The sequence below is a fragment of the Apodemus sylvaticus genome, chromosome 13 (assembly GCF_947179515.1).
Source record: "Apodemus sylvaticus chromosome 13, mApoSyl1.1, whole genome shotgun sequence".
Taxonomy (NCBI): domain Eukaryota; kingdom Metazoa; phylum Chordata; class Mammalia; order Rodentia; family Muridae; genus Apodemus; species Apodemus sylvaticus.
This window is the reverse complement of record NC_067484.1, coordinates 53816245-53888333: the sequence shown is the minus strand read 5'-3', so window position 1 is coordinate 53888333 and position 72089 is coordinate 53816245. Positions and strand designations below refer to the sequence as shown.

Sequence of the window (72089 nt, the reverse complement as noted above, 5' to 3'; positions counted from 1 at the left end):
AGGTTTGTTTCTTTGCCTTACCATTAAAAATGACAGGACACTGAATCCCCCTAGCTTCTATCATGAACATAAAATAGTGTTTCATTTGTGTATTCTTTAAAAAATTATAATTAGTGAATAATAATAATCTGAGTTAAAAGGTTTCATTGGGACATTTCCATCCTCGCATGATCATATCCATCCTTCCTATCCCTTCCCTTGCCCTACCCCCAATTCCTGTCCTCTTTCCCTCTCTTCCCTAATGGTTATTCTTCTACTTAAAGATTTTTGTTTTGTTTTGATTTTTTTTTTTTTTTAGACAGGGCCTCTCTATATAGCTACTGAGAGGAGCGGGGGTCATGGGGATGCTAACTTCATGATGGACAAATCCACTGATCAAATTCATAGCTAAATAAAACTTGTAGGAAGTGGAACAAATTTGAAACAACATCTCTGAAGGGTGTTTCCTGTCCCCAGTCCCTCCATCGTGAGCAGCTCTTCTTTCCACCACACCCTGCTGACATGGTATTCTGCCTCATCATCTTGGGCCCATAGCAAAAAAGTCAGAGGACCTCGAACTGGAAAAGTCTGAAACTGGGTACCTTTGATCCCAGCACTCAGAAGCAGAGACAAGCAAATCTCTGTGATTCAAGGCCAGCCTCATCTGTAAAGACCAAGAACTCCATTCTAGGATAGCCAGTGCCATACAGAGAGACCAGACCTTGTCTATCAACAACAAAATAACAAAACCAAAAAATAAAAAAATAAAAATCTAGAAGGAAGGGAATGAAGCATCTAGCTTGTTTTTATCATAAAGAAACCATAAAAAATGTTTTGATGCTAGATATGCTAAGTGCTCCAATTTGGCTATTCCATGATGTATAGGATGCATATGGTATATTAAAACATCATGCTTCCTTGTTAACTTATTCTTTATTTTTGTTTGTTTCAATTTTACATTTATTTGTTTGTTGGATGGTTTGTTGATTGGTTGGTTAGCTGATTGATTGGTTGATTAATGAATATACAATGCAAATGAAGATCAAAGGATAACTTGTGGGAGTTGATTTCTCTCCTACCATGTGAGCTCCAGTAATCTCACTAAGATCATTAATACTGACATCAAGCACCTTTCCCGGCTAAGCCATTTTGCCAGACCCCATTGTCTGTCTGGCTTTTGAGACAGCATTTCATGTAGCCCAGGCTGACCTTCATTGACAATTGTAAGAAATAAAATCTGATGGCTTGTTTTCAATTCAAAGTATACTGAATCATCTTAGGTCCAGTTAAAGATGAAAGCACAGGGGGCCTGCTAGGTTAGTTCCTCTACCCCAATGCCCAAACTTGGATAATCTAACTACCCTCCACCCCTACAAACCAGAATTTAGAGTTCTACTCTAATTACCAATAGCTGATCTAATTACTCTAATTACCAATAGCTGATCTTTCCTGAAAACTGGCAGATGTAACAAGGTCATAAGCCTGGGAAGCTTTAAAATTAGCAGGATATAAACGAGAGACTAAACCACCTAAGATAATCAGAAATGTGCAACCTAAGTGGCAGAGAGGAAAATAAGATCTACATGACCTATAAGATGGCACACCCCTGATTATTCAGTCAAAGAGAAAGCAAGGGGTTTGCATTAGAAAACTGTTCTCTGTGCAGTCAGGGTGCCTGTCATCCTAGGCCGACACCACTTTTGCAAGCTTGTAAAATAAACTGCCTCATGTGCACTACACTGAATCTCCAAAATTCTTATTATAAAGTGAGGTTCATAATACATAACTGAGTGTGGCCTTGATTCCCACAATCAAGTTTCCAAGTGCTAAGATTACAGGTATGTGCCACCACACCTGCTGTCATATGCAATTATTATAAATAAAAGTAAAGTCTAGTGTGCCAAACATAGTGAGAAAACTCAGGCAAACAGAAGCAGGCTTATCTCTGAGTTTGTGACCAGGCTGACCTACATAGTGAATTCTAGCCTGACCATGGCTATGGAGTAAGACCCTGTCTAAAAAGTAAGGTTAAAAAAAATGAAATGAAATCTAGGGCTGGAGGAGAGTTTAGTTGGTACCGTGCTTGCTTGTGGCATTAGCAGGAGGACCTAAGTCTAATTCCAGATCCTATATAAAAAGCCATATACTTGTAATTCCAGAGTTGGGGAGGGAGACTCAAGTGGACCCTGGGGTTTACTAGGTCAACCTCATGTAATCATCAAACCCTAGGTTCCAGTGTTGGGAAAACCTGACTCAGATGGTGGATGGCTCCTGAGGAATAACATTGAGAGTTGACTTCTCATCACCATGAAAATTCACAAACATGCACACACACATATATACTCAAGAACACACACAGATACACATACTCAAGCACACACACACACACACTCAAGTGCACACACACACACACACATACACACACACACAAATCAAACATTTAAAATTGCCTATTCTATAAAGGGCCACTGGATGAACTTAACTAGAGGAAGAGGGGAAATGAACGTAATGAATCAGGCAAGGAGTAACAACAGGTCACCAGGACAAAGAACTAAGGATTTTCCTGACCATTAGGTGATAACCAAATCTGTCTCTCATGCAGGCTCTGATTTGCATACTGCATTAGGAGAACAGATGATGTCAACAACCTTGCTGGTAACTAGTTATCTCAGCAACCCACTCCTGGCAGGAGACTCTGTGCTCTGACTTATTTTTAGTGCATTTCTACTTTGGTAATCCAGTCACCTGAAGAAGAGCCAGTACTGGCTATTCTATGACCTCACTACCCTGATTTATTCCTTAACAACTACCAAGTTATTGAGTCGCCTGTGAAGAGTCTAGAAGGGGGTTGGGACTCACCCATTTGCAAATTCTCGGGGGTTACAGGGACTTGCTAGCCCAACCCAGGTGGAAGTGTGGGCTTCACTCTTGGTAGCAATCATATATTCAAGGGAGAAAGACAAAGAAAAAAGGTTTCTATCAAATCAGGTATGTACACCTATCCTTTTATCAGCAGGGATGGGGTGAAAAGCCAGAACTTTGTCTAACTTTTATGAAGTATTGGATTTTAAAGATTCAGACCAACATCCTGCTAATGATAAGCTTCATGTTGTTTTCTAGGACTTCATGGTGGAAGGTGCCTTTCCATCAAAACTCAGAAAGTGAAATAGCAAGAGATGCATAGAATATTTCCATGTCTTTGCATTTGAATTTAAACTGAGATATTTAATTTTATCAACCTCATACAGCTTGTAAGAACAGATTTATCCAACGCCAGCTGTCCTCACATTTAAAGGCTGTAGCACATAGATAAAATTAGAATCAAGTGTGTATCATATTCCTCAGCAAGAATTCTGCTCTATGTCCCACTGATGCCCTGCGCTACAACTGGCAAGCCAAATGCCAGCACTGCTGCTGTTTTTCTAGGACTTCCTAAATAGATACAATTTAGAAACTGACTATATCACCAAAAGATTCATGAGCCCTCAAAACACACACACACACACACACAGAGAGAGAGAGAGAGAGACAGAAAGACAGACAGACAGAGACAGACAGAGACAGAGAGACAGACAGAAAGACAGAGAAAGGGAGAGAGATAGAATAACATCCATGAGTACAAATTTATTTCCAAAGTTATTTTAACTAAAATGAGGAGAAAATAATATACTTTACCTGTATAATTTGAAACAGGAAATATCAAAGGGCATTAGATATATGGAATGACAACGTATTATCTTTTTAAAGGAAGAAAAGGAAATTTCATCTCAAATATTGACTTATTAAATACCCTATTTAATGTTTTCTATAAGCATATAGCTGTAAAGATACATTGTTTTTATTAAACTAAATTTACTTTAAAATATACAACTCAGTATTGACTTTTTTAAGTCATCAAAATTATTTATAATACTTAAATGCCTCTTAAATATACATGATATCTTCTGAAGCTAAAAGTAATATGCATTCAACTAGCTATAAAAATCTTTTTGGAACATTAAACATGATAGAAGCATAAAAAAATCTCTTATGAAGTCCTCTATGAAAGGAAATTATGACAAATTCCTGATTATACAGAAACCTTTCCATATCCAAAGGATAATATGTAGTGTAACTGTGGATTCATAGACTAAAATAGGTAATGTTCCTTCTGTTTCTATTTTGTGGAATAGTTTGAAGAGTATTGGTATTAGATCTTCTTTGAAGGTCTGATAGAACTCTGTACTAAACCCATCTGGGCTTTTGTTTTGTTTTGTTTTGTTTTGTTTTTTGGATGGGAGACTATCAATGACCACTTCTATTTCTCTAGGGGTTATGGGGCTGTTTAGATGGTTTATCTGATCCTGATTTAACTTAGGTATTTGGTATCTGTCCAGAAAATTGTCCATTTCATCCAGATTTTTCAGTTGTGTTGAGTATAGGCTTTTGTAGTAGGATCTGATGATTTTTAGAATTTCCTCATTTTCTGTTCTTTTATCTTCCTTTTCATTTCTGATTTTGTTAATTTGGATACTGTCTCTGTGCCCTCTGGTTAGTCTGACTAATGGTTCATTTTCTCAAAGAACCAGCTCTTGGTTTGGTTGATTCTTTGTATAGTTCTTTTTGTTTCTTCTTGGTTGATTTCAGCTCTAAGTTGGATTATTTCCTGCTGACTACTCCTCTTGGGTGTATTTGCTTCTTTTTGTTCTAGAGCTTTCAGGTGTGCTGTTAAGATGCTAGTGTATGCTTTTTCCAGTTTCTTTTTGGTGGTACTCAGAGCTGAGTTTTCCTATTAGCACTACTTTCATTGTGACCCATAAGTCTGGGTATGTTGTACCTTCATTTTTATTACATTCTAAAGTCTTTCATTTCTTTCTTTACTTCTTTCTTGACCAAATTATCATTGAGTAGGGCATTATTCAACTGCTGTGTGTGGAGGTGTTCTGTTGTTTTTGTTGCTATTGAAGACCTACCTTAGTCTGTGGTGATCAGATAGGATGCATGGGATTATTTCAATCTTCTTGTATCTGTTGAAACCTATTTTGTAACCGATTAAATATTCAATTTTTGGAGAAGGTAACATGAAGTGCTGAGAAGAAGGTATATGCTTTTGATTTAGGGTGAAATGTTCTATAGATATCTGTTAAATCCATTTGGTCCAAAACTTCTGTTAGTTTCACTGTGTCTCAGTTTAGTTTGTTTCCATAATCTGTCCATTAGTGAGAGTGGGGTGTTGAAGTCTCCCACTATTATTGTTTGGGGTGCAATGTGTACTTTGAGCTTGAGTAAAGTTTCTTTTATGAATGTGGGTGCCCTTACATTTGGAGCATAGATGTTCAGAATCAAGAGTTTCTCTTGATAGATTGTTCCTTTGATGAGTATGAAGTGTCCTTCCTTACCCTTTTTGATAACTTTTTGGTTGAAAGTTGATTTTATTCTATATTAGAATGGCTACTCCAGTTTGTTTCTTGAGACCATTTACTTGGAAAATTGTTTTCCAGCCCCTTACTCTCAGGTAGTGTCTGTCTTTGACATTGAGCTATGTTTCCTATATGCAGCAAAATGTTGGGTCCTGCTTATGTATCCAGTCTGTTAATCTATGCTTTTTATTGGGTAATTGAGTCTATTGTTGTCAAGAGATATCAAGGAATAGTGATTGCTGTTTCCTGTTATTTTTGATGTTATTTTTATGTTTGTGTGGCTATCTTCTTTTGGGTTTGTTGAAAGATTACTTTCTTGCTTTTTCTATGGTATAGTTTCCCCTCCTTGTGTTGGTCTTTTCCATCCTTTGTAATGTTGGATTTGTGGAAAGATATTGTATAAATTTGGTTTTGTCATGGAATATCTTGGTTTCATCATCTATGGTAATTGAGAGTTTTGCTGGGTATAGTAACCTGGGCTGGCAATTGTGTTCTCTTCGGGTCTGTATGACAGCTACCCAGGATCTTCTAGCTTTCATAGCCTCTGCTGAGAAGTCTGGTATAATTCTGATAGGTCTGTCTTTATATGTTACTTGGCCTTTTTCCCTTACTGCTTTTAATATTCTTTATTTCTTTGGGGCATTTAGTGTTTTGACTATTATGTGACAGGAGGAATTTCTTTTCTGGTTCAATCTATTTGGAGTCCTAGAGGCCTCTTGAATGTTTATGGGCATCCCTTTCTTTAGGGTAGGGAAATTTTCTTCTATAATTTTGTTGAAGATATTTACTGACCCTTTAAATTGGGACTCTTCACTCTCTTATACCTATTATCCTCAGGTTTGGTCTTCTCACTGGGTCCTGTATTTCCTGGATGTGTTGGGTTAGGAGCTTTTTTCATTTTGCATTTTCTTTGACTGTTGTGTCAATGTTTTCAATGGTCTCTTCTGCTCCGGAGATTCTCTTTTCTGTCTCTTGTATTCTGTTGTTGATGCTTGCATCTATGACTCCTGATCTCTTTCCTAGATTTTCTATCTCCAAGCTTGTCTCCCTTTGTGATTACTTTATTGTTTCTATTTCCATTTTTAGATCCTGGAAGATTTTGTTCAATTCTTTCACCTGTTTGATTGTGTTTTCCTATAATTCTTTAAGGGATTTTTGTGTTTCCTCTTTAAGGGCTTCTAGCTGTTTATATATGTTCTCCTGTATTTCTTTAAGGGAGTTATATGTCCTTCTTAAAGTCCTCTATCATCATCATGAGATGTGATTTTCTAAATCAGAGTATTGCTGTTCTGGTGTGTTGGGGTATCCAGGGCTTACTGTGGTGGGAGAACTGGGTTCTGATGATGCCAAGTAGCCTTGATTGCTGTTGCTTATGTTCTTGTCCTTGCCTCTTGCCCTCTTGTTATCTTTGGTGTTATCTGGTCTTTCTGTCTCTGACTGTCACTTGTCCCTCCTGCGAGCCTGTGTGTCAATACTCCTGGGAGAATAATTCTCTCTGGGAGGAATTTGGGTATGGAGAGCTGTGGCACAGGGTCAGCTCCTGGGTGCAGAGGAAAATGAGAAAGGTCCTGTCCCTGGCTATTTCTTGGTTCCTGTGTCCTGATGACTCTGGGTACGTACCTCTTGGGCCAGGAATTGGAGCAGAAGTGGTGGTCTTACCTGTGCTCACAGATGTGTTGGCACTCCTAGGAGACCAGTTCTCTCTCCCAGAGGTATTTGGATATGGAGTGCTGTGGCACAGGATCAGCTCTGGGTGCAGACTGATACATTGTTATTGTTCTATATTGAGTACGGTACAAGAAAGAAAAGCGGAAGCTACCAATAAATAAAGAAGAGATTAGCAACCTCCCCTATGAGGAAAAAAAAAACATGCAGTCAATCAATAAGAAAATATATCGTGTAGATTATAAATAATTTACTGACATAGATATGCTGAGAATATAGAAATTGAGGAAATGTCAATCTGACCTTAACTATTAAAATAGAAAATGTGTTCATTTTCCTGTTATATTCATTACTATAGGTAGCAATAATAAAGGCATATCATAGCTGTTCACTTAGAATTGTTCGTAAAAATCCACATATACTTCAATGGGGGAACTGATTAAGTCAACTATTATAAATTATTATACTATTATAAACATCCTGTGTACAATTTAGGCTTGTTCAGATTTTGCCATTTTCAAATGATTGTATACTCAAATTCTTTCAAATGACATATGAAATGAAAAAGCCAAACTGCTATTTGGAGAAAAACAATTTTATATCCATAATTATATGTGCAGATATATTTTCTGGAAATACAGTCAAGAAATTGTGGATTAGAAAGGGCAAATTTTACTTTCACTTTATACCTTCAAGACTCTCAGTTTCTAGTGTTTGCCCTTAAGCACTAATAGAAAAGAAACTGGGGAAGACCCTTGAGGACATCGGTACAGGGAGAAAGTTTCTGAACAGAACACCAATAGCATATGCTCTAAGATCAAGAATTGACAAATGGGACCTCATAAAATTACAAAGTTTCTGTAAGGCAAAGGACACCATCAAAAGGACAAATTGGCAACCAACAAATTGGGAAAAGATCTTCACCAATCCTACATCAGATAGAGGGCTAATATCCAATATATATAAAGAACTCAAGAAGTTAGACTCCAGAAAACCAAACAACCCTATTAAAAAATGGGGTACAGAGTTAAACAAAGAATTCTCACCTGAAGAACTTCGGATGGCAGAGAAACACCTTAAAAAATGCTCAACTTCATTAGTCATTAGGGAAATGCAAATCAAAACAACCCTGAGATTTCACCTTACACCAGTCAGAATGGCTAAGATTAAAAATTCAGGAGACAGCAGGTGTTGGAGAGGATGTGGAGAAAGAGGAACACTCCTCCACTGCTGGTGGGGTTGCAAATTGGTACAACCACTCTGGAAATCAGTCTGGCGGTTCCTCCGAAAACTGGGCACCTCACTTCCAGAAGATCCTGCTATACCACTCCTGGGCATATACCCAGAGGATTCCCCACCATGTAATAAGGATACATGCTCTACTATGTTCATAGCAGCCCTATTTATAATTGCCAGATGCTGGAAAGAACCCAGGTATCCCTCAACAGAAGAGTGGATGCAAAAAATGTGGTATATCTACACAATGGAGTACTATTCAGCCATTAGAAACAATGAATTCATGAAATTCTTAGGCAAATGGATGGAGCTAGAGAACATCATACTAAGTGAGGTAACCCAGACTCAAAAGGTGAATCATGGTATGCACTCACTAATAAGTGGATATTAACCTAGAAAACTGGAATACCCAAAACATAATCCACACATCAAATGAGGTACAAGAAGAACGGAGGAGTGGCCCCTTGTTCTGAAAAGACTCAGTGAAACAGTATAGAGCAAAATCAGAACAGTGAAGTGGGAAGGGTTGGGTAGGAAAACAGGGGGAGGGAAGGGGACTGATGGGACTTTCAGGGAGTGGGGGTCCAGAAAAGGGGAAATCATTTAAAATGCAAATAAATATATCAATAAATTTAAAAAAATAAAAATAAAAAATTATGCATATAGTAAAAAAAATTGTCTTTACAATTAATAAGTCAGTTCCAGTTCTCTGGAAAATTCATCCTTGTGTGTGTAATTCCCAAATCCATATAAGTAACATGCATTAAGCACTAAATTATACTCATGGTGATTTTAGCATAGATTGCATTTTGCTAGAATCTAATTTGTTGAAACATCTCCAGTAATTTATTTTCAAGGTTATGGAATGGAATACAGTATAGGGAAGACCTTTTCTGTCTCTTACAAAATTGCCTTCAACAAACTAAACTTTTGCAAGTAAGTTAATAGAATGCTTTGAGACTATTTATAACTATGTACTCAATCTTTTTTCTCCTGTGTACATCACTTATTTGAATGTAACATACCTTTACTACTATGCTTTGGACTTCCCATGTAATCAAACTGAAGCTGTGTTATGGTTATAATTATAATTATTATAATAATCTCCAACTATACCCCCTATTTCTCCCTTATTTCTCCTTCCATGTCCCTGACCCAGGATGGTGACAGAGAGAAGTGGGAGGTGGAGGGGCAGGATACAGAGACAGAGAGAATGTGTGTTTACGTGTGTGTGTGGTGAGTAGGTCTAATATTATTGTCTAAAAACAGCCTTGAAAAGAACAAAAACTTATAATAAATGCTAGAAGCAACATGTGAATAAAGATTGATAACATCTGTTCATGGTTTCGAGTGCAATTTTGAGTCAGTAGGGATGAGAAAAGTACTTCCTCCCTTGTAAACCCATGCTAAAAGATACATAAACACATGAGTTTCTGTGTTGCTTTCCCATACCTGATTTATAGTGCTGTTGGATCATGAAGAAGAGAGATCAGGTCAGATCAACTTGCTGTTGGTTCAGATGACTACAAAAGTTAGACTCTTTCCTTAAAATGGTACAGCCATGATATAGTCATTAATAATACTATAAATAGTATAATACATAGCAATTGATGATATGGTATAGTACTATATTTGTAATTAATACTATAGTATATAGTAAATACTTAGGTATATACTCAATTTTCACATTTATGTATCGATTTGTGTGTGAGTGTATATGTGAGTGTGTGTGTGTGTGTGTGTGTGTGTGTGTGTGTGTGTGTGTACACATGGCATTCAGAGGACAACTCGTGACCTCCTTGGATCCAGCACAGATGTCAGGCTTCTTAGGAAGGTCCCTCATTCCCTGGGCAGTTTTACTACTCACTCACTTGCCTGAGCTAGCACTGAACTCACTCTAGTTCGTACAGACACTCACTTTGGTGCCTAATAGGAAACTTTTAACCTATCTGTCCTATGCATAATAAGAGATAAAAATTATTTAAGTACAGGTGCTCTCCTACACTCTGCACAATACAGAAATCTACGATGTTTCTTTAACTCATGTCAATTAATCCTTACCCTGGCATTCAAATCTCTTTGAGTGTTTATCTTAACCAATCCTTCCTGTTAAACTGTTAAACGATTTAGACCCATGGGCTGTGTAGCTCTGGGGATTTAAAACATATTGTCAGATACATGCAAACACACACACACACACACCAGTACCTCAAACTGTCCTTGAACTTCCTACAGTTACATAAACTCAACCTGGCAAGGTCTGGGTTAATAGACCTAGCTTCATGCCTCACATTTTTTAGAAAAGTTAAGACTTTATTCACTCTGTTTTTCAAAGTGTGGTCTATAGACAAGCAGAACTGCTTTTACCTCAGCTCAATGAGAAATAGTAAGACCTCAGGCTGCACCCCAGTCATATTTAGAATATGTGTAACAAGATGTTCAAGTTAAATTAACAGAGGTAAAGTTTTCAAACCGTATAAAAATATCAAGTAGTGCTTTTGACTTCATTATTTATTTTCCTGTCAAATGTGTGGGTCCTTTCCCAGACTCTGTTGTTCTGCATGGGTAGGTAGCCTTTGCCACAGGTTTTCTGCCCCAGTTTCCTTGCATTCCAAACTATCCCTGTAGCCACAAGTGACCCACAAACATGTCATTGTCCGTTTCTCTACCCTGTTCTGCATTTCAGCCTCTCAGCCTTTCATAGAGTTCAACATTCTAGATGTGGCAATGAGCTAAACTGAACTGTGCTGATAGTAGAAAGTAAGGAAAGGCTATTATGCCTCCCTTGTTGCTGGCTTCTCTTCTCTTGGCATTATATCCCAGGGCTTCCCTGAGAGCATGGTCAGCTCTCCTCATATTCTGTAGCATCAGGGCTGGATCCAGGCAAAATCCGGCTTGCATAGACACTGTTCCTTGACACACACTACACATTGTTTTTGTCAAGGCCTCCAATGTGGTTGGTTCTCTGAGGCTTTGACCCACAGTTATTTAACATACAAAACCTGAAATCAACAATCTCATCATATATCTCCCCTGTATTTGACAAACTTTTTGCACACCACCACGTCAGTTCATCTCAACATCATATGGATCCCATAACATATCTAAGCACCAAACAGAAACACTGTCAGAAGTAGGATTCTGTTCTGGTGTCTTGTGCATGTGAAGGCTATTGGTAGGCATATCTGTGTAGGCTCTTATGACATCATGTCTAAATTTAAAGTTAACTAAGGCGAACTCTGGGCTTCTTGTCCATGCATAGACCTATTTTTACTCCTGCAGAGAACACATGGGAAGATATGCTACAAGATCAAAGAAGTTCTCACAGATAGCAGAGGGTAAGCGCTTACCTCTCTAAAGGTGGATTATTTTACTGATGCCTTTGCCACATACGATTGGTGTGGCTTTGGAAGACTGTTTTAACCTCACTAAGCTTGTTTCCTTATTTGTTTAATGGGAATAATATCCATATATTTTGGTGTATATGTCATTATGTATATAAGATGGTCAGTACAGTGCCTGGATAATTCATATCCTCTTATGATTATTAAAAAAAATCAAGCTTGAACCGGATCATTGGGCATGGTCTTTTTCTTTAATTTGCAAAGCCTGTTTAATGCTATGGCGTCTCCTCTCCAGGAGTCCTCTAGTTACATAGCTCTGGCACTCATGACAGTAACATGACACCCTAACAGGACTGTGTCTTAGCTGTCCCTGTGGACAAAGTATTCATCTTGGCAATACCTGCAAATTTTGATGTGTGGGTGTCTGTGTGTGTGTTTGTGTATGTGTCTGTGTGTTCCTATCCTTAGAGCAAACAGAAAAAAAAACAGCCTCTTAAAAACTGGGCATGAATTTATAATATGAAAACCAACATACAAAAACTAATAAATTTTTTTAAAAAGATGTTCTCTTTTAGAAGAAAATAATAAGTGAGTGAATAAATAAATGTCTTAAGTTATATAACCAACTGTCTTGTGTAGGGTGGCATTAAAAGGGATCTTACTTCCCCATTTTGGAGGTGGTTTTATTTTTTAGTATTATTTAATTTTTTATTTGGAGAATATCCTTTGCCCTCCCCTAGTTACTTGTAGCTCCTTCCCACCTCCATACCATATCAACTTCATGTGTTCTCTTTCCCTTTCTCCCCCCTCAGCCAAAAACCAAAACAAATGAAAACAACTAAGAGACAAAAAAATACAAAAATCAAAAAAAAATTTTTTTCCAAGACAAGGTTTTTCTGTGTAGCCCTGGCTGTCCTGGAACTCACTCTGTAGACCGGGCTGGCCTCGAACTCAGAAATCCGCTTGCCTCTGCCTCTCAAGTGCTGGAATTGAAGGCATGCACCACCACCACCCAACAAATTTTAAAGAGCACACAAAATAACATGAAGTTAATTTTGTCTTGGCCAACAACCCCTGGACATGGGGCTTGTCCTGAGGTACCACTGCCACTGGCCTTATCAATCACAAATAGCTTTTTAGTTAGGAGTGGAACTTTGTGTCTACTTACTCTTCTCCACATAGGGATTTTGGTCTGATTTGAATTTATGCAGGTTACACTGTCATAGTTTCTGTGAGTACATATGTACATCTGTCCTGTTGTGTCTGGAAGACTACTCTCTGGAGGAATCCATCACTTCTGGAACTTACAATCTTTCTGCCTCCTCTTTTGCATTGATCCCTGAGTTTAATGGGTGGGGTTTGATGAAGACATCTAATTTAAGACTCAGTGCTCCATAATTTTTCACCCTTTGAATAGTGTCCAGTTGTGGGTGTCTGGGCTAATTACCATCAACTGCAAGAGGAAACTTCTCTGGTGAAGACTGAGTGATACACTAATCTATAGGTATAGTTTATATGTAACTAGAAGATATTTTATTGCTATTTTCATTTAACAGAATCATAGTAATAAGCTTTCCTCTGAGGTAGTGTCTATCTTCAACACTGAGGTGCATTTCCTGTATGCAGATCTTTTCAGATTAGGTTATGTATTACTATAATTCTGGGTTCAAAAATGTTGTAACACTACAAAGTGGAGAAACATTTTCTTTAAAGAAAGAAGTGACTGTTGGAATATTGGCTTTCAGAGCCATAAGTCCCTATGTATAAAATCTTACTACTGCAAAGGCTCTATGCTATGAGAAGTTAGGATTCTGTGAATGAAGAGAACTGATCGCATGAATGTATGTTAAAGTGTATTAGACTGGCTTACATGATACTGTCTGGATAGTCCAACAGCTGTCTCACTCTGGAAATACTGAGAATACACAAGTCTGGTTGTCTCAACAGTCCTGGTCGGGTGCCAAAGGCCTGGAGGACCCCTAGAGAGAAGATTCTAATATCAGTGAAAGAATGTCTCAACAGCATTCTTTGCCACCAGGACTGAGGACAAGCAGTCAAAAAATAACCAGCTTCCTTCTCTCATGTCCTTTTATATGAGCTTCCAACAGAAGATGCTGCCCACACTTAGGGTAGGTCTTCCTGTTACAAATAATCTGATCAAGAAAATCTCACCCAGGAGTGCCCAGCTGCTTGTATTTTAGTTGATTCCAGATGCAGTCAAGTGGACAATCAAGATCATCCATCACAGAGCCAGCTGAGTCTCTTAGCTGGTATCATTTTAAAATCAATTTGATTCTTTTCCCACATGGTAGAGTATCAGCATTGGACGGGGTGAGAAACAGTAACATTCCTTACTCATGACTAGATACCATGTGTTTTGGTGGAAAAACCATGAGAGAAAGACTGCTGACAGTGTGGACCTTAGGAACAAGGAAATGAGAACAATAGGTATTGAGCTGCAGAGATCTCCAGATGAAGATGTGTGTGCTATTTAGAGAATAGCGTTATTTTATCATCACTTCATAGAGTAAATGGTTCTGTATTAAATACCTCTTAGCTCTGGTAGGAACCAGGAGCATCAGGACAGTGCCTCCCAAGCGCAGAAATTGAAGGCCTGTGCCAGTGGAAATGAACTTTCTAATAATCTACAAAACAGTATTTTGGTTTTAGTTTTAGATTGCTATGTTAAAATATGTTGCTGGGCTTTGGTGGCACACACCTTTAATCCCAGCACTCGGGAGGCAGAGGCAGGCAGATTTCTGAGTTCAAGGCCAGCCTGGTCTACAGAGTGAGTTCCAGGACAGCCAGGACTACACAGAGAAACCCTGTCTCAAAAAACCTATATATATATATATATTAAAAATTTTAATTTTCTAAAAGAAGAAAGATGGAGGAAAAGAGTCAGAGATAAATGTGAAGGCCCTAAGGGGGAGAGGGGGAGGGGGAGAGAGAGAGAGAGAGAGAGAGAGAGAGAGAAATCTGAAAAAATCAAATTTACTGATGCTAGGAAATATTCTTACTAAACTCAGGAAAAGGAGGAAGGTGAAGTTTGATGATTCTTGTGTATCAAAGCATGAGTTTCTTTTCTTTAGAGCCATCATTAAATCACTCTACTAGAGCTAAAAGTGCTCCTCAATGTTATAGCACTTCATGCTTAAAGCCCTGGATTTGATTCACAATAACACACACACACACTCACACACATACACACACACACACACACACACACACACACACACATACATACATACACTTACACAGAGAGAGAGAGAGAGACACACACACACACACAAGATTTGAGGTTGGGAAGAGAAAAGAAAGAAGAGAAAAATAGAAAAGAAGCTTGTACAAAAGTTCTTAAAGTCTATATAATAATTTAAGAAACAGATATTTGAATACGCCATAGAAAATAAAATAGGATAGCATGCTAAGCTTCTCCATTAAATCAAATGAACAAAATTTAAAAAGAATGTACCAGCTTCAGTTTATTCCATAAGTTCAAAGTCTTTTATAGTCACATGTCATTTTAAAATATAAAATATGGTACCCCCTTTACTTCACTTCTCTTTGTATTATTATTCCTGAGTGGAGTTTTGATCGGATTCTTCCTATTCACTTTTAAGTAGATGTCATGTTGCACTTTTTCAAAGCTTGAACCTATACATTTTCCACGAAGCCGTGGAAGCAGGTCCCCTATCCGTTGGTCAGTGTGTCCATACACATTGCTCACTGTGTCGTGCTCATGTATCTTTTCAACTTTCCAGGATAAGATTGCCAAGATCTTGGCCCTTCCTTTGGAGGAATCTAATTCTGTTCTCTTCACAAAGAGCTAGGGTTACACTAAGCAAAGGTTACCATTTACGTGACACATGAAGCCTGCTGTCATAACTCAACGGTGAGGTAAATTTCCTGGCTATTTATTCTCTCAAGGACATCCCTACTGGTACCTAGAATCAAGAACCCACACTTCAAGTCTGGTTACATGTAGAGACCATCTAGCCTCTCCACCCACATTTATGTTTTGATATTGTAGAATATGTGTTGTTATTTCATAGTTAAGCAAAAGAGTAATTTTTTTTCCTTTCAAAATCCTCCTTTTCTATTCCTTAAAGGAAAATACATGGTAATCTATTATAAATCCAGCAGTGGCTTTAGCAAGAGAGCCCCCAAATGCTAAAGGGTGAACATTCTTTTAGAAATAGCTCATTTGAGTGCTCAGTTTTGTTCCATCACTTACTTAAGTGAGTACCAAAACAGCTCTGACTGTAAACAAATAGCACTTTATATTGTCTTAAATGTAAGGTCTTTATCTTTCAGACTTCTAAACAACAGTGGCATCCTTTTCTATCCTCTGTCAAATTTCATCAGCTTTGTTCATTCCAAACATGGGAATCAGCTCAGACCCTCAGACGTATTTTAGGATTATTTCTGTTCTCATTTGGTATTAGCAGCCCTGGGAATTGAACTCAGGGCCTCTGCCATACTGGTCAAGAGCTTTACTGCTGAACTTTGTCCTCAAACCACCTTCTACTGCTCTTTGTTTTAAGACAGGGTTGCGTTAAGCTGAACAAGATGGCCTTGAAATCACTGTTTAGCTCAGGCTGGTCTTGAATTTGTGATCCTTGGTCTCCCAAGAAGCTGGGATTACAAGTTTGCACCATCAGGTCAGGCCTGATTCTTCAAAAAATGAAAAAATGTTTTAAAAGAGCAAATGTTGAGCCTAGAAGAAACCTTAGAAAGAATATCACTTCCTACTTCTCATTAGACAGGAGGAGATTGATTCCCCCACAGTCCTAACTGATACATGGCAGGTTTAATATTGTGATTTAGATTTATTTAGTGTGGAGTGAGTGATCTCTATCTGTGGTGGTCTGAAAGAGATGTCCCCCCATAGTCTCAGGCAAATGCTTGATCCCCAGTTGGTGGCACCATTTGTGGAGGTTTCAGAGAAATGGCCTTGTTGAAGTATGTCACTGACAGTGGGTTTTGAGATTTTAAAAACTGGTACCATTTTAAATTTAAATTTAATTTCTCTGCATCCAACTTGTGGTTCAATATATGAGCTCTCAGCTATTCCCAGAGCTGTGACTGCTACCTGTTGCCACAATTCCCTGCCATTATGGACTCTTGTCCCTCTAGAATGTCAAATTCAAATAAATTCCTTTTTCTATAAGTTGCCTTGGTCAAGGTATTTTTTTCTCAACAATAGAAAAGTAACTGATAACACTACCTAAATTGCTGGACTCACTGTCTATGGTGGCTGGCTTTATATCAACTCAACACAATCTCTAGTCACTTGGAAAGAGTGAACCTCAACTGAGAAATGCCCTCACCAGCCTGGTCTGTGGGCAAGCCTATGGTGCACTGCTCTGATTGATGATTGGTGTGAAAGGGACCAGCTCACTGTGGTAGTGCCCACCCCCAAGACTAGCGGTCCTGGGTGCTATAAGAAAACAGGCTGAGCAAGCCATGAGGAGCAAGCCAGTAGGCCGTACTTCTCCACAACCTATATTTCAGTTCTCCATTCCAGCTTTCTGTCATGAGTTCTTGCCATAACTCCCCTCAATTGTAAGCTAACATAAACCCTTTCTACCCCAACATGCTTTTGGTCACTGTGTTTTATCACAGCAATGAAAATCCTAAGTATCTTATCCATTTCTACATGTTGGTCAGACAAATTTCCCTCAGCAGTAGGCAAAAGTAAATCTCAGATATTGATTGTATGAGCTAGCACTGTCTCTTTTCGCTGATTTGGGATCTGGGCACAGGATAGGAACGCCTACGTGGTCTCCACACCATGGATTAGATGATAGCATCTGCTACTTGGTGCCCTCTATTCTTATTCTGATTGTTCATGCTTAGAACAGGAAACATCTAAAATGTTATGGGACCCCAATTTAATATCCTCTTTATCTAAAGGTTGAATTTTTTTCTCTCTCTCATGGAAATGAAGCATAGTCAAAACCTAAGTCCCCAACTCTCACTTGGGACTAACACTCTTTTTTTTCTGGTATTTTCCAACTTCTCCTTTGAGGCATGTCAGGGAGGTTAGAGGAAATTCTAGCCTCTTGCACTGGCTGACCTTCTATTTATTTATAAGGTGTGTTTCCTTCCAAGAAGTTCCAGAAGTTTCCCACACACTCTCTCCCTTAATCCTCCTCTTCCCATGGGGGGAAGCATTACATTTGTGTCTTCCTGCTGCAGCCAGTTTCTCTGCTGTTTATAGGGTTTCTCTCCAGAGTTCAGCACTCGGAGGCAGACTCTCTGGCAGCCACAAAGGTTCTCAACTGATGTAGTTAACAAGGTGAATTCATTCACTCAGCAGCATTTACTGTTGATCTCTTGTGTATCTGGCTCTGCCCTAGGCACAGGGAGACAACAGAGAGCGGTGCAGACTACACTATGATCTTCTGGTGTTTACACCATAAATGGATCATTCTACTAAGCAATGAATTCAGCAATATTAATATTTTTTAATCCTGGTAAAATTGGAACGTTATCCACAATTTCAAGTTTAAATGGTTTGCGTGTTTCATTTGCTGCAGACCTGCAAGAATCGCACTTAAAGATAGACTTGAACTTGAACCCTGACTCTTTCACCTTGGTTCCCTAAAAGCTTTTAAAGACCCAAAATCCCACAAATTATATTAAAGCACTGGATAGTGAGACTGAGATATTATTAGATACATTTAGTACTATTGATGAAAGATAAATGTAAAATATCTTCTAATGGGAACTTTTTGTTTCATGAGGGCACTATAATAGATAATTTTTAGGGCTTACATTTTCTGGAATGGTTAAGATTTCAAATATTCTGTTTTATAAACCAATGGCTTCCTAGAATCGACAGTTTGTTATTAATCAGACTAATTGGCATCTTTCCGTGTACCTTGTCTACGAAGTTCCATAAGCTGTTCACGGGACCAGCTTATGTTGCTTTGGGGAAATAGATTACCAAGGATACAACTGTGGTTTTGTTGTTGCTGTTGTTATTTTGGTTTGGTTATTTTTAAGGATCGGGTTCTGGGTTTAGGAGAGCCTAACTCTAATCTCTGTGGAATTGCTAGCTTTGAAATGAGTTCTAAACTATCAAGTATCCAAGTCAGAGGGAAACTTGTCCACTATTAAGATTTTGCAGTGTCTATTAAAAACAGTGATCTAGTAACCCAGGAGAAGCCCAGTTATTCCTCATCCTTATGACTGAGATACATTTCTCTGGAAAATCACCATTAATAATGGTGATAATATAAACACTGTCATCTTCTGTGTTCTGAGGGTGGTTGCCTCCCTAAAATTTGTATACTGGGACCTCATACTCATCGTGATGATATAAAGGGACAGGACCTTTGAAGAGTGATTAAATCATGAGTGTTCCTTCCTATTGAATGGGATTCTTGTCAGCACTGGCTAGACTTACAACAACTTGACAAAAGATGAAGTTGTAAGAAAAGAGGCAGCCTCAATTGACACAAAAATGCCTCCTTAAGTTGTTAAGCTCAATTGACACAAAAATTCCTCAAGTTAAGTTAAGCTATAGAGCCTAGCCCACTGTGTATAGGTCACCTCTGGGCTGATGGTCTTGGGTTTTATAAGAAAGCAGGCCAATAAGCAGCACCCCTCCATGACTTCTGCATCAACTCCTGCCTCCAGGTTCCTGCCCTGTTTGAGTTCCTGTCCTGACTTCCGTTGATGAGAAATGGTGATATGGATGTCACATAAACCCGTTCCTCCCTGAGTTACCTTGTTCATGGTGTTTCAGCACAGCAATAATAACCCTATAAGACAGTGTCCTTATAATAGAGACTCAAGACAGTGCCCTCATCCATCTGCCATGTAAAAATACAACACCAGAAAGCCACAATTTATCAACCCTAAAAGCTTTGCTGTGTTGCAAGTTTGATATCATCATGATCTTTAACCTCTTAGCTCTCAGAAATTTGAGCAATTATATTTTATCATTTATGAAGTACCCAGCCTAAGGTATGTTATTGCATCAATGTCAATGGGCTAAAACAACATCCTTCCTCAAAGTAGGTTCAGCATTGTGCTTCAATAAGTTTCCTACCACAGTTATAGTAAAGACTTGAAGCCAAACATAAATTCACAAACACTAATCTATACATTTTTCTGTTGCTATAAAATAATACAGGAGACTGGATAATTTAGGGAGAAAATTGGTTGATTTAAGCCAATTGTTCTAGAAGCTATGAAGTTCAAGACTGGGTGGTTACTTCTGGCAAAGACCTGATGTTGCTATTCAGCATGGTGTAAGTTAGAGGGGGAAATTCAGTCTATGCAGGAGAGGCAAAACCCAAAGACAATCAATCTTCCTTTATAACAACCTGAGCTTGTGGTAACTCACCCTATAGGAACTGACCCAGTCCTGTGACAAAGGCATTCGCTCTTCTTACAGACCTACCAGTCACCTGATCAAATTTTAAGCACATGCGACTTCTAAAGTGTTCCTTTGGGGAAGTGATTCCTGGCATTTTCTAGGTCTTGCATTACAATGGCTATGAATGTGTAAAGGGAAGCATTCGATTTTAAATACTTAGGATGTTTCCTAAGTGAAGAAACCAGCGGTTCTGGACTAATTGGCTGATCCATGATACCATATACTTCAACTAAATTTCACTAAATCCTGATCCTAATGAGACTTTTTTGTTGTTGTTTCTCTTTCTCACTACTACCCAGGGAAAGCAAGGAAGGCTAATTTATATCTGAATTTATACTTGAGATGTGCTCCAGCAATGTCACAGTATGTACAGGGTCAATGTGGATATGCATTTGTCTCTTGTTCTCTCTCTCTCTCTCTCTCTCTCTCTCTCTCTCTCTCTCTCTCTCTCTCTCTCTCTCTCTCTCTCTCTTTGCCTCCACCATCAACTCTCAGTCAACTAAAAGAAAATATTACATCACAAATAACAACATCACAAGTTATTATCTGTGAGTTAAACCACTATGCCTTGACACCCAGAGGAAAGGCTTCATCTTAAGCCTTTTGGAAAGGTTTCCATACTAGAGAGAGAGGGGCACAGATATGAAAACACTGAACACCTCTGGAAAATGTGCATGATGAAAGCCTCCCACAGCAGATCATTTAAAAGAAATTCCTTGGGTCTCTGGAATAAATAACTTCACGGTAGCTCTATGACTAGCCCGGTGGCAGACCAGGACAGACAGGCTGTGGCAGAGTATTCCAACGATCCAAAGAATGAAGTCACTTTTAATTCCAAAAGGCAGGAAGTACTCTTCTTTTAAAATGTAAACATCCAGCAAGAGCAACTGTATAGGGGAAGAACATTTTTACTAAGTAAAATTTAGAAGTCATTTAAACCTTGACTATGCAGTCCTGAAATACTTTCCAGTACTCGTTTCTCAAATGCTGTTACCTCCGTATTTTTTTGTGTCTCCACTGAAGGTATAATGGAGAAAAAAAGTAAGAACAGAGCAAGGGAGCAGACACCCCAAGCCAAAAACTTTAACTAGATGTTTCGTGTATTCCATATGTAAACTTAAGGTATTGTTGGCAACAGCTTTAACTAATCGAATTAGTTGATGAGCATCAGGTTTCTGAGCTTAGGCATTTATAATATTGATAATTATACCATGTTTTCTTGTATTCTTTAATCAAACAAAGAACCCCTGCAGTGGCCTGAAAGAATCCACTTGTATAGAAGTTCCTGTGTTCACTAAGGTGATCTATTCATACTGCACAATAGAGGTTGGGTTTTATACACTCAATCATAGACTTCAAAAAAATAGAGAGTGGAGAAGGAATTGGGAAGATAGAAAGTACACCACTCCAAAGAGTGTGATCATTTGGTATGTGACAAAACCAAGGCTAAGAAAAGAGGAACGGTTCGTTCAGTGTTGTAAAGCAGTTCACAGTTTATCCTTCTCTTTGCATCTAGTTCTGTAGCAAGTCTCCACCTCTGGGGAGCAGTACTTAACTTGCCCTCAAAGTTCAATCAGATTCTTCTGTCTCTATGTGATTGTGTAATTGTCAACAATTGCAAGGCAGGAATTGATGTGACAGTCAGAAATGGGCATCTCCCTAGCAACCGACTGGAAACAGCTGGATTCAATCACCTTGGTCACACACAAGCTAGAGTTGGATCTTCTCTGGATTTTTATCTCCTGGTTATCCAAGTCAACAAAAGCACAACAACAGACAAAAGAAGCCATGTCATTAGCATAAGAGACGCTGCTATTGGTTCTGGAAGCTTGCTTTCTGCAAATTCTGTCAAGCACACATGTCTATTTTTCAGTAAGTTCCTTCTAGTATTCTGCCTTCCTGTAAAATGAAAATATGAGCTGCAAATCTTAAGGAATAGGAGGGTTCTATGTCTCCTTTAGGTTCTGCCTAATGGAGTATAATGTCTTTTGATCAAATCCACCCCACCTTTTCTCACAAAACCAATCCATTAATTTGATGGGTTCCAAATTCATGTGCTTTCTCATTTTTTTAAAACCTGCTGGGTCTACTCTGTACTGTCTGAATGTATATGGATGTAGGATCATCTACTGGACTATGAGTAGCCTCATCCTTAAAGAAAATATACCCTTTCCTCCAACAGCTATCAATAGCTAGGGGAAGGACTTCATGAGCTCTTGCTCCATTCATTCTGGAATTTTTGCTGGACTTATCTTATTCATGTCTTATAAAGCAGTCAGAGCTGCTCTGAGGACCTGTGCACAATATCCTTATAATGTCCAACATGCTGTACTTCAAATGTTCACTAGTACTGTTTTTTTATACTTTCTTCTTTCTGTTCTGTGATAGTCTGTGAGCCTTGGGAAAAGGGGTATAATACAGACGTTCTACTTAGTGCTTATCACTCCATAGTCTCTTATTCTCTGCATGTTGACCAGTTGTGGGTCTGTATTAATTGTCATCTATTGCAAGAAGACACTTCCTCTGTGAGGATTGAAATCTGCCACTCCATATGTAGCAGATTTGCCAATTCATAGACATAAAGACAAGAATTCAGGGGTCATTATTATTATTATTATTATGTACATTTCTCAGAATAATATTAGGTTCTCCCCTAAGGCCTATGATCTAACCAATCAAGGGGTTGTAGCTAAGTTAAAAGTGCCCAGACATAGATTCCATTTTGTGGGGCAGGTGTTAAAGTCAACCAGAAAAAAAAAAAAGTCAACCAGAAAATTATTATTCTTAACACTCATGACATTATTGCACCAATGGGTATGTCTTAACAGTCGAGTTATTGTTGTGGCTCACAGAGCTTGTAGCTGAGTAATAATTGATTACTCTTCTCCTTCAGTAGCCTACATAGTATCTCCCACCATGATGAGAACTAGCTACTAGGGAATAAAGCTTCCGGGTCAGTACCAGTTTGATTTTCCATGTCTACTGTTTCAAGTGAGTGGTAGTGGGGTCTTACCATCAAGTTCTGGAAGGTCTTCAAGAGCAAAAGGAAAATAGACTGAAATATCTGGGGTCCTATGGGACCCTACTGACCAGCAACTCAAAAAGAGGTAGTCAGTGCCTGGCAGTGGGCATTTCAAGGTGTATTGTTATTCATGGGTCTTCATTATGGCCGCATTCAAATGATCTTCCTGCCTTAGTCACTCAAGTGACTTAAATTACAGGAGCATGAGACTGCACCGAACTGAGTGAAAAATTTAATAATTATAAAAGAAAAAAGTTGTTTTTATTAATCTAATTATCTAGGTTATTTTTAATGAGCTTGTCTTAGTCAGGATTTCTATTCCTGCACAAACATCATGGTCAAGAAGCAAGTTGGAGAGGAAAGAGTTTATTCAGCTTACACCTTCCACACTGCTGTTCATCACTAAAGGAAGTCAGGGCTGGAACTCAAGCAGATCAGGAAGCAGGAGCTGATGCAGAGGCCATGGAGGGATGTTTCTTACTGGCTTGCTTCCCCTGGCTTGTTCAGCCTGCTCTCTTATAGAACCCAAGACTACCAGCCCAGGGATGGTAACACCCACAAGGGGCCCTCTCCCCTTGATTACTAATTGAGAAAATGTCCCACAGCTGGATCTCATGGAGGCACTTCCCCAACTGAAGCTCCTTTCTCTGTGATAACTCCAACCTGTGTTAACATACAAATCCAGCCAGTACAGAGCTCGTAACAAATCAAGAAAATGAAATATAAAACAAACTTCCTTCTTAAGAAGTAAAATAAAGCAGATGCATAACTTTCTAAATATTTTATTGCTTAATTATCCTGAAAAGTAATTAGTAATGAGTAGACAAGTATTATAATCTAAGATATAACCTTATGCTAAAGTCTGAGTTTATACTTTTTAAACAATTCTTCGTTTAATCTTGATTTTCAGATGTTTCTCTAATCTCTGTCCTGTCCTGTCCTGTCCTGTTTTATTCTGTTCTGTTCCACCCTACTCTACTTTGAGCCAGAGTCTCATGTAGTGCAGGCTGGCCCCCAGTTCATACATAGCTGAACTCCTGATCCTTCTGCCCACGTCCCAAGAGCTTCAATTTCAGGACTGAACCACTACACTCAGCTTACAAAATTCTGTATGAAATTCTGAGCAGAAAGAGGAGAAACAAAGGAAGGAAGGAAGGAAGGAAGGAAGGAAGGAAGGAAGGAAGGAAGGAAGGAAGGAAGAAAGGAAGGAAGGAAAGAAGGAAAGAAGGAAGGAAGGAAACTGTGGTGTAAAGTGTAAACTGGGTCAAAAAAAGCAGTGACAGACTTAATCTTATATATTTGGTTGATGAGTTTTAAACCTCTGAAAATAAAAATGCTAGGTCTTGGGGATATATGCCAGGCATTCAGAAAACTTGCTGAACTAAATTACCCTTTCCACCTGTCTATCTTCAGGTCAGTCAGATGCCACTATGTCTCCACTGCCTGGCACATGCCCTAACCACACCTCCTTCCGCAATGCACTGTTGGAATCAGACTCCACCCCAATTCTTATTAAGCACTTAAAAAAAAGAGAAGGTCTCAGATGCAGGGTGGTGCACAAATCAATTTGCATTCTTCTCCCTACTAATCTTCTCACAAGAGAAGAAAAGAGAAGAAAATCTCACCCTCAATCTTTTCTCCCCTTTCATCTTTGTTTCCACAACAGGAAAGATTCAAAACCCCTCCTGAATACATATAAAACTCAAAGTTTATTGCACTTCCCACTCTTTCCAGCTTACCACTCTCACCGTATATGAGCTTGCTTGCTAGCTTATAGTTGCTGTGTAAAATAGAGGCTTGCAAGGCTCTACTCCTACTCCAGAAATATCACTAAGACATCTGAGATATTGTTTAGATTGTGGACTCTTACTTTGACATGCCAGCATAGGTAGATAGGCAGGAAGCACATCAGATGTCAGTTTGGCAGCTGATAAAAGTCAGGGCGTAGCGACACTAAGCTCAGAGCCACGAGAGCCAGAGCAAGGAGATGTGTCTGTCTCTTCAGTAGTGGGTTGAGACGAGCTGGCCCCCTCTGAGCTAAGGGTGAGTCCCTTCTTTATTTATGCTATGGTTTGAGCTTTTGGGTTTTTAGTCAAATCAGTGGAGAATATACAAAGGTGATCTTCAGATTTTTTTTTAAAAAAGAAACATAACAATTTTGGTATTATAATGGTGTACAAAGTTTTAAAGAGAAAGGAGCCTGTTCAGTTCACTGAAAGTAGAGGGTTTGTGCAGAGGACACTGACAAGGAATTTGGGATCCTTGTTTTAAAGCATTACTTTCCCTCGAAAAGGTTCATTTGATGTGACTGTAACTGTGACCCTGTATGGTGGCCTTGATCCTGTGTTTTGTGAAAGTCTATGTTATTCTGGAGGGACTTTTAATGGTTAATATTAGCAAATATTAGTTATTAAATTAAGAACTTCTAAACTGTTGTTTTTATATTATGAGATGGCAGGATGTTTTATTTATAGTCTTTAAAGTTGACATATTACTAGTAGGAATAAAGGACACTGTGTTAGAATCCAATATAGAATTGAACTGTGGAACAGTCACTGCAGAGAAGGAATAAGTTTTCTAGAGAAACACTGTATCATCAACATTGTGTAAACATCTGTATGAAATGCTGTGATGAAAAAAAATAATAAAACTTTTGAAACAGTGCAACTTTACTTATGCTGTAAAAATACAATATTATTAACTAAAGAAACTGATACCAAAATGCTTAATACAGTCCACATTCTAAAAATGTCTTTTTAAAAAATCCTCAGAAGCCCTATATGGAAAATATACCCAGGCTTGGTCTCAAGCAGTTGGTCACCTGCTGTTGGGAATGAGCCTAACTCACTTTCCTGTCCAGAAAGAAAATTAAGAACCAAACTCTAGATTCCTCAAAGAGGCCTGTCACTATAAAAGCAGCTGTCTTAAAATAAAGCCTTTTTATTTCAGGAAACAAATGTTTCTAATAAAGTGGCCCCCACCATCTGGAACTTTCTCCCTGACAATTAAAATCATGTAATTCACTTCTACAATGCACTCTGGTTGCAAGCATAAATTCAAAACGAGGGACTATATAACTTGTCAAGTGTTCTCTCTCACCAGAGCCTTTTGCTATGTAGTTTCCTTCTAGCTTTGTTCTTACTAATATTAACTGAACTCTAGCCTGCCAGCAAAACCTTAGAGTGAAGTGATTCAGTCTAGATGAATCATGAACAGTATACAGCACCGAGTTTCAATGGATAAGCGATTTTGGAGACTTTGCAGCTAAACATTAGATGTCAGGGTTCCTTCTTAGTGAGTGAAGTCAAATAATATATTTATAACTAAGTCATCTGGCATTTTGAATTGAAGCAGAGGGTATTACAGTAATTGCAGGACCAGTTGCTGTGTGTTTTCATCTTTATTTAACATAGAAATGGGGAAAATCGAAGACAGAGATAACCCCGAGGGTGGATTTTAACAGCAAAATGAGTGGAAATGCGGCCTGCAGTAAGGAAACAGAAAGGTCACTGGCTCCAGAGCTGAGCACTGGAAATAGCATCCATCTCTCCTTTATTGACAGGCTAGTTCCATGGATGTTTTTCTTATGCCCATGCTTACTGATTGCCAAGGAGAATAACAATTAAGTGGAACTATAATGATTTCGATACAAGCCTAAAACACATGTTAGACAAATGGAACAGACTAGATAATTAAGAGACCACTGAGATCAATAACTAGGATGTATAATCTGAACTTAGGAAAAGTTACATTCAGCTTTTCAAATGCAGTCTGTAACAGATATTATAGAGAGAGTCAAGCAAGCACAGTCTGTCCTTAATTGCCATCTACTTGGATTAAATCAGGCAGTGAGCTGGGATAGTAAAGAACAATTCAAAATGGTCATAATAAGTTGGATGTTCTTTCTACTTGTTGAGTCTACTCTGATGGGAAATGGGGAGACTCTGTCTTGATGAAGACGGATACATATTAACTGCTATTGATTTTAAATCCTACACCTCTGAGGCGGAACAATCCGCAGGGCCTGAACGAAAGCTCGTAACAAGGCTATAGATCTAACACACTGAGTGGCATCAAAAGAATTTCTTAGCAAAAATAACTCCTTGGAAGAACTTGTGGTATACATCTTGAAACCTGTCCAGAACACACTTTCACCCCGAGATGAGCACAATGAGTAATTTTTACTTAGTCTAAGTCAGTGCTTCTCACCCTGTGGCTCACGACCCCTTCAGAGGGGTCAAAGGGCCCTTTCTTAGGGGTCACCTAAGACCCACAGAAAACCCAGATATTTACATCACGATTCATAAGAGCAGCAAAGTTATAATTATGAAGTAACAACATAATTTTGAAGTACGGTGTATTATGAAGTAAAAAATAATTTTATGATGGTGAGGTCACCATAAATAACATGAGGAACGGTGTCAAAGGGTCACAGCACTAGGAAGGTTGAGAACTACCTGTGGGAAGGGAAGTCACTTGTACAAAGACAGAGGTAAAGAAAAAAGAAGCCAGGAAAACTCTACCTTGAAGCAACCCTAAAAGCACATAGCTTTTGTTGACAATGCCAAATAAACAATATAGTTTATACAAAACTTGTAACTTGTTTTTCCACTTTCAGAAACAATATTCTTCAAGAGAAACCCACCAACGTCAGGAGTACAGTGGTGTCCTAGAGATCTCAGCAAAGAGGGCCAGACTAAGGTTGCTTCTGATTTACTGCAATCTTCTGTAATTCCAGGCTTGCCGCCCCACGTTCAGGACTCTATCTTTCTGTGAGCAAACCCATCTTCCACATACCAGCTAAGCATGTTTAACTACGAACGTCCAAAACACTTCATGCAGTCCCAGAATCCATGTGGCTCCAGACTGCAGCCTCCAGGACCGGAAGTCTCCAGCTTCCCTAGCCAGACCAAACAGTCTTCCATCGTCATCCAGCCTCGCCAGTGCACAGAGCAGAAATTTTCCGCCTCCTCCACAGTGAGCTCCCACATCACCGTGTCTTCCTCTGCTTATCCTGCTTCTCAGCAGCTGGCTGGCCCCAACCCCGGCCAAAAGGTTACTGCTACCTACAACCAGTCCCCAGCCAGCTTCCTCAGTTCTATATTACCATCTCAGCCTGATTACAGTAACAGTAAAATCCCATCCTCTGTGGACTCCAAGTAAGTGAATCTGTGTACTCTGCATGTGCCATGAGCTATATCTGAGGGTCTGCTGCTGTTTTTCTTTAGCACACAAAATGATAGTGTGAGCTTCGGTCTCACTGAGCCAGATTACTGACAATAAGAAGTCATCTAACCCATTCTCCAGTGTCTAGGCTGAGCAGAACTCAAATTACCTATTATCCCATGCAATCATATCCCTATTATTTATCATCTTCAGAAAGAACAAAAAATAGACTTCTAACATACCAGGGGATGGTGATCTTTCTGCTTAGCTCTAAGCTAAGTTCCTCTTACTGCAAATTTAATTCCTCTGAGGTCTTGTTTGGCTGGGATGTAGAACACCTGTCTGCTCCTCTGTGGATAGGATTTCCTCCAGCATAAGCAAAGGCTATTAAGTTTCTTCTCAGTCATAGTCTTTTCTTCCTACCCATTTCTCCCTCTAATCTTGTCTATCCACTTGGCTAATATAATTTAAAATTAACACATTTTAAAAGTCTGGAACTCAGACAGTCACTTGTATAAATTGACTTTACTCGGATCAGAAGGGAGGTTGGAACACATGAAGTCTCATAGTTTTAAAGTTTGTTTGGGTAAGTGAAGCCATGACTTGTTGAACTTTGTTGGACGATCTAAATTCAGGAGCAAATGCCTACAGCCTTATGCAAGCATGCACTATATTTCCACAGCTGGACACTGTCCTGGAAGAACTTGGCCCAAGGAAGAACACCATGTGGACTTTGAGCTTTTTTTAAAACCTGAACTGAATACTTTGTACTTATTTAAATTTAGGGCTATCAGTTTTCATAGTTCTTGGCTGTTGAGAATATCAGAGATTAAATCAGAGGCATCTCAAGCATTGTTGGGTGGATCACGTCTTCTTAGAGTCTTACTGGAACTCTTGCTAACTTCTCTAGAGCGTTGTTTGATAATGAATAGACAAAGGATCTATAGAGCAGTATAGACGTATAATATTAGTCTATAGATATAAGCTTGTGTCAAGTTCTGATACTCACTCAGACTCTTCATATGCATGAGGAGAGTGTTCAGCAAGCGAAACGGCTGAGCTAGTTTTTCTAAAAACTATAGCGTTGGTTGAAATGCAGAAAAGCAGCTGAACTGACCACATCAGTTCCACTGGTAGCGGAATCTAGTCCCTACTTTTTTTTTTTTAATTTTTTTCTCTCTTTTTTTTATTCGATATATTTTTTATTTACATTTCAAATGATTTCCCCTTTTCTGGCCCCCCACTCCCCGAAAGTCTCATCAGCCCTCTTCCCTCCCCCTGTTCTCCCATCCACCCCTTCCCACTTCCCTGTTCTGGTTTTGCCCTATACTGCTACACTGAGTCTCTCCAAAACCAGGGGCCACTCCTCTGCTCTTCTTGTACATCATTTGATGTGTGGATTGTTTTGGGTTTTCCAATTTTCTAGGCTAATATCCACTTATTAGTGGGTGCATACCATGATTAATCTTTTGAGACTGATTTACCTCACTTAGTATGATGTTCTCCAGCTCCATCCATCTGAGTCCCTACTTTTAAGACACTTCAAGACACTCAAAAACGTGTTGGAAACGTATAGATATTAAATTGAATTATGTATAATGGCTGATGATCAATAGTTCCTGACCTGGAATATAGCATTGCCGTAGTCTTGACTTACTATTTCAGAAGGACACTTTTCACGACCACGCCACACAGACTCCCATTATGCTCATTCCATAGTTCTTTCTTCTTCACAATGATTAATATGATTTTCTATGTAGCTTCTTAGTATTTCCATGGTTCTTATATCAGGATTTTTAAAGACATACCAACTTTTACCACAATATTCTCCCTAGTAATGTTTTCAATCCTATGCTAATTCTGCTCAGAAAAGAGAAAAGTAATCAAATATTCACAGAGCTTCAACCACATATCTTTGGGCAAAACTAAAAAACAGGGGAGGCAAAAATGGAAAGAAAGAAAGAAAGAAAGAAAGAAAGAAAGAAAGAAAGAAAGAAAGAAAGAAAGAAAGAAAGAAAGAAAGAAAGAAAGAAAGAAAGAAGAAAGAAAGTCTAGATTCCCCAAACCAGAGATCAAAGGTCCAGATTTAACTGTTCCATTTTCAGCAACTATAGATAACTCTTCTAATCTTGCCATTGCTACTTGATACCCATTCTTAGTCCAGCTGTATGGGGTGGAAAGCCCTGGCCCTTTGAACATTTGTGCACAATTCTTTCATTGTTATGATGGGCTCAAGATTGCCCTGTCTTCTAAAATAACCCCTTGGTTTCTGACCTAAAGATACTGGAAGGCCTTATTTTGCTTCTCAATAGTAGGGAGTTCTTAGGCAAAGTTTTAGCAATTTATCCAACCACAGGAAAGTGAGGGAAATTCTTTAATTCTAATTGTTCCTTCCAAAGTACTTGCTGTAAGGCATTCAGCAAATAGCCTGCTGGGTAATCCAGTTTTCTGAGCTGTAGCATCTTTAAGGACCAGGATTGTCGGTGATAGAAAAAAGATCTATAAAACAGTCTAAATACACAACACTAGTTTATACGAATGGATGTAAAGTCTAATGCATATGCCATCTAATATGCAGATAATGAGGGTGTGTAATGAGTCAATTAACTGAGGCTATCCTGTGGTTCTTAAGCTTGGCTATCAATCCCTCAGACTTTCTGTGAAATTTAATGATGAGAACAGAATTGTCTAATTCTATTTCACTCTACCAAGCATATGTAGCTCTCAAACAGACAAGACTCTAGAACTGAAAGTCAAGATAGGCAATTATCAGGGCATGTACTGCAGGAATATTAAGGGGCAAAGAAAATTCTATCACTTTGGCCCAGGAATTTAATCGAGGGGGGTATTTACTCACATATTTGATTGATTTGACTCTTCAGTGTTTTGAACAAATAAGACTTTAGTTAAGGATTGATGGGGACACCTGGAAATCCCTAATACTTAAATGTAAAGGGAGAATGGGTTCCATCTGCTTCTAAGACAGTGTATCTTGACTACAATTTAAAAAGAAAATCCATTCACTCAGTTGAGAGTCTCTCCCATCCCCATGGTTTATATTTGGTGGACATAAAATGGCCCCGTGATGAGTAGTGGCACCTCCTATTTATCAGGTTTACATTTGGCCCTAGGATTATCTCCAGGCCCCCCAGGCCTCACAGTGTGCATACACTGGATCCACTCTGCCTTCATTTCCTCTAAAATCACAAGTCGTTTTATGTATCTTGATCTCATTTGGATCTGGATGACTAGAGAACATTTAACATTATTATCATAAAGTGTTCTTTAGAGCAGTGGCCAGTCTGCTCATATTAACTAGAATGATACAAATTTGCCCACATATGGTTCTACCTCAGGAAACAAAGTTAAAACAATGTAAAATACTTGGAAAAGTTTGAGCCACCCAACAGCAAGAAATATAGGACCCCTTAAACACTGCCTCTGTTCTTTACCAATATCAATGTGGAAACTTGGAGATTATTCAGAATAACTTAAATAAACATTTAAGAACATAATATTATATAAGAATTTGAACTTTTCAAATTATTTTTGAATTGGTTTTATTTTTTCCCAATCATTTAAAAATGTTATATTTTATACTGTATCTTCCTCTAATTATCCCTTTCTTTCCCTGACCACCCCCCCCACACACACACACACATACAAATCAGTTTAGCAATACTGAATAATTAATCATTATGTTTAAAATTATTTTTATGCACCGGCTTGGATCATTTTGAGTATAAATTAACTGGAACTGTTCCCACTGAGGAACAGTAGAATAGTCCTCGATACACAAAATGTGGATGGTGTGCTGGTCAGTCAATTCAGCAATAAAAGAAGCCAGGATTGGTGACATTCACCAATTTCCCTGGTATATAGACTTTCACATCATCAATTTCAAATCTTAGCCTGAGATCACAGGTTGCTAGGAAAAGATTCTAAAAAGTCATCTCTCTCAAGCCCAGGAGAGGCAGCTCAAGCACACCACTGCCGTATAGCTGCCTCTCCATCACACAAGAAATCCGATAAGATTGAAAAACTCATTCTTTAGGAGAACTCTTCTAGATGCCTGCCTTGTATCTAAAGCCTTCCTCCTACTATATAATTTTCTCCTTCCATGAGAAAATATAAAGGTAGTAGCCATGTTTATATTCTTCTCTGTTATTAGGATTATTGGTGTTCTTAAAAACACAGAAATTCTAAGTGGTAAATTCAATGTATCTAAAGGCGGCTTACAAAATGAAGTAAATTCTATCATTTTCTTTCTCTTTTTTTCCTTTTTTTTTCTTTTTTTCTAAAGCTATCAACAATCCTCGGTTAACCATCCCGTAAACGCCATGTCATCCCAAGCTGCAAATGCTAGGCCTGCTCCAAAGACTCCTGACCATGAAATCCAAGGATCAAAAGAAGCGTTGATTCAAGATTTGGAAAGAAAGCTGAAATGCAAAGATACCCTTCTTCATAATGGAAACCAAGTGGGCAAGCTATCTGTTTCTTAAAGAAGGCTACAAATGATAGTTTATTATATTCCTGACTTCAGTAAGAAAGTTCTGAGACTGAGAATGTAGCTCACTGGTAGAACACTCTAGCATAAGATTAATACCCAGCACAGCTCTACATAAAAAAGTTACTTCTGTCTCTCATAGATCTATACCCATAAAAGCAGCAAGATATAGGATTTGTTTTTAAAAAAAATAAAAAATGGGAACATTTGCTGGCAATTCCTTATAACTGCATGTGAAGTCTGCCTTTTGGTTTTTAGTAGTAAATGGATGAAAAAAGCAAGCAAACCAAACCAAACAAAAAACAAAAAACAAAAAACAACAACAACAACAAAAACCACCCCAGGTATCCTAGATAAAACAATGAAGATTTTGTCTTACACATAATTCTCTCAAATGAGTGTTTGTATAGACTGTGCTGGTACACTTCTGTTAACTCCCCCCTTGAGTGTGAAAGACAAGAGGCAGGAGAATCAGTAACTGAAAGTCAACTTTTACTTTTGAGGTTCAAGTAAGCCTGTACTCCATGATATCTTGTTTCAGTGAGTATGCTAATTAATTAAGTAATCACTATTATCTTCTCATAAAATTTCTGCTTACCAAGCAAATAATGAAAACTACTATTGACTCAACTTTTTTACCCTTAGTGTATATTTTTACACACAAATTAAAACAGTGGTAATTATTATATAAGCTCTTAAGATTCAATTAAATTATCTACTCATCTTTGACAACTAGGCTGTTTGGGAAAGGTGGAAAGTATTATTCAAAAATTAGATTACAGTTTGAGCTCTGAGTTAGAGAAGTGGTTTTAAGAGGTGTGCCTGTTCAAACACCTCTTACGAAATCTCATCACTGTCCTCTAGAGATTGACCTATGAGGAGAAGATGGCTCGCAGGTTGTTAGGACCGCAGAATGCTGCTGCTGTGTTTCAAGCTCAAAACAGTGATGTCCAAGATTCTCCACAGGTAAACTAAAATGATTGACAAGTAACTGTCACCTTTGCTTTTCTTTGAGATGGGACCTTCAGTCTTACAACTGGGTTCAACTGGTCCCCCTTTCTGAGCTTGCTAAGCCCCTGGGACTATAGGGGCACACAACTGTGGCCATCTTGGAACTCCTGTCTTTTGCAATTTATAAGTTGTTTGATGTTTTAAATTGCATTTGTAGCATTCCTTCTATTATGATCCTGAGTTTAAACGCACTACTTGCTGAAAAAAAAATAACTAATAAAATTACTCTATTGGGTTACATCTCTAAGATTAATCAAAGCTCATTTTTAAAACAAAACAAAACCCAAGGAATAACTTCAGAATACAGTGGATACACTCAGACTTCACACCTGACCAACTTAACTCAAAGACACATATAAAGTGGGAAAGGCAAGCTGAGGGCTGTTATCCTTTTTGTCTTTCTCTGGAAGCTGCCTACTGCACCCTCTTAAATAGTCTGCAAGACATGAGCAACAGAGATGGATCTGGGAACTCACTGAGGAAACAATCAGGAAATTAGGACAAAAGATATTTTTTTCTTGTAAAGGCAACTAGACAAACTAGAAAGGAAGGAACTGAGTCTAATGGGGGTAAGAACTAGACCTTAGGCAATGAGCAGTTCATTCATTCATTCATCTACCATTCGACATATTTATGCGGAGCATCAGTTGTGATGAACTCTGGTCAGGGCATAGCCAAGTACAGCCAGAATAAGACATCTCTACTATATATATCTACTAGGTGAAATTAATCAAAAAATTAGTTAATACTCATGACAGTGTTTGAAAGGAAGATGACAGGACTAGAATGAGCAGATAACAGCAGAAACATGATGCTAGAAAGCGTAAATCGTACTGTTTTATACACTCAAACATTAATCCTCACACATTAGCAAGAAATGTTCAATTACAGTGTAACTACAAACAAAAAGACATCTTTGCTATAATTGAAATGCCCTATTTCAGAATATAATATAATGAAACCAAAAGCTTGTTTTAAATTTTTGAAGACTTTTAGTTCTATTAAATTATTAGGTTTGATTTTTTGTTATTTTGCTAAAAATAATAGTCTGTTTGCTGAATTGATAATTTGTCTTGACATTTTATTTAAGGAATGTTAAGACTATCCAAAAAATTTTGACTGGTTTTTTTTTTTTTTTTTTTTTTTTTGGTCGTTTGTTTGGTTTGTTTTTCAAGACAGGGTTTCTCTGTGTAGCCCTGGCTGTCCTGAACTAACTTTGTAGATCAATCTGGCCTTGAACTCAGAAATCTGCCTGCCTCTGCCTCCCAAGTACTAGGATTAAAGGCATGTGGCACTACCACCCAGCTTAGATTGTTTTAAAATGCCAAAATGCATTGACTAAGAGATTTGTCTCAAAATAAATTTTTGTGCTCAGGATTTCTGTGTCCTCACAGATATTCAGAAGTATTTGGGCTGAGACTATAGTTTCTACTTTTTTTCATTCTCCCACTCTGCTAAGCACAGCAATAGTTATACAAAGCAGTCATTAAATATATAATCAATTATAATGCTCATCAACCCATACCTTAATTCTCAAAAATAATTTTCTGGTACTCAATATAAATCATAAAAGATAAATATTCCTTTCTTAAGGAGGAACTAATTCATGTGTCCACGTTTTTATAGTTTTATCTGTATTTCTCAGTGTCCAATGGGATTTTATGCCAGGAGCTAAAAGGAGAAGTATTTTCCAGTCTAATGTGTGTTTACTGTTTTTGGTGGAAGTGCCAGGCAGTAGCTTGACACCCGCTGCCTATTGCCAGCACAAGTGACCTCATGTCTATTCGTGCTTCGCAAAAGGACAACCTGTACTGTGTGTTCCATGTCAAACACATCAGAGGGACACAATATCCTTTATCATAAAACAGTCTTGAAAATTAAGCTACCATCAGACGTGGGTCCAGCTGATTTTCATAAATCACACATGTGAATCCATCTTACTAATTCTGCAGGGCTCTTACTAAAGAAATAGGCAGTTAATTTGCTATATTTTAAATGATAGATACACTGAACCAATCACATCCAAAACAGAAACATTTTTCTCAACTGTAATTAATTAATTCTGTTTCATTTAAAAAGATGAATTACATGTTAACTTTTTCTTTTTCTTTTAATCTCAAGCAACATAACCCAGAACATGCACGGCTGCAAGTTCCCACATCACAAGTAAGGTAATTTTGTTTAATTTGTATGGAGAGATATATTTTGCCATCTAAAATGTTATCCACTTAAAATATAATATGTATATACAGCCCTCACATTTACTATACTCTTTTAAAACACAGTGTGAATTTCCTAGCATCACAGATGATGTTGAAAAATTGTGCATTAATTTTCAGAGCTACCTCAAAGGGAATTTTTAAAAGTATTTTAGTCAAATAGTCAGGACCATGAGTCCATATTAAATAACTTTGTCACAACAAGGAAATCCTAGCACTAACTGTGAGGTACACAGTACTCAATTTAAGGAGCTATTTAAAAAGCAGAGAATCATTTAATTTGTACAAGATGTGTCTAAATTGTGTCTGCCAGTAATCAAATAAGTCACTGAATACATCACCCATAAGGCCTCTCTCTGCTGTCACCATGCCATCAGACGAAACTAGAGGCTCTGGACTTTGTAGCATGATGACCAAACTGATGATCATCTTATGTGAACAGAAAAACAAGGACATTGCTGCAAATCATTATTAAAATATTGTTGTAGAAGTAGATCGTCCTCCAGAGCAGAGGCAAATGACCAGGATGCGATCCAGGAGAAGTTTTACCCACCACGCTTCATCCAAGTGCCAGAAAACATGTCTATTGAAGAAGGACGCTTCTGCAGAATGGACTTTAAAGTAAGAGTCTTTAAATGCTGAAGGCACATTAGCAATAGGATGCTAAGTTCGGGGAAATGCCCCTTTCCCCAAACTTTTACAGCTTGCCACACATCTTGAAAAAACACTGCACAATGATAAGAAATACATATTCTGAAGCTGAGTTGACACAGTTTAAATCTTGACTGTGTCACTTTCCAGATATGTAAATGTCGAGTTATTTAACCTCTCTGTGTTTTACTGTCTCATCTATATAACAGGAATAAGAAAGAGTGCTTTCACCATAAAGTTAGGAAGGTTAGCTGAATAAACATAGGTACTGGGGACACACACTTACACACTTACACATGCATACTCACACTCACACACACACATATACTCAAACATACTTATAATCTCACACATACACTCACACACACACTCACAGACGCATACACATTTACACATACACTCACATTCTCACACACACACACACACACACACTCACACATAGACTTACACATACTCATACACTCTTGCATACTAATACACTCACACACATACATGCTCACACTCACACACACACACACACACAAAACCATGTTGTCTCATGTGCACAACTCTGTAGCTGTCCATTAACCACTTCAAGACATCCTGCTTTTGTCCCCCCAGATCTTCAGGCTTTAAAGGACACCACATCACATTGTGATTATCTTCATTCTGAGAACCCATCCTCATAAAATATTTTTCCAGATTCATTGTCAATGAGAGCTTCTATCAGGGTCAAATGTCTTTACAGAAACACTCAGAGAACTAACATTCATATAAAAAATAGTAGCTCAAGAGTTCTGTTTCCAGGAGAGGGGTTGGAGGTCTTAGGGGAGGGGGGATATCAGGAAAGGTTTTACCATTGGTGAGGTAAATGAAGACAATATTCAATAAAAAAAATTAAAAAAAAAAAGAAAAAAGAGTTCTGTTTCCAAAAGCTATTTATTAAGTTGAAAGCCTCACATAATTGCCTGTGGGACTTTATTTGGTGTCACACTTGTCATTGCTAACCTATTCCTTGTGGGACATAAAACATAAATTAATGTTCTAGATAAAGTGACCAAAAGAGGTCTTAAATAGTCTGAGGTTGTATTTGAATTATATGTGTTCTGCAATAGCCTTAAAGCAATATTGATCTTGTTTTTAATTTCACAGTAAAAATTTACAATAAATATATTCTTAAACTCCTGCTTTGCATTTTCAACCCCCAAATCCAGATGATAAAGTTGTAAAAGTCATAATAGAAACCTGCTGTTTTGTTTCTAGGTGAGTGGACTGCCAGCCCCTGACGTGTCATGGTATCTAAACGGGAGACCGGTGCAATCCGATGAGTTGCACAAAATGATAGTGTCTGAGAAGGGCTTCCACTCCCTCATCTTCGAAGTGGTCAGAGCGTCAGATGCAGGACCATATGCATGTGTGGCCAGGAACAGAGCCGGAGAAGCCACCTTCACAGTGCAGCTGGACGTCCTGGGTAAGCCTCCAAAGAGCTCCTTCACCGGCAGCAGGGCTGAAAAAGAGAGAGCGTTACAAAGGAAAATGTTTTAAAAGGAAAGCCCAGAAGACTTCAAACGTAGACTAACATCTACAGAATCTAGTGCAATGCCAGCCTATATGTACAAGAACAAAAAGGCATTTAGGGGAAACACTGAGATTAGAATGGCAGATTCATCACAAGTTCTTTCTAGAACAGTAATAAGAAAATAATACAATTTTATTTCAATTTAATTATCTGGAGATGTTTGAAGAAATTGTTTATTTTATATATCCCAAGTCACAGACCATTGAAGGGAGTCAAGGCAGGGACTCAAGCAGGAACCTGGAGGCAGGAGCTGAAACAGAAGCCATAAGGAAGCTGCTTGCTGCCTTGTTCCCAGGGCTCGCCCAGACTGCTTTCTCTTTTTTAAAACTTTTAAAATACAATTACATCATTTCCAACTTTCCTTTCCTCCCTCCAACCTTTCCATACCCTCCCCTTCTAACCCCTCCTGTGACCCGCCCTTGATCTCAAATGTATGGTCTCCTTTTCCATCATTATTGTAGATATATAGTAAATAGATCGATAATAGATTAGATAGATAGATGGATAGATGGATGGATAGATAGATAGATAGATAGATAGACAGACAGATAGATATCCTGCTGAGTCTGTGTAGTAATGCTTATAAGTACAGAATTTCAGAGCTTACCAGCTGGTGTTTTACAATTAATACAATTGGGGGCTCATCCCTCAAGAAGACTATTTCTGAGACAGATGTAGATACTCACAGCCAACCATTGGACTGAGGTTGGGGACCTCCTATGGTAGAGTTAGAGGAAGAATTGAAGAAGCCAAAGGGGATGACAACCCCATAGAAGACAGTGTCAACTAACCAGACCCCTGGTAGCTCTCAGAGACTAAACCAGCAACCAAAGAGCACACATGGGCTAGTCCAAGCTCCCAACCCCCTGCACAATGTAGCAGAGGACTGCCTTGTCTGGCCTCAGTGGGAGAGGATGTGCCTAATCCTGTAGAGACTTGATGCCCTAGGGAAGGGGAATGCCCAGGGGGGGATAGTGGGGGTAAGCACTCAGAGGTGAAACAGAGGCAAATAGAGTAATGAATTCTGGGAGGGACCATGGGAGGAGGGGGCAAAATTTGGGACATAAAAATAAAATTATTAATTAAAAATAAATAAAATAAAAGAGAAAACTATAGAAGTATCTAATAAAATTGAAGGACATTAAAATATTAAATAGAAAAATGGCTTGACTTTCAAAAAGAGAATGTATTTATCAGAGTATTAGTAAAATTATACATACACATAGACCAATAGTAATCATGGAGGAAGAAGCTAAAGTTTGAGAGTGAGGAAGTCATGGGAAGAGTTGAAATAATTAGGGGGGGGGCTGGAATAAAGAAAGGAGGGGGAAAGAGATGTAACTATAATTTAATTAAAATACGTATTTTTCAAAATAAAAAAAATCAAACAGAAAAACAAAAACAAAAAAGCAAACAAACAAAAAAGGACCAGACCAGTTCTCCCTCTCTCAGCAGTCAATAGTTACCTATAGCCCTTTGACTAAGGGTGGAGCCCTGTGAGGTTCCCCCTTCCATGTTAGCACATCAGAACAAGGTGTCCTCCTTGTTCAGGTCTTGTTTGGGCAGCCATAATGTTGAGGTCTCAGGAGCAAAGGCTCCCTATAGTTCTAGACTGCGAGACACAATCTCACAGCAGAATTCTTGTTCCTATGGCTCCTACAATCTCTCTGTCCCACTTTCTAAGGTGTTCCATGAGCATTTGGTGCAGGAGTTGTGCGGTAGATGTATCCCCTGAGGCTGCATACCTCACAGTCAGTTGTTCAATGTATTTGAACCGGGTGTGGGGTTTAATTATGGTCTCTGTGTCTACTGCAAAGAAAAGCTTCTTCGATGAGTGGTGAGAGCTACACTTGTCAGTGGGCATAAAGTGAGAAATTATGCTGGTTTAGAAAAGCAATGGCAGACAGTATGTTCTTTTCTAAGATCCATGAATCACTGGTCCCAGCTAGCTGGTTAGGCTTCCAGGACTAGGTATGGTTTCCTTCCTGTTGAGTCCCTTAAGTCTAATTAGCGAGCTGTTGGTTACTGCCAGTGCCTGTGCCACTACTGCACCTTTAGGGATATCTTGGAATGCTGGTCATTGTTCATCAGAGCCATGTAGGACTATTGCGTGCTTTACCCTTTGGCCAATTTCCATCACTCCTTTTGGTATTATGATAGTTAGTCCTTGGAAGGGAGCTTTAACCCCTCCATTCCTGCTATTTCCCCTCTCTAGGGCTCCTTCAGCCCATCCCTTCTATTACTATTAATTTTCCTGGTTTCTGCAGTTACTCCAAGTTACAGACTCACATTTTAAGACTTGGATTTTAAAAAATCACATATGAGATACCAAGTGTTTCTTTCTGGGTCAGGGTTACCCCACATAATATATTTTTAATTCCATCCATTTATTTGCAAATATCATTATTATTCTCCATTCCAAGGGAATACTATTTATAATGTACATGTATACACATTTTCATTATCCGTTTGTCGGCTGGAGGGCATTTAGATTGTTTCCATTTTCTAGCTACTATGACCAGAGCAGCAATGAACACAGCTGATCAAGAATTGGTAGGGAGATTAGTATATAATTTTAGAGGGAGCAAATGAAATAAGCATTTGTTGATATCTCTAGAAGAGAATTTCAAAGTAGAAATTGTAGTCTAATAATTAATCTGCTGTATAGCCTGAAATGTAACCATCCTCACTCATGGAATACAGAATTGCCGTAGGCTGTCATAATGTGAAATCATACTTGAAAAATGGAGAGTGGGTGTTAATTTCCAGCTATGCACTATATTCTATTTACTAGGAAATTAATATCCAATTATAAACATCCCTTATACCCCCCCCCAAAAAAAACCTACTCCTTTGGGAAAACAGGGTCTGACAAACTTCCACTTCACACTATGGCAAGATAACCCTATAAAACCTCATGTACAGTTTTTAAATTTTACAATGTAAGTACTTTAAATATATCATATTTAGTGCATTAAGCTGTTACTGCATAAGAAATATTTAATAAGTCATTGTTTGTTTCATAAAAGGCTGACTGGGTTAAAGGATGAACAATGTTCTTGAGCTTATAGTCTGCATAAATCAATGAAAGATCTTTAAGATCATGCTAGAGATTGAGGGAAGTCATCAAAGCAGAAAATAAGACCCAGATGTACATGCTTGCTCAGTACACACACACTTCGTGCTATTAAGCTTTGGGTAAGTCACATTTGTGTCAGTGGCTTTGCAAGAAATGCCCTATTCCAGCTGAAAGAGACCTGGGCTGAAATCCATCCATCTGCTTCATTTCTTCTTTAGAAAAGCCAGCTTCAGTGTTAAGTCACCACTTCCTATTTCTTCTTGTTGCAAGTGGTTTGATGCTTACTGTCCTGTGCATGTTATTATCAGTTTATAAAGTATCTCTTCTGTCATGTTCAGATAGATATGTCGCTACCACCTGGAGCTGCTTTGATTGTGGTGTTTTGGAAGGTGTAGTTAGCAAAAGATAAAACTGAGGCCCAGAGAAAGTAAACAAAAATGTTCCAATCTTAGCTCCTGAAGCCAATAGAGATTTTATTTTGTAGGGTCAAGGATGGAGCCCACAGCCCTGCACATGCAAGACAAACTCTCCACTGAGAAGTTGCATCCCCCAATAGGGATCTGAACTGTAGTTTTCTGCTACTCTTCCCATCACACGTGCTGTCTTCCTGTAGATGAAATGACTCATCTACATAAACATGCTTATTATTTCAATAAATCAGTATGTTCCATTATAAGAACTCTGAATATTGTAAGATAGTAATGTATGTTATAGTATTTTGTCTAACAGTAAAAAGGTTTCCAATTCTGACATTGCTTTTTGAAGCTTTAATGTTAATGTACAAATTTCATAATATTTTAATTTGTCCTAATATCATCTTTATTGATTTCCTACCACTATCCAGCAAAAGAGCATAAAAGAGCACCAATGTTTATCTTCAAACCACAGAGTAAAAAAGTTTTTGAGGGAGAGTCAGTGAAGCTAGAGTGCCAGATCTCCGCTATCCCTCCACCAAAGCTTTTCTGGAAAAGAAACAACGAAATGGTCCAGTTCAACACTGATCGGATAAGGTGAGACAAGACAGTCTGGACTGATGTGCACATAGGTTGGGTGAATCTAGTTATGCTTTTTACACGCACTACAAATATAAATTACACAATTATTACCTTAGGTTGTCTATTCTTAAAAATACATATTTAAGCCAGATTCAAGTAATCCTAAAAATAGGCACAAAAGAGCCTAGAGTTCATCTTTTGTTGGCTGTGAAGAACCAGGACTATACAAAATAAATGTCATAAAAAAATTAAAAAGGAATTGCTTGGGGGAGCAAGAGAGTGTGTTATGAGTTTCCTAAAGGTGCAGTCTAGGGTCTTGTGCATGCTAAACTGACACCCTCCTACCAAGTTATACCTCTACTCATAGCTGGGGTATCTAACTTAGGAATACTCAATAACTACATAGCATTGATTAGACACAGTCTTTGAATTTCTTAACAGACTCTTCTTATTAGTTAGATTCTATAAGGGATGCAATATCATTTAACCTTTCACCCCAGATAAAAGAATTTTAATTCCTGACCCTTTGTTTTTGTCCACTTCTTTTTAGCTTATATCATGATAACGCTGGAAGAGTAACTTTACTGATAAAAGATGTAAACAAGAAGGATGCTGGATGGTATACAGTGTCCGCAGTCAATGAAGCTGGCGTGACCACGTGTAATACAAGATTAGATGTCACAGGTATATCATGGAGCAACCCAATTTAACCGGAATTAACCTGTTAAACTGAGAAACACCTGGATCAGAATTGTGTTACATATGGGCAAATGTTCCTCCAAAATAATTTTCCCACCATATCTGTCAGTGACTGCTAAGTTCAATTAGAATATGTTAACCCATTTTTCTGAATTAATTTTTATTTATTTCAGCCCGTCCAAACCAAACTCTCCCAGCTCCTAAGCAGCTGCGTGTTCGACCAACTTTCAGCAAATATTTAGCGCTAAATGGGAAAGGTTTGAATGTGAAACAAGCTTTTAACCCTGAAGGAGAGTTTCAGCGCCTGGCAGCTCAATCCGGACTCTACGAAAGTGAAGAACTTTAACAACTTTGCCCACAGGGAAAACACAACTTCACTACTACCAATATATCTGATAACATTGTGGGAAAAAAATCCATGACTGTATTAACAGATTGTGGCTTTACTTAGGTTGTATAACTAACTCATATTTAGAATGTTATTTACCCTCTGACTCTGGTACAGCCTGTCTGTTCCTCTGTCCTGTGAAGCCAACAGTAAATTAAGTATGAGTTTGTATTGTAAAAGACTGTTTTAAAATACAGTGTCTTAACACTGAAGTCATTTAACAACTGTGAGTTATGAACCAGAAACATTTTAAACACCACTAATGCTTGCAGTAAAGTTTATGGGTATTGCTTAACAAACATTTATTTACCTGTTTTCTCTTATAGGAATACTAACATGATATAGATTATCTGAGTGTTCCACAATTTCACATCAAAAGAATAAAATTTGAGCAATTAAGACAGAATTGTCTCATCTTCAAGAGAGTGGAGAATGATCTTCCTGATCAAACTTGTGGTTTTTATATGTGAAACAACACTCAGAAAAAAATACTGTGAATAACAAATTCCAAAACAGAAATGTTGTCATTCCCAAGGAAGCCATGAAGCTCACGAATCAGGCAATTCCCTCTAAACATGCCTCCCGTGACTTACCCTTGGAAGGCAATCACAATAACAGCAACATTGTCCTCAGTTCATGAACTACTTCAGTGGAACGAGACCTATCTCCAAGTCATCTCCAAGTTTTGTGTATTTAATGTAAATTTCCATACTGCTTGAGGATTTGGCCTCCTACATTTTCCAAATCAAATAACTCGCTGCATTGGACAGTCTAATTTTGTGACACCAACCTCCCCACCCTCAGAGTGCAAGCCCAGAAAGATACAAATCCTTTCGTGAAACTATCTTAATCTAGAACAAGAGTGTTTTCTTTGCCGTGGGCAATCAGTCCACTGGCTGCAGCCTTTGCTTGGTCTCTTCTGTTCCTTCGATGAAAGACGGTCTTCGGCCCTCGCTACTGTGTGGCCTAGTTTTGCTTTATATCTGCACATAAACAGCATTTATCCACACTGCTCACCACTTCTTACAGAGCAGGAACAAAAGTGGTTTTATCTTCTGCTTTCAAAACAACTCAGAGGCATTCTTCATAGAGAACTTTGGACAGAATTTCATTTTCGTTTCCTCTTTTACAGCCATAGAATTTGTCCTGTCCTCCATCCTGCTGGGTTTGACTTTCCTTCACTCACAGCCAATTTTTTTGGTGGGGGTGGACGGGAAGCTACTTTTTCTATAGTTTGTCTACAAATCTTTGCATCTTTGCAAAGTTCCTGGGCAAGAGGTTGATCTGGGCTCCCAGGGCTTCTGTCATTGCCCATCCTGGCCTCTGCTCATAGAACCACTTCTTAGTGTGGTTATGGGTGGGAACACACACGTGTGGAGGTCAGAGGACAACTTAGCAGGAACTAGTTCTCTCCATATCCCACGTAGGTCCCAGAACTGTGTCAGGTTTAGTGGCAAGTATCTTAACTGGCTGAGCCATCTTCCTGCCCCCAGCGACAACTCTTGAAAACAACCAGTTGCTCCAAGTAGTAGGGACAGCAAGGTCTCACAGCAAAGCCTGTGGGCATTGACATCCCTGGACTTCACTGCGACTTTGGGAAAATTATTTAATCTCTTGGCACTTTGGCTTCCTCAAGCTCTAGCTGAAAATGAAACTAAACATACACTAAATGCTAATAGTTTTCAGGAAAAAGAAGCTCATTATAATTAATTGTTATAACTTTTCAGGCCCAAAGTCAGAAGCAGATGTCCAGGGGAGAAGAGGCAGATGCCCCTTTGTATGAGACCTACATTCTTCAGAATTCATGTTGTTAGGCCTTGGGGCTGCCAGGAAAAGGGATCCACTATCGTGCATTTCCTCATTGAATGGGAGAGTTTCCTTGGGCATTTCCAAGTTCCTCCAGGCGCTTCCTCTCCCTGGGGACAAGGACACTTCTGGTCTTACCCTCACTTGCTTCATAAGCTCTGCTTTTAGCAGAATCTGAAATGCACACAGAGAGTCAGACCTTAGCCCTAGGAGGGCATTTGTATATAAAGAGGAAATAAACCCTGAGTGAACAAGGAGGGTTCTGTCCCCAGAATTAACAAAATGCATGAAGAGGAAATAAAGTAATTACACTTTCTTTTTTGTGTAAATAATTTATTTTTATTTTCTGTGCATTGGGATTTTGCCTGTATGTATGCCTGTGTGAGAGGGTTGAATCCCCGGGAACTGGAGTTACAGACAGTTGTGAGCTGCAATATGGGTGCTGGGAATTGAACCCGGGTCCTCTGAAAGAGCAACAGTGCTGCTCTTAACCTCTGAGCTACCGTTACAGCCTTGGAAACTACATTTTCTATACATTTTATTGTCTGAGTAAAATGCTGTTCCTTAACTAAAGGTAAATTATATTTTATATTTTTTATAGCATTTACTGCTAACTGCTATGGTTTGTATATGGCCCCAGTTTGTGACTAGAAACTTGGCCCCCAATGCAGTAGGGTTAAGAGAGGGCCATAGAGAAGAGATTGGGTGATTGGGAGCTATTTTGGCATTATTAAACCTACAGATTGGCATTCTCAGTAATTATAAATATATACCAAAGAGAAATGCTTGGAACAACAACATTCTATAACCTACCTGAAAAAAAATGAAGATGTCTAAATAGACTCCCGTGTCTCTCAGTCTGACAATCAGGTAACCCCATAGAAATGGGAATTTCCACAGGAATCTCACTCTGGGAGAAGAAAAAGCCCCAGCCAGAGAGGAAGCTTGTCTCCCAAAAACAGATTCACAGTTTTTAACAACTTGTCCCATTACAGTAAGAATCTGAAGTCTAGATAATAATTCGTCAATGGTAGGGTTCACTACATCTTGACCAGCTTAGATGTGCATATCCTTGGCCTCCTATTTAAGTTTTAATTTCACATTGGGACCCCAAAGACGGAGTTAAGAGATTCATTGGATCTCTTTGTCCCTCTTCCTAACATGGCCCAATTTGAAGAAAATCAGTCTCTGTCTCTGTCTCTGCCTTTCTCTCTCCCTCCCTCCAAACCCCCATCCTATCCCTCCTCCTTTTTGCCTCTATGAAGGTGCTCCTCTACTCCCCCACTCCCATTTCAGTGCTCTAGCATCCCCCTACGCTGGGGCATCAGGCCTCCACAGGACAAAGAGCCTCCCTCCCATTGGTGTCAGGTAAGGCAATCCTCAACTATGCATGTAGCTGGAGCCATGGACCCATCCATGCATATTCTTTGGTTGGTGGTTTAGTCCCTGGGAGCCCTGGGGTGGAGGTCTGTTAGTTGATATTGTTGTTCCTCCTATGGGGTTGCAAACCCCTTCAGCTTTGTGATAAAGTATTTGCCTAGCATGCAGGTGACTCTGATCTTGATCCTTGCAAACTTCTGAGTTTCTGATACAAGGTTTTACTCTGTGATCCAGAAAGACCTGAACTAAGGACCTTCTTGCCTCAGTTATACATTTTCTTCTGATATGTGTGTGTATGTGTGTCTATGTGTCTGTGTATATGTATATACATACATATACATATATATATCATATACATCATTCACATTATATACATCATACACAGATACATGCACATACACATACATATACATATAGTGCTGTTTAGCATGGGATGTGATTTACTCTGGAAATTTGGGAAGCATTTTAGAATACCATGGAGATTCTCTTTCTCCTTCAGCAATTGTAGGAACATATTGGGATAGGAGGTGTTGAGATAGAGGCATCCCAGCCACTCAGCTGTCACAGAGAGAACAGTGGACTGGACATGTACAAAAAAGTAATCTTATTTTGTGTCAGGTCACCATTTTTATAGTGCTTGCTAAAACAGCATAAAACCAAGACTGCCTAACGGCAATAGATTATATGTCCAATAAAGTGAATGAAATAGGTAGATACAGTCATATAGGGGATATAGCCATATGTAAGATTATTATTTGTGATTTTTTTAAAACATCATTTATAGCCGGGCGGTGGTGGCGCACGCCTATAATCCCAGCACTCTGGGAGGCAGAGGCAGGCGGATTTCTGAGTTCAAGGCCAGCCTGGTCTACAGAGGGAGTTCCAGGACAGCCAGGGCTACACAGAGAAACCCTGTCTCGGAAAAAACAAATCCAAAAAACAAAAACAAAACAAAACATCATTTATAGAGTAGAAAAGGCAGAGACACTCAGCTCTTCCAGATTAAATTATACCAATAAGACTTAACAATTTAGGGCTGAAGAAGTGACTCAGCAGTTAAGGGCACAGGACACTCCTGCAGAGGACTTGGGTTTGATCCCCATAATCTATATGACAGCTCACAATCCTCTGTCACTCCAGTGCCAGGGGATCTGACACCTGTGCTGGCCTACATGGGCACCACACATGTACCAGACACACACATGCAGGCAAACGCCCAAACACATAAAAAAAATTAAACAACAAGAAGATATGACAACCATTGCAATATACATCTTGGATTGGCTCCTGAGTCAGAACCACAGGTAGTTTTCTTTTGCAATAAAAAATATTAGTGGGATAATTAGTGAACTTTGAACAAATACGTGGACTCATTCACTCTTTTATCGCCATCAAATGTCTGTTGTATTAGAATTAAATGCGAGTCTGAACCAAAGATATGAGTTAGGAGTGTGTCTAACTTGGACATGTAAAGTGGAATGAGCACCCTCTGCTGGTAGAAGAGTTTCTTTGATTCAGACCCTGGTTGAGTCTACACAGGGGAGGCTTTTGCATGGAGTGGTGGTGTCAGTCATGCACAGTTCAAGCAATCCAAACTAATGATTGTGGCGATCAGTGATATGGGGAGTATTTCTCGGGTTTGCTTGCTGTTACTAAGCAGGAATTCTTCTAAAGAATTCAATATGAGGTATTATGTGTCCGCCTTTCTTCCCATTAAAAAAGGCTATTGGTTAAGAAGAAACAGATCCAACAACAAAATCCACTCAGAGACTTAATGTAACAGTGCTAATTTAAATGCTGAGACTTTATGCAGTCAACAAGAGGAAACTGGTTTGGAGATTTCTACTTTTTTAATGACATTGTCACTTAAAAATAAAGTCCTTAAATGTTTTTTTTTTTAATTGTTCCTCCTGTTTTTTCTTCCACTTCAGAGAATGTTGTTTTAGCAGCAGCTTAGCATTTTCTTGCTTTTACATTTTCTCCATTGACTGCTTTCTCTCTGTTCCCATACTGGTGTGCCTGAGGGTAAGATGCGATAGTGGTAAGGAGTAGATGAAGGAAAAGAAGAGAGCCTAGAGTCTTACTGTTGCTTTATGCAACATATATTTATACATATGCCTTTATTCAACACCAAGGGCCTTGCAGGAGGAACGACAAACGGCTTTAGAACTCATGGAATGCAGCCCATGGGTTACCGCAGCCACACGGGCGAGCCTCAGTGTGGGTCCTGAAGACTTTGTGCTGTTAGGGAGTTTTGCTCTGCTTGCTGCCCTCACATCCTTCTTAATCTAGGAATTATATGAAACCTCTAAGGGGGGCTTCCAGCCTCTCATTTGACAGTCTCTCTGGCACTCACAGTAATAATGTTTGATGTCTTTCAGGCATTGCTGCCGGACCAGATTAGTGATCCAATCACCACCCTGGGAAAGAACTTAGAGATGTAGATTGTCAGCAATGACCACTACCCTTAGAAAACATTTGAAAAATAAAATTGTTAGTGAACCTAGGTTGAGATGTCTTTACTACTGGCTCAGATATAGAAAAAAAATCTTAGGAAACAATTTAAAGTTCAGAAAGGCACACTCGTATTAGTTAAGCTAGGGACCTTTTGTTGTGTTTTATAAAAAAAGAAAGGACCAGGATATGTTTGGTAGAGGCATGGTATGGTGAGATGGAAGGGGGTACCTCCGCAGGCCCATGCTGAGACATCCCTTCCCTCTGAGGTACCAGCCATAGGATGGATATAGTGTAGAATAGAGTTTATTTAGGACATGGGGAGGGGAGTTGTGGAAGTAGAGGCAGAGAGAGAGATAGGGAGAGAAGAGAGTCTGGCTAGGAACACATGGAGAGAGGGGGAGGGGAATGGGGAGAGAAGGGTCAGAGAGAAAAGAGGGTAAGAGGGTCAGAGAGCAAGAGAGCAAGAGTCAGGAGGGGGCAAACAGCCCCTTTCATAGTGAGTCAGGCATACCTGGCTGTGGCCAGGTAACTGTGGGGCAGAGCCTAGAAGGAATGCTAATACCTTTCGTTGGTCAGAGAACAAGAACAAAGGTAGCATTGGCTGACCTGACTCTCAGAGGCTGGCCTGGTGAGATTGATTTCTTATACCCATTTCTGCCTTCAAGTTCCTGATGTCATTTAAGACTTGCTGATGAGTAGGTATGCATTTTGAGGATTTAAGGTAGATATGGCTGGTTTTTACATAAAATTTTAGATTTATGACTCTTTTAAGAGTCTTACAAGATGTCTTTTAAAGATAAATAATAAAATAATTATTCCTTTCTTTGTAACCACAAATCGCTGCCAGCCAGTAAGAGAAGCTTGCTGGGAAAACTGTCTCACTTGCTCACACTCTGTTAATTTATAGCAAGTTGCTTAATATACGTCAAATAGGAGTCGGGTTTGGGAAATAATTTTTCTTCACCTGTACTACAGAATGTTATTCCTTGTAAAGGTATTGGGGAACACACTGGTTTTTCATAGTCACTCACTAGAAGAAAAATAGAATACAATTACATTGTAATTTTGTACTGCTTGAAAGATTTTGCTGGGATATATAAGTTATAGAAGAAAGAATAAAGAATGAGGGTTGGAGCATCCATCAACTACATGTATGTGTAAGGTTTGTTTGTGTGGTGGGTTAGAGCATTGTGCCTTACATCCATCAACCACATGTATCTGTACATATGTACAAAGTTTGTGTAAATGGAGGCTGGAACATTGTTCCTTCCACCCATCATATATATGTATGTATGCATGTATGTAAAGCTTGTCTGGGTGTGTGTTGGAGCTTGCTCCACTCAGTAATTGTGTGTTTTTATATATGTATGTATGTAAGTATGTATGCATATATGTATGTGTGTGTATACATGTGAATTTTTGCTTTCTTTCTCTTTCTCACTGGCCCCAAGGAGTTAAAAGAGTTCATAGTTTTGCCATAGGGAGTGCCAGCCCTAGGAAATGAGCTTTGTTCCCTCAGAATAAAAATCTGCTGAGCTGCTTCTCTAATCCGTGGCTGACTTTGGCAGTAATCCCTGTAAATATCTGGATCCACCTCTGTCAGAGGCTCTAAGCACTGACCCCCAATGACTGCCTGCCTCAGTTTACCCACCACATGGATGCCAAAGCTGGTTGTTGGCAATTTAATGCAGGCATTTGTTTTACATTTTAGGGTACTGAGTTCTGGGGATCAACACTAGGAACTTTTATGTGCTAGGCAAACATTCTCCAAGAGAGCTACAAACACCCTCAGTGTGTTATTCTTACAATTTATATGTTTCATTTATGTTACAGTTCATATATGGAGTGTCTCTCTAAAGGCCATCCTGCTAAAGACCTGGTCTCCAGATGGGCATTTCTAGGAAATAGAAGAACCTCTAAAAAGTGTGGTCTATTAGGAGGTCCTTTGGTCACTAGGGAAATATGTCCAGGGAGATTATTTGAACCTAGTAGCTAGCCAAAACTAGAATTCAGTTTTTCCAAACTCACAGCAGGAATTCTGTTATAGGGAGAGTGACAAACAACTATTAATGCCTGTACAGTAGTTTCTAGCAAAAATTTTCTTTTAATGTACACATAACTCACAATAAAACATCTCAAAATCTAAAATATATTACTTCACCATTTAAATAGCTATTGTTTTTATTTGTGTGTGCACCTGAATGTGTGTACAGGTGCCGGCAGAGGCCAAAAGAGGCCACCAGATTATCTACAGCTACACTTATAAGCAGTTGTGAGCTATTCAACACAGGTTCTGGAACCAAAACTCTGGTCCTCTACAAAAGTAGCAAAAACTCTTAATTATTTAATGTTTATAGACCTTTTAATTTTTATAAGCGTAATTCTGATTCCACTGCCCCTTAGTTATAAAGATTAAATAGTGTATTTTATAACTATAAAGGTTTTTATCCATCCAATTATTAATACCCAAATTAATATTATAATTTAGAAGACCCAGCATCACCTTTCTCTCAAAATCAAGTTTCAATTTATAGGTACTTGTCAACCCAAGGGCCATGAAGAATGAGATAGGGGTGAGGCTTTGGGTTTTGGAAATTATAGTTCAGAGTACTATCTATTGTACATAGTCCATCTCTTAGAAACCTATGGGTGAGAAGGCTGGGCACAGATGTAAATAGACAGAAAAAACGCCTAGCAAGATGCTTGATAATAAACATCTCTAGAAATTTAAATTGAAGCAGCACTGTGTTAATAGAGTTAGCACTGTGTTAAAATTAGGGAATTACTTACATCTAAAATGATATGTTACAAAAAAAATTGAAGAAAGACTTCCTTCACTGCTCCAGCAGGGAGCTAGTATGTTCTTTGTTCCTATTCCACTGCTCCACAAGGATCAACATCAGTTGGCTTTATACCACTGTTTCACTACTATGTCTGCTAAAGCTATACTAAAGTCCAAATAGGACAACTAATAAAAATAATCACTAAGGTACCTCCTTGGTCAATGCAAAGATAGTCAGTACAAATAAAATGTGCATATAGGAAAGGTCTCTTACCTCTACCTTTACCAACCTCTGTGCTCTATTGATCAATTTCCTATCAGCAGCATCCACACTCCAGAAGGGTTTTTTTTTTTTTTTTTACCACCAGAGCACATCTTACTGTTGGCAGGCAGGACACAGTCTTGCCTAAGAGCAACCCTCTGCTAATGACTGATGACGGGGTTTTATGTATAAAATTTCCATATCTCAGTAACTTTTCTATTACTCTGAAAAGACACAATGACCAAGGTAATTTATGAAAGAAAGAGTTTATTGGGTTTACCATTTTAGAGGGTGAGTCCAAAACTATCATAGTGGGGAGAATTACATCAGGCAGGAAGTCATGGTGCTAGGAGCAGTAATCAAGAGTTTACATGTTGAAACAACAACCACAAAGCAGAATGCTCAAAGCCAACCTCCAGTGGCATACTTGCTCCATCAAGGCCACACCTCCTAATCCGTCCCAAAGAGTTCCACCAACTGTGGACCAGGCATTAAAATATATGAACCTATGGGGACCATTCTCATTCAGACTATATCTCATCTTCTTCTGTGGATTAACTCTGAAGTGTGCTTTACACTGATCTCCAGAATTCATCAGTAAAAGATTAAATCCATTAAGTTCCAGTCACCCATAAATTTTAAAATGGGTTATTTATTTGTTTATTTATTCTATATATATGAGTGTACCATTGCTCTCTTCAGACACACCTTAAGAGGGCATCAGACCCCATTGCAGATGGTTGTAAGACACCATGTGATTGCTGGGAATTGAACTCAGAACCTCTAGAAGAGCAGTGAGTGCTCTTAACCACTGAGGCATCTCTCCAGCCCTAACATTTTCTTAGTGACTTTATTATCATCCTTGACTAGCTTCCTCATAGTTGCAGAATTTTAGCAGAAACATTGTATCTAGCATGAATCTGAAGTGATAGCACTTGAACTTTGAAGTAGCCTTTTGTCAGTAATTGCTATCTGGGATTTTTATGGGGCTTTTCTTTCAAAAAATTCTCAGAGTCCTTGTATAACTTAGTCTCAACATGCCGGACAAACCAGGAAGTCTTGTATGGTTGAGTATTTCTAAGGTGATGGGGCTTTCAAGTCAACCCATAGATCAGATAGGAAGTTTGGGTATGAGGAAAATTATTTGCTAATGGTGCCTTTTTTGTGTGTAACAGTAAAAAGGACTTCTGTGTAACAATGAAAAGTTTCTAGGTGCTTCTAGGAGCCAGGTATGGTGAAGCACACCTTTAATCCCAGCACTTGGGGGGCCAAAGCAGGTAGATCAAAGCCAGACTAGTCTATAAGGTAAGTTCCAGGACAGCCAGAGCTACACAGAGAAATCCTCTCTTGAAACAGAGAAAGTGCTTCTTGGAAGCTGCCCGTGTTCAGTCCCTGAGAGATGATCCCCTGCTGCTGAGAAGCTTAGATTCATCCTGCAATGGCTCTCTTCTTTGATCAATCATCCCATACAGCCTAGAACACCAACACCTTGTTATATGTTTTCTAGGATTGCTTTGCTTCATACTAGTTGAACTCAACTCCTCTTCCAAGGCCTGCTTCTTCTGAAATCTAAGACCCACCCCACCCCCCCATGAGAGGAGTTGATAAAAAGAATGGAATACTACAGCCTGTGTTTCCCTCCATTATTCCCAGAATGATTTGAGCCTGGAAGCATTTTTGTTCTTGGGGATTTCGTTCAGCCAGAAAGAATGAATAAGATGCTTTGAAAATCTTTCTACTCCCCTGATTTTTTTAGGCTCCATTTAGCTGTTAAATAGGCAAATGAATGGAACTAGGAAATATCATCCTGAGTGAGGTAACCCAATCACAAAAGAACACATACGGTATGTACTCATTATCATTAGCCCAAAAGCTCAGAATACCCAGGATAGAACTCAGACCATAAGAAGTTTAAGAAGAAGGAAGATTGGTGTAGGTACTGAGACCTGCGAGGCTTGTGATGTCATACAAGTGACAATTAAGACAATGTATAGGTCTGTTGCCAAGGCAACAGCCGCAGTTTACCCAGAATTCCATAGCCCACCTTTACCTGTAACTACATCATCACCCATATATAACCAGGCAGCATTTCTCCCCTATCTTCTTTTTCTTTTTCTTTTCTCTCTTTCTCTCCTTCCTTCCCACCCGATACCCCTTCCCCATCTTAAATAAAGTCCCACGTGGAACTGTTTGGCCTGGTGTATCTCATTGTGGCCCACGTCTCCACCGCACACCGCATCCCAGCGGCCTGCGCGGCGAGCAAACAGGATCTTTTGTGCAGAAACCAACAACTGGGACTGGAGAGATGGCTCTGCGGTTAAGAGCATCTTAACTTCTTAAAGGTCCTGCTCTTCTTAAAGGTCCTGAGTTCAAATCCCAGCAACCGCATGGTGGCTCACAACCATCTGTAAAAGGGATCTGATGCCCTCTTCTGGTGTGTCTGGTGGCTACAGTGTACTTAGATATAATGATAAATAAATCTTTGAAAAAAATAAAAAGGAAGACCAAGTGTGTCACAGACGGTCCCAGCCAGGAACTTTCTGATCTGTGGGGGAACTCTGGATCTCAGAAGAGGAACAGGTTTGGTGGAATGACAGACAGAAACAACCACACACAGAGGCAGTTAGAATCTGAATGTATTTTTCTGTTTTGAGGCATGAGCCTTTTAAGCATGAGGGATTGACATTTACGCATCAAAAGATGTATCCTGTAAATCCGGCACAAGGAACAATTAGCATAACCATTTGGCACAAGGAAGTATAAAATCAACCAGGTAAAATGTAGGTAAAATGTTTTCCCGTGTAACAAATTTAGAAGCTCGAACACAGACAACATCAATCTTCTTGATATAAACCTTTTAAAGAGACTTTAAAGGACATTTTGTCAAACTCCCTGAGTCTAAATGAGTCTTTGTGAGTAATAAGTATGAACTGCATCATGAACTACACCTGGATAAGTTAAGAATGTTGTTTTGGCCAAAGACTCTCTAGATGGGGTCTGCAAGACAGACGCAGTTCCTCACAAGAGTCCTTTGAGGCAGCTCTGAGCTTTGCACCAACTCAAATGTAAATTCTTTCTAATTTGCCCAACACCCACTGGTTCTGGCAAGGACTTTGTATGAGGTTCCTCAAATGTAAATATCCTCTAATCTGAGCCTATTGTCTAAGATCAGACCTAAACCCACCCACTGGTCCAGCTAGGACAACGTATGAGGGTCAAAAACAAACAAACAAAAAACCAAAAAACCAAAACCAAAAACAAAAACAAAAAACAAAAGGAACATGTAATTTTAGGGTTCCAGGAAAAATTCTACTACCTGCTATTAATGCTTTTCATACCATAGTGTCAGAGCTATACTTCATTTATACACTGTTGGGAGGTAAATGTAATTATGTAAATGACTGGAGCAAAGCATTGCAGAATTTTCTGGCTAGTGACTTACTAGAAGATGGATTCTTTTACATCTTAATTTTCTTGTTTTTTCTTAGTCCTGGCTACTAAGAAGGGGGAGAGTTGAGGAGCAAAGCAAATTGCCAAGTGAGATTTTCGGCTTCTGATTAGAGGTGTTCCAGAGAGCTCCAGGAGACTTTTCTCACCTCAGTCTATAAAACTTTGTCTTACAGAGTTTACTGGAACTGCTGCAGCACAAGTGAGGATGCTTCAATCCTACTTAGAAGGGGGAACAAAATAATCATAAGAGATGGAGGGAGAGACCTGGCTGGGAGAGAGGAGGGGGAGGGGGAAAGGGGGGCAGGATCAGGTATGGTAGGAGATGGGGGAGATGTATAGAGGGTCAAGAAATTGAACAGAGGTATGTAGCAGTGGGGGATGGGGAGCCACTAGACCCAGTTGCCAGGGAAGCAAGAAGTTCCCATGACCCAGTGGGAATGGCATTAGCCGAAAGACCCAACAAAGAGAAGACAGAACTTGTAGAGGCCATCCAGTAGATAGAGACAGCTCCCAGATGAGGGATGGGGCCACTCACCCATCACAAATAGTTTAACTTAGAATTGTTTCTGACAAAAGAAAATGCAGAGACAAAAAGTAGAGCAGAGACTGAAGGAAAGGCCATCCAGAGACTGTCCCACTTGGGGATCCATTCCACATGCAGGCACCAAACCCAGACACTATTGTGTACAGAACGGTGAGAGGAGCCCGTTTACCTGTATAGGGATGGCGAATCCCCTGTACCTGATGAAGGAGGATACCCAGCTAGGGGATATCAGGACTTGATCCTGTGGGGCAGAGGCCCGAGTATGTGTAGAGGAAGCCCAGCAGGAAGGGAAAGTCCTTGGTCCTTTCAGTCGGCTGGGAATACTACCGAGGACTGTTCCATTACTCCAGCATGGCAGGTTTGATAAGAAGAGATAGGCCATGACTCTAAAGCTTTATTGTAGAGAAATAAATTGAGAGAGGAGAAGTAGAGAAGTAAAAGCCTGCCATGAACCATGTGGGAAGAGGCAGAAGAGAAAAGAAAGAGAAAGATACGAGAGAGAGAGAGAGAGAGAGAGAGAGAGAGAGAGAGAGAGAGAGAGAAGATGAGAGAGGGGTAAGAGAGGAGAGAGAGAGGTGAGAGAAAAAGGTTCGAGAGAAGGGTGAGAGAGTGAGGAGGGGCCAAGCATCCCCTTTTATACTGGGCTGGGCTACCTGGCTATTGCCAGGTAACTGTGCAGTGGGGAAAACGTAGCTGTAGCCATGTTTCTATGAAGGTGGAGTCCAGGCAAAACACTAAGGGCCTGGCCCTATGTGACTGATGGCCATGGGGTTATGTTCAACACCGTTGCTGATGCCAAAAAGCACTTGGTGAGAGGATCCTGATGTATCTGTCCCCTAAGAGGCTCTGTCAGAGCCTTACTAATACAGATATATGTTCTCACAGCCAACTATCGGACTGAGCTGGGGACCCCAATGGAAGAGCTACGGGAAGGACTGAAGGAGCTGAAGAGGATTGCAGCCCTGTAGGAAGAACAACAATAACAACTAACCTGAACACCCAGAGCTCCCAGGGACTAAACCACCAACCAAAGAGTATACATGGAGGGACCTATGGCTCCAGCTACATATGTAGTAGAGGATTGCCTTATCTGGCATCAATGGAAGGGAAGGTCCTTGGTCCTATAGAGGCTTGATACCCCAGTGTAAGGGGACGCTAGAGTGGTGAGGAAGGAATAGGGGTACCCTCATAGAGGCAAAGGGGAGGGGCATGGGATCAGGAATTGCAGAGGGAAAATTAGGAAGGGAGACATTTGAAATGAAAATAAATAAAATAACCAAAGAAAAGAAGAGAAGAAAGAGAAAAGAAGCTATAGACAATGTATAGACGTAGGGGGGAGGGAACATATGATTTCTTCAGGAATATTGCCCATGAAAGACTACATATGCTCTAATTCATGCACATACAGGTAAAGTCCATGGATGTAGGGGGAGAGCAAGAGGAGCTGGATAGGAAATGAAGGGGAGTAATTGGAATAGACAAAATGGGAGGTGTATTTGGTAACATTCTCAATAAAAATTACCTAAAAAAATAAAAGTCAAGTGCCATCTGGATCAATCTTTTAGAAAACAATTCTCATTGTGCCTCAAGCTTTTATAGCACTAGACTCTGGCTTTCCTCTTAAGTGTGTGTGAAGGGGGTCAAGGACATATGCTTGCTGGAGACCAATTTAGCATCAAAGGCAGATGAATGGTATAATAAAATAGGAAGAAGAAAAATCTTGAAATATGTTACTTATTTTCTATGAGGGATGAAGAAATATTACCTCTCTGAAGGGAAAACAAAACATCCTAAGGGGCACTAGATGAACAAATGTAAACTTCAGAAAGGCAAAGGCCCTGAAAATACCAGAAGATGGATTTGAGAGATGCTCTAAAAAAAGGCAAAAAGATAAAGTCAGAAAACTGTAGAGTAAAACAGATCTCTGCAAGTGTTTTTACATCTTGAGTCAGGAAGAAGGGATTATCACCCAGCTGCAACTGATGAGGCTGATGAGGGGATGACCCAAAACTGAAAAATAGTAAACTGATTCTATTGAATAAAACAAAACAAAATGTATGCAAATGTCTCAGGCCAAAAATGGATGGAGAAGCACTAATTAGGAAGCTCTTGCATGTGTGCCGATAAATTGTGCAAAGCTAGAGAGTGTGTGGGAAGCCTTCCTGAGCTATTCAGACTTATGCTTACTCATAGGCCTAAGGTGGTGGCTGCTAAAATATGAGAACAATTAACTAGAGACTTCCCCATAAACTGTCAGTGCAAGAAGATTCCCGAGAATACCACAAGATGTTCCTGCCCTAACCATGGAATGTTCCTGCCGGCATTAACTCCAGATGACCAGATGACCTCCTCGCTTCCTGCTTCCATCGCTAGGGGTGTCTCTGCCCTTCCCTCCTTTGTCTGGTTTGAAGGTTAATTCCTTCTCTGTAAGCCTTAAAACCCACTTACCTCCCCGACATCAAATGAAGCCTTGACACAACCCAGACTGACTCTGATTTTGTTAGTGTGCTTGGCTTCCCTTTTCTCTCCCCCCCCCCCCCATTTTTGACCCTCAGGTAGTGCCTCTTCAAGACCCTGGAATAACTGGACCTGCTGGACGGGTCATAGTGGCGCCCGAACAGGGACCCGAAGTACAGTCAACTACCTGACGATGGAGGAGAAATCCCAGGAAAAGGAATGAAGGACCCCACAGACTGCATCGCTCGTGCGTCGCTGGAGGGGCAGGTAAGTGGCCAAACATTGTCGTATGAATGTCATGGGGAAACAATTTTTTTTTAAATTATTTTATTTTATTTATTTATTTTTTATTTACATTGCAAATGATTTCCCCTTTTCTGGGTCCCCACTCCCCGCAAGTCCCATAAGCCCTCTTCCGTCCCCCTATTCTTCCATCCACCCCTTCCCACTTCCCTGTTCTGGAATTCCCCTATACTCTTACACTGAGTCTTTCCAGAACCAGGGCCCACTCCTCCATTCTTTTTGGACATCATTTAATTTGTGGATTATGTTTTGGGTATTCAAAGTTTCTAGACTAATATCCACTTATCAGTGAGTGCATACCATGATTGATCTTTTGAGACTGGGTTATCTCACTTAGTATGATGTTCTCCAGCTCCATCCATTTGTCTAAGAATTTCATGAATTCATTGTTTCTAATGGCTGAATAGTACTCCATTGTGCAAATATACCACATTTTTTGTATCCATTCCTCCATTGAAGGACATCTAGGTTCTTTCCAGCTTCTGGCTACTACAAATAGGGCTGCTATGAACATAGTGGAGCATGTGTCCTTATTGCATGCTGAAGAATCCTCTGGATATATGCCCAGTAGTGGTATAACAGGGTCCTCAGGAAGTGACATTCCCAGTTTTCTGAGGAACCGCCAGACTGATTTCCAAAGTGGTTGCACCATCTTGCAATCCCACCAGCAGTGGAGGAGTGTTCCTCTTTCTCCACATCCTCGCCAACATCTGCTGTCTCCTGAGTTTTTGACCTTAGCCATTCTGACTGGTGTGAGGTGAAATCTCAGGGTTGTTTTCATTTGCATTTCCCTAATGATTAATGATGTTGAACATTTCTTAAGGTGTTTCTCAGCTCTCCGAATTTCTTCATGTGAAAATTCTTTGTTTAGCTCCGTACCCCTCTTTTTAATGGGGTTATTTGGATCTCTGGGTTCTACTTTCTTGAGTTCTTTATATATATTAGATATTAGCCCTCTGTCAGATTTAGGGTTGGTGAAGATTCTTTCCCAGTCTGTTGGTTGACGTTTTGTCCTTTTGACGGTATCCTTTGCCTCACAGAAACTTTGTAGTTTTATGAGGTCCCATTTGTCAATTCTTGATCTTAGAGCATAAGCTATTGGTGTTCTATTCAGGAACTTTGGGGAAACAATTATTAAAAGAGGCTAAAGAGGCTTGATTCATAGGAGAAATCAAGCATTAATTCATGGTGAGAGGAGTAAGAGTTAAGGAAAAAGATTTAATTAAGTTCTTTTGTTTTGTCATGAAAAATGCCTTTGGTTGGTTTTAAGTGGACCTGACATTCACCCGCTAACATGGACTAGGGATGGTAAAGAAATTAATAAGATTTTGAAAACTGGTAAACCAGTGTCTGATGCATTTTTTTTTAGTTACTGGGGCCTTGTACGGGACATAATAATAGATGCTGAGAATGGAGGGGAGAGTGCCCGTCTGTTAGCTGTTGCTGGCAACTTTCTGCAAGCCTCTCTGACCCATCTGCAGGGGATTGGACAATCAAAAAATACTCGCCAGAGCTCACAGTTGCTAACTTGGGAGGACAGTGAGGGAAATACTGGCTCTACTCAGTCCTTTGTGGTCCCTGGTCCTCTGGGGAAGAGACATTCTCTCTCAAATGAAAGTCCCAATGAGGTTTCTCCCAGGGCTATCTCCCTGGTCAGGGACTAGGCAAAAATGGACAGGGGAGACCCATGCAGGTAGAAGTTGGGGACTGCTGCTGAAGCGGCCAGGGAGAAGCCTCTCACAGGCAGCATGTAAGACCAGGACTGCAGAGAAATTCCTGGGCTCTCCTTCCCTCTCCACAGGTGTGTGTGTTCGACTAGGCATCCTCCTTCCCCCTTGTTAAATCTTAAACAAGAGAAAAAGCAGGTTTCAGAAAAGCAGTTTTTCCATGTGTAGGACACGGTATTAAAAAAAAAAAAGAATGGTTGGAAGCTATTTCAAAACTCTCCTGGTGAGGACAGGAAAGCGGGAGACATCCTGTTTTCTCTCTGAAACCTACTGGAGATCTCCTTAGTTCAGGTTAAGATATTTGGATCTCTTTGGAACATCAAGTTCCCTCGCTGTCTGTTGTTTGTCTTTTGGTGCACCAAAACCTGTTCATATGTGTGTCAATTTGTGTTGTCCATTGTTTTGTTTGGCTGAATGATTGGTTGTTTTTATGTTTTATGTTAAAAAGAAAAAAATGGTAAAAAAGCTTTATCTTGCTGGCAGTCCTGCCAATTGCAGTTTACACAGAGGAGGCTAATTTGAGGTGCCTCACATTCATAAGTAGGAGTAAAACACAGCTAAAGGAAAAAAAAAAGAGCTATGTGCAGCAGCGGACAATGGTGGTGCATGCCTTTAATCCCAGAACTTGGGAGGCAGAGCGCAGGGCAGCGCATGGCGCGAGGGGCACTGGCAATAATGGCGGCCACCAGAGAAAGCCTGGAACTCTGCGGGCCAAGAGCAATTGGCCCTGGCGGCTAGAGGCAGAGTGCTAGCGCTTCAAAGTTACTTGGCCTTGCTCTGGCTTGGAGGGACCCCAGAACTCTGTGGGCCACAAGCCGGTAGACCTGGTAGCGACAACGTGCTCAACTTTTTCTCTTGAAGGACCAATAACCTCCAGTTTGGGAAAACTCTGGTTTAACTCATAAAATTTGTGTAATCGCTTTATTCTTGTTTTTAATTAGGTCTTAATGGTATAAGGTTTTACATATCTTGACTATAGAGTTATAAATTAATTGGTTACGATGTAAAAGGTATAGTATTATTAAGAAAAGGTTAGTTTAAAACTGGTGATTCAGTGTCAGAGCCATCTTAACTAGCTTCACGTGGCATGACGCAACCCAGGAAATACAGGCCTCTAAGATGCTTCTAAATTGGCTTGGTGTTTCGTGTGAAAATCTTGGCCTGGAGATTGGACTTATAAGAAATATGATTTAAAATAATGTCTCTTTAATAAGTTACACCGTCATACACTTGAACATAAGAACAGGCAGACAAGCCTTGTGCTGTAAAGATAATACGTTTGCCATTGATTTTAAAGAAAATAGATTGTTTGAAATTGGAATTTGCTTCCAAAGTTGCAGTTGTGCTCTAATATTGCAAGGAAAAATTGAGTTACAATAAAAATTGCCACTGTACCATTGGCTGCAGTTTGTGCCTGGTTAAAGGCTCATGATTCTTAACATATTTTGTAATTAAGATAATTTTAAGTATGATACAGCTGTGGCCATTTTAGGCCCATTGCTACTTTTCCACAAGTCTATAGGCTACAATGGTATAAGCAAAATTTAACCCTCCAAAATTAAAAGGGAGTTCTCAGTGGAAATTTATTTGATATCAAACAGGCTCCTTTGACTACTATGAAACTAGGATCTTTTCCGGAATCCTGGAATTGCAGGTTCCTTTGGTTATTCAATCCTCAAGGTGTCCTTGCTGGACTGGACAGGCGGGTTTGGGTCTGGTCTTAGATAAAAAGCTCAGATTAGAAGGTGGTTAAGTTTGAGGAAGCACATGTAATGTCCTAGCCAAGGACTCAAGGTGGGTCCTGGGGGGCGGGGGGGGGGGGGAGAAGAAAAAAGGAATTTATATTTGAATTAATGCAAGGCTTGGGGCTGCCTCAGTGGAAGCTTGTGAAAAACTATTTTTGCCTTACAGACCTCACCTCAACTAGGGAATGTTTGGCTAAAAGGACATTCCTTACATCCTTATCCGCGCGTGGTTTAAAATGCAGTTAAAATGTATAAAAGGTCAATAAGGCATTAACATTTGGCCTGTCTACTCCATACAAAATTATAGATTAAAGGGTGTTTTTTGCTTTACATTCTGACAATTATAAAAGCATTCACTTCTAACTTTAAAGAAGCAATAAAACAATTTCATTAGAAGGTTTTTTCTTTAAGGAATGGCGAGTAGCCTTACCTTAAGTGAGAAAAGATATTTTGTCTCTATCTCAATACAAGAAGCGAGGATCTTAAATTCTTCAGTGTATAATGTTCATGGAATGTTCGTTACAGGCCTTTGCTCCTAACTATGGACTTTTAGAATTTTACATAAATGATTTTCAAAGGTTGTTAGGATATATTAATTGGCTTTATTTTATATTAACCTCATCTTAAGCTTGCCCGTGGAAGACCTAAACCTGTTTTCAAAGTAAAAAACGTTTGTTCCTTGTTTCAAACAGCAATCAAATTGGTTATTACAAAACATTGGTTGATTTATTACATGGCAAGTCTTTTTTTAGGCAAAATTAATAATTGTTATCTAAAAGATAAATTGTTAAAAATATGCCTCTATACATATTTTATATTGTTATAGATTTATGCATGCATCCTATAAAAATGCATCTACTATGGGAGTAAAGCTCCTATAATTACATCACATGTTTATTCTTTTGAGTATCCCCTTGCTTCAGCACAGATAATTGAATTGGGTGCTGTAGCTGTTCTTCTTAAAATGTTAAAAATCAAACTTTTGATTTATATATTAATAATATATATATAGCTCATAGCTTACAATTGCTTGAAATTGTTCCTTTTTTAATGCTACTAATTCTTAACTTTTACAATACAAATGCAATTTTAAAAAAAGTAATCAAAATATACATATGACCATTGAGAGCTTTTCAAGCTTTCTAGTAATAACTGTTTTTACATATGTTATTTTTTATACTGAATGTTCCAAATCAGATCAAGACAAATATTATAACTGATTATTATAGTCAGTCATTTGAGATGTTTTATTAATGATTTAATATTAGTCATATTACTGAGATTCCTCATAATTTGCAGAGACAAGATATTATGGAACAGGCCCATAGAACTTTACAACAATATTTTTGTAATAAAAGAAGGGAGAATCACATCTCTATATACCACAAAAATTTAAAAATGTTAATGCCAGGGAACTCTAAGTGTAGAGAAGAGGCATGTTTGTGTTCTTTCTACAGGATGCTGAAGGAACATGCTAGCTGCCAGAGTATGCTGATGCTGAGACTTCTCCCTGGCTCTCCACCTTGCTCCCCAGCCTTTTGGGGCTCCTCCTGGGTCTTTTGTTGCTTTTGTCTTTTGGCCCCTGGGCTTTTAGCAGATTAACCAGTTTTGTTAAATCACAGACCGATTCTGCCTTGACAGGTGGAGGTAGCAAGCATCGGCTTTCAGTTCTCCACCCTTGCTGCAGGCACAGAGCTTTCTTGGTTCCTAATAGTGGCTGAGGGCCATAAGCTGTGGAGTAGCCTAGGACCGGGAAATATTGTGGTGCCACGAGCCAGATGCACACCACCTCTTGGCTGCAGGGTGACTCCATGACGGGATTATTGTGAGTCCGCTACCTGGATGCCCGTCACACCCACCAAGGGCCTGATTAAGCCTTTGGAGTGGGATGTGATGCCAGGAGTAGATGCAACTTACATAGCCTAAGGCAGAGGCCTAGCCCTACTAGGATCTAAAAGGCCTAGTTACTGCAGTGCTGGACTTGGGGGAAAAACCACATAGCCTAAAACAGGCTCTCCACCGACCCTCTTTGCATAGCCACCCCCCAACTTAAGAAAGAAAAAAGGAGGAGATGTGGGAAGCCATCCTGAGCTATTCGGACTTATGCTTACTCGTAGGCCTAAGGTGGTGGCTGCTAAAATATGAGAACAATTAACTAGAGACTTCCCCATGAACTGTCAGTGTGAGAAGATTCCCGAGAATACCACTAGATGTTTCTGCCCTAACCGCGGAATGTTCCTGCCCGGAATGTTCCTGCCAGCATTAACTCCTGATGACCAGATGACCTCCTCGCTTCCCGCTTCCATCACTAGGGGTGTCTCTGCCCTTCCCTCCTTTGTCTGGTGTGAAGGTTAATTCCTTCTCTGTAAGCCTTAAAACCCACTTACCTCCCCGACATCAAATGAAGCCTTGACACAACCCAGAAAAGGACAAGTACATTTCTTTTTTAGCATAGCAAATTAACTCAAGAAATCTGCCAGCCTTTGTAAGCACAAACAATGAGTTTAGCTAGGTGAGTTCTTGCTCTGAGCTCACCGCTCTCTAAATCTCTTTATCACCTTCATTAACATCTTTCTGACAAACTGGCTCATTAGTGCAGCTGTCTCTGTTCTTTTAGGTCCATGAAGCCCCTCATATATATAATTCATATTGTATCCTTATAGTTTGCATAGTTGAGCCATCCTTTAAAGGACAGCTCTGACAATGTTGCATGTATTCTTGAACTCATGTTTTCAGAGTCCTTTCCCACAGCCTTAAGGGCTGTCCTGAAGGTCTCAGCATCAGAGACACATTCTTTTTTTTTTTTTTTTTTTTTTTTTTTTTGGTTTTTTGACACCGGGTTTCTCTGTATAGCCCTGGCTGTCCTGGAACTCACTCTATAGACCAGGCTGTCTCAAACTTAGAAATCCGCCTGCCTCTGCCTCCCAAGTGCTGGGATTAAAGGCGTGTACCACCACGCCCAGCACAGAGACACATTCTTACTTCCTCGGATCATGGAGTCATTTATGTTGGCAGAAAGGAAGGACATTACCCCCAAAAGAAGAAACATAAAGAAAAATATGTACATTATTACACAAAAAGCATTATGTCTAGCAACTATCAACACTTACGGAGGCCCACACCATGTTGACTTTGCTTCAGGGCCAGGAACCCTGTCACGCTGTCCCTTCTATGGCCATGTATGATAGGACAAGGGAAATGGATTCAGACTCTTCACATTTCCAGAAAGAATTAGAAGCCTCTTAGCAATGTGAGCAATGAAAGAGAAGCAGGCAGGTAGAGTGGTTTGTTTGAACGCAGTGGAATAGGGATCACAAGTTTAATCAGTTTTTTCTGAGCTCTCATTAGGTGTCAAATAGAGGGATGAAGTTCTTGTCTTCACATTATAGACCTTGCTAGGGTCGGAGACTGGGCCTACTGCAGCACTAACAAGATAATAAGCCGCTTGTCCTCGACAGGCCAATTAGAGTGACAAGCAACAGTGGAGAAGGGAAGCAGAGGAGGGTGGTGTTTTCAGTGCGTGCACACTGAGAAGAGAACAGATAAAGAGGTCCAGTGAAATCGTCCCCTCAGTCTACCTCTGGAGTTCTGATGTGAGATTTAGATAAAAACACTTGAAGATGAGAGGTATGCACAGCCAAGTAGCCCTAGTCAAGGCGTGTCTCTGCTCAACGCTCACCCATCCTAGTCTCAGCACCAAACTGTCCAGCAAAGTGGTCCCATTAGCTTGCTTTTAGAAGCTCAAAAGTGCAGTGCAGTGGTCGTACCTTTAATCAGAGGGAGCAGAGGCAGGTGGATTTGTTAGAGGCCAGCCTGGTCTACAGAGCGAGTTTCAGGACCTCGCAAACAAAGCATCAGTAGAGGAGCAGGCCTATCCTGCCAACACTCAGAAGGCTGAAGCAGGAGGACTGTGAGTACAAGGCCAGTCTGGACTATGTGGCAAGACCCTATGTGACAACAAAAATTGTATTATTTCTTCAGGAGGATTGGAATTTGGCCTAGCGGTAATGAAATCCGGTAGTAAGCGTGTGCAGAAGACTTGGTGACAGTAATCGCGGATAACCCCTTCTGTTTAATAAGTGCTCTGGGCTTGCCACCAAAGAAATGAGTGCCTGTTCGGTCACTTATTACCATTAGGTTAGAGCCGCTGTGACAAAGCCTGAGATGCTGGGGCGCGTGTGTGAAAAAGAGGTGTCCTAGAATACGAGCTCAAAACTTCCCACTAGTATAATAGAAAGCGCACACGACACGCAGGCGCAAAAACATTCCGAGTGCACTCAGTCAAAGGCGGCGGGAAGTTGGTCTTTTGAGCAGGAACTGAGCAGCGTGAATACCGATTGGAACCCACGGACCAATAAACAAACGTCTCATTGGCGAAGCTCGCGCAGGCGCGAGTCCGCCTGCTTTACATTGGGCCTTTTACGCAGAGGGGGCGTGACTCCAGGGCTCCGCCCCTCGCCTCGGCCCAGCCTCGGGGTCCGGGCAGAGGGTTCCACTGTCCCTGGGCCCACACCTCTGTGTTTCTCTACGGTGCCGGCTGCGTGGAGCCGGGATGCGCTGCGCCTGCTGCGGGTCCTCATTATGGAGACCAAACGCCTGGAGATTCCCGGCAGCGTCCTGGATGATCTCTGCAGGTACTAGCGGTTCACCTTCGCCTCCGCCTTCCCTCAGCCTAGGGGCGGCCCCGACCTCTGTTCTCCCTCCCCATCCCCTCGGTTCCACTTTGCTCCTCAACCTCGGTTCTTCCTACCAATTCCCGGGTTCCACTTTACACCCCAGCCTCGCCTCTCCACCGGTCTTGGGTCTTAGCACGGAACCCGGTCCTCGGGTCTCCTTCCCTGTCCCCGGGCCCCTCTCTTCGCCCTGGCCTTGATTCTCCATTCCCGGGTACCGCTTTGCGTCCTCGGCCTCAGCTCTCCAGCATTCCCGGGTCCCGGTTTGCGCTCCTGGTCCCAGCTCTTCCCCCTTTCCCGGGTCCTTTGCGCCCCCAGCCTCTATTCTTCCCCATCCCTGGGTCAGGGCCTCTTTCTACCCCCGCCCCTGGTCCTTTGCAGCCCCGGCCTCAGCTCTGCAATTCCTTACTACCGCTTTTTCGCCCGGCTCTCCGGTGTCCGACGCCCATTCAGTTCCCCAAGTCTTTCGGTTTCTGTTTCTCTTCCTCCACCAAGGAGCACTGGAATACCTCATTTGTACTTCAGCTATTCTGCTTTTCCTGCAAGTGAATCTCCTTCGCCAAAACCTGAATTCCCTAGTGGATTTCTACCCAGTTCCTTCTTTGAGGTGTGTGGGACTTTTTTGTTTTTTGTTTTTCCTGCCTCTAACTTTAGCCTGTGGCTTTTTTCCTCCTCCTCCCTTCGCCTTTTCTCCACGTAGGTAGAATCCACTGTTCTAGTTGCAGTTATATGATCTCAGGTAACTGGATTAAGCTTTATAATCTGCATGTTCGCTCGTGGCATTTTCTGTTAAGAATTAATTATTCTTTCCAGAATTTCCTTGGATTTATCTTTGGAAACGAGAGGAAAAATCCAAGAGTTTCTTCCCTTTAATCTCTTGATTCTGATGACCAGTGGGTCATCAGTGATTTGCTTCGTTCTTGGTCATCAGTGATTTGCTTCGTTCTTGTCAACAACAATTGCAGCAGCCAAAAACATGTTCATGAAACTTCCTTCTTTGTCGAAGAAAAGTTCCTGGTATGGTGTTAGGAAGTTGTTGCTAGAGCATTTGGACTGTGAAATATTAAGATTGTGAATGTTGGTTCTGTATTCACTTTTAATCACTGAAATCTGTGCTTAAAAATGAAACTCAGAGTTTGCCACATTCAAGCTGTTTGCTTTTTAAAATATTTGCTTTATTTCTAATTATTGGAGGCGGGGGACTTGTGTGTAGGTATCTGCCCAGGCCGAAAGAGGACATCTGATACCTGAAATTGAAGTTAGAGTCCCTGGAAGTAGGTGCTAAATCTGAGTGTTTGTCTAGAGCCCCAGGCACTCTGAGTGATTTTAAGGAAAGAAATAGGCTTGTGAAGTTTTTACTGGTGTTTCCATCACGTGTATTAAAACAACTCTTTAATTGGTGCAGTGATTTCCCCCTTTCATCTGAACAAACAGATATGAGAGTTAATTTATACAGAGACACATCCTAATTTTGAAAACTCAAGATTTGAAACCGTCCTTTCCTCTACACCATGTGAGTGTAATGAAAAGTCGAGTCAAGTACTTTAAACATCACAGGCAATTTAAACATACACAGAGTACATACATGGGCTAATTGTACAGTTAACAAGCTCTTGGTATTATTTACTGTTCCCCAAGCACCTGCATGGTGGTTTGCAACAGTCCATAACTCCAGTTTAAGGGTATCTGATTTCCTCTTCTGAATGCTCTTGGCACCAGGCACTCACATGGTACACGTAATACATACATGCAAGCAAAACCACTTAGGTGCATAATTTTGATAAAAACAAAGACTTAAGGTTATAATTCTTTGGGGTTGGGAATTATACTTTTGACATATGGTAGATTCACAGGAATCTATGAAAGTTACAAGGAATTTATTTTCTGTAGTCACAAATTTGATAAGAAAATAACTCATTGCATATATGTGGGTAAATCACTAGAAGAATTTGAGGCTTCAATTTTCATCTTCTTTATGTTTCCCAGTTTTTTTATTTGTTTGTTTCCACAGATGCAAGTTTTATAATTAGAAAGATCAAGGAGTTTGTGGTGATGTGTGGGTTAATAAGGATGAAAGTTAAAAGAGAAAAGGATCCGATGACTTTCCGCTCTTCCACAGGCAGCTGCAGGGGTCTTCCTGGGAGTCTTCAGGCTAGTCTCTGTTACCTGGGGTTTCGTCATTTGAAGAAGTGATGTCAGCTGTTGTGATTGTAGCGTGTAGAGTAATTACATCCTGTTGTGCAGACAGCAGGTGAAGCGACCAAGTGTAAAAGTGCTTGGTTCCAGTGAGTGTTTAAGCTGCTTCCTTCCATTACATCTTACCACACACTGATCTTTTTAGCAGAAGTGATAAGTTCAGCTGTTAGGGCTAGATGCTTGATAAACTAGTTACTAAACCAGCTCACCATTTCCTTACACTACAGCTGTTGAAAGTATCGGTTTTCAAGTTATTTTGTCTCTCTTGATTTGTTTGTAGTTTTTTTTAATGTAAGCTCTCAAATAAATTATTATTAGAGGAAGTGGTGCTTATTATTGTGCATGTGTGAACGTTGCCACCACCCTTCCGCCTTTTACGTGGGTTTCTAGGATTTAACTCGGGTCCCCTCGCTGTCTCCCCAGTCCCAGTTGACTTTGTTGCACCATTAGATTTTGGTTCTCTAGTGCGGGTGCTTCTCAACCTTCCTAACGCACAGCCCTTCAGCTCACTCCCTTGTGTTGTGACTCCCAACATAAATGATCTTGTTCCTGTTTCATAAGTGTGATTTTGCTACTGTTAAGAATCAGAATTTGAACATCTGATATGTGACCCAAAAGAGGTTACAGCCCACAGGTTGAGAACTGTTGCCCAGCACATCCCTCTAATGCGTCCACAATTGGGGTCCTCCAATCCCCACTATTCCTATCCCATTTGATTCTTGAGTATATCTAAACCTCAATTGTGTGTGCTTTGTTGGATCTGTTTTTCCTATAAACTTCCCGTTGTGCTGAGCGAGGACTGTATGCAAAAGGTGTGAGGCCAAAGTAATTATCAGCCCAAAACAGACACAGACTTTTAATTTTATTCAAGAAAATTATACTGCAGAAGCAGAAATTGAATACACGAGTTTTTAGAGGAATCCACCCAAAAGGGGATCAGAATTGTTATGTAATAGTTAATCTTGGGTGTGCTGTTTGTGTAATGTCCATATTTAGGTTGATGCATGGATATTTTACAGTCTTATTGAGTATTAGAAGATTTTTGAGATAGAGTAGCCTGCCTGCTGGGCTGACCGTCCACTTCATGACATAGGGTGTCATGTGTGCTAGGTTGGCCTTCGTCATTATACTGCTAAAGATGGTGCTTGTATTCCCCTCCTGCTGTTTCCACCTCATTGGCATATGTGCTACCCTGCTTTAGTTATTTAGTATAAATTTTATAGCACTAGTTGTCTGTCTTATGACTGGCCATCTGAGATAAGGCACCATAGGTCCATACAAGTTAGACTCAGTTGCTTTTATAAGACCATCACAAGTCAGGCTCCAGGGAGTCAGCGCTCTCTCTCTCTCTCTCTCTCTCTCTCTCTCTCTCTCTCTCTCTCTCTCACCTGGTCTGGAATTGAGAGTTCTTATTTAGAGCTTTGTCACAGTTGTTAAAAGTGCATGCCTGTCTGTGAGATCTATATGATTTCTTAGCATTGAGGATATTTCGTTTTCTCTAACAGGAGGGTGAAGTTGCGTGATGTGCAAGTACCCCTGGGAAGGGAGATCTCGAGGCAGGAGGATGGCCGTAATGTAAATGAGAGCCTAGCTAAGAGTCCACTGTGGAACAAGACTGCACTCTCAGCTGCGGGCGTGAAAGCACGATAGCATGTGTTTATTATCAGCAATGAGAGCGTTAGGGGTGATGGGTCCAGGGCCTTTGGAGCTGGTGTAGGGAAGGTAGCTGTGTGTATGGGCTGGAAGTAGGGGTTCTTTATGAGAACAGTTCGTAAAGGTAGCATAATGGCAGAAGTGAGCCTGGGGAGGGCTTGGAGAGGGCAAGCTCGGTGGTTAAGAGCACTTGCTGCCCTTCCAGAAGACCCTGGTTAAATTCTCAGTACCCACATGGCCACTAACAACTAGCTGTAACGAGAGATCCAGGGAATCCGATGCCATCTCCTGACATCTATGAGCACTGCATGAATGTGCACAGGCATATGTGCAGGTAAAAGTGCCTGACCATGCACAAAACTGCCAAGTTCCAGAGTCCATAGCCCACCAGTAAGAGACTCTGTATCAAGAAATAAGGTAAAAAGCTGGGTGTGGTGGGCACATCTTTAATCCCAGCATTTGGGAGTTAGTGGCCAGCCAGAGTTCATAGACCCTGTCTCACAACACAACAGAAAGGAAGAAGGTGACACTTGATGTCAGCCTCTGCCCTGGACACACACCTGTGCCCATACACAGAGTGGCATCATAAGATGGCTTCAGGAAGGCGGATAGGAAGTATGACGGCAGTGATTGTGAAGATGAGAACGGAAAAAAAAATTCCCAGTAGGATAGCCCAGTGATGTTTGAGATGAATGAATGGTGACTTTTGGTCCAGACGGTCTAAGAAGTTCTTCTGAGGGAACATGCTGAAGATGAATGTCCTGTCCTACACTGGCTTGGGTCTTAGAGAATGTTTAGGGATGACAGGTGAAAACTTGTAAAATTATATCACCGAATTCAGAAAGATGGGAGAATGGATCCTGGCTACTCATCGCGGTCTAGAAGTAATTGAAGCTACAGGTTTACCTAGGCTTGGCTGAAAGAGAAGACAGAGATCTCCAGGGGGGCTCCTAGTATTTGGTAGTTTATGAGCTTCTGGGATGTTGGGTTGGGGAGATAGTGATAGGCTCTGTTGCTTGACTGCAGTTGGACACGGGAGCAGGACTTGATAAAATCCGGTCTATATAGGTTCCAGTGGGCTTTTACCCTGTGAAAATGGTTTAAACTAAACTAATTCTCCATGGTAATGTGAGGCAGGAACCTCCAAAAGGTGGTGAGTTTTGCTTCTGTCCATGTCCTGGTGGCCTGGATTGCCTGTGGCATAGCATACTCACTATGAGCTTGAAGGTCTGGTAAGCTCACAGGGAAGGAGTTTTAAGGTGCAGAAGTGGGTTTGAATGTAATGTGGCATCTGAGTAGTGTGGACTAAGACTGTTAGTCTCCAGTTGGAGTTTAGTGAGA

General features: G+C 40.0%; 2 protein-coding genes across 2 annotated transcripts in view; both read left to right on the top strand.

Annotated features, from left to right (window-relative positions):
- The first annotated feature begins 25013 nt into the window (after positions 1–25013).
- On the top strand, positions 25014–43484 carry Myot (myotilin). Its single transcript, XM_052155612.1, has 10 exons — positions 25014–25083; positions 27659–28199; positions 32510–32684; positions 33578–33679; positions 35846–35895; positions 36432–36564; positions 37837–38044; positions 42076–42241; positions 42777–42910; positions 43099–43484. Exons 2-10 carry the CDS (start codon positions 27847–27849, stop codon positions 43269–43271), a joined length of 1494 nt encoding a protein of 497 aa, XP_052011572.1. The 5' UTR covers positions 25014–25083; positions 27659–27846; the 3' UTR covers positions 43272–43484.
- A 23104-nt stretch (positions 43485–66588) lies between these two features.
- The window catches only part of Dcp2 (decapping mRNA 2), a 43046-nt gene continuing 37545 nt past the window's right edge, over positions 66589–72089 (top strand). The window contains exon 1 of the mRNA XM_052155940.1: positions 66589–66860. Within this exon, the coding sequence (XP_052011900.1) occupies positions 66808–66860 (53 nt within the window). The 5' untranslated portion in view covers positions 66589–66807. The remainder of the gene's footprint in view (positions 66861–72089) is intronic.

Excerpts from the sequence above, each read along its gene's own strand:
- Myot (XM_052155612.1), top strand. The coding sequence starts at position 27,847 with ATGTTTAACTACGAACGTCCAAAACACTTCATGCAGTCCCAGAATCCA. Across the intron at positions 32,685-33,577 it reads TTCTTCATAATGGAAACCAA|AGATTGACCTATGAGGAGAA; the intron begins GTGGGCAAGCTA and ends ACTGTCCTCTAG. Across the intron at positions 38,045-42,075 it reads AGTGCAGCTGGACGTCCTGG|CAAAAGAGCATAAAAGAGCA; the intron begins GTAAGCCTCCAA and ends ACCACTATCCAG.